The 63,037-nt window shown below is 32.5% G+C and overlaps 2 protein-coding genes across 3 annotated transcripts; both read left to right on the top strand.

Moving 5' to 3' along the window:
• The first annotated feature begins 18,231 nt into the window (after nucleotides 1-18,231).
• Nucleotides 18,232-24,333, top strand: LOC105804171 (uncharacterized). Of its 2 annotated transcripts, XM_012636662.2 has the most exons (9): nucleotides 18,236-18,952; nucleotides 19,826-20,038; nucleotides 20,137-20,379; nucleotides 21,290-21,356; nucleotides 21,469-21,660; nucleotides 21,809-21,900; nucleotides 22,851-23,033; nucleotides 23,127-23,263; nucleotides 23,601-24,333. In XM_012636662.2, the coding sequence occupies exons 1-9, from the start codon at nucleotides 18,461-18,463 to the stop codon at nucleotides 23,785-23,787; spliced, it is 1,806 nt and encodes a 601-aa protein (XP_012492116.1). In that variant the 5' UTR covers nucleotides 18,236-18,460; the 3' UTR covers nucleotides 23,788-24,333. The 2 variants fall into 2 exon arrangements, 1 of the variants encoding a protein (XP_012492116.1); XR_008191057.1 differs by lacking the exon at nucleotides 23,601-24,333 and having other exon boundaries at nucleotides 18,232-18,952; nucleotides 21,809-21,904.
• A 20,092-nt stretch (nucleotides 24,334-44,425) lies between these two features.
• On the top strand, nucleotides 44,426-45,634 carry LOC105801111 (uncharacterized). Its single transcript, XM_012632440.2, has one exon. The coding sequence runs from the start codon at nucleotides 44,426-44,428 to the stop codon at nucleotides 45,632-45,634; it is 1,209 nt and encodes a 402-aa protein (XP_012487894.2).
• The last annotated feature ends 17,403 nt before the right edge of the window (nucleotides 45,635-63,037 follow it).

Below are 63,037 nucleotides of genomic sequence, written 5' to 3'. Positions count from 1 at the left end.
TTTTTTTTATAACAAAACACATGCTCTCTAATAAAATATAAACATCAATCTAAAACTCAAAATCACATACATCTTGAAACAAATATGCTCAAATTTACTTCATTAATAAATACTATATTTCCAAATACCAAATTACCTCATATCAAAACCTTGAATAACATTTATGCATAAATTAACCAAACACATACAACCCGAATAACGATTTAAAAGACTAACATAACTTAATACTTTTATACCATAACTGAATCTATAATTTACCAACACCAAATTACACAATATGAGTACATTATAATTACTAATGCCGATTCACACATATATTTCATTTAGCATCAACCAAAAATATATAAATAAGTTTTCGTAATTAGTCCATCTTGTAACAAAATCAATCCATCACCCAAATGCGTAAAAAAATATACATACTAATCATTCAACCGAATTTCATATGTCCAACTATATGTATGTAAGTTTTAATTATCACATGTACTTACCTATCTTAAATCTATACTAAATCCGAATTTGCATACATATAATTGCTTATACTTAAATCACTTCCAAAGGGCTTTATTTCATTACTATATAAACTAAGCATTTTATTTCCAATTTTATATATTTATACTATCATTTAAAATCAAACCCCACTAATTAAATATACCATCTGCATATTCATGTCCAAACACAAATCCAAAACAATGCACACTTAAACATTTAAACATTCATTTATTCTATCTATAATACAAAAGTAAATCATCTCCAACATCCGTAAGTACACTTCCATTTATAAAGTATGTTATATATTCACCTTATAACTAATTCAAACAAGCCACACCTAACATTCATTTATATAATATTATTCATAAAATGCTAAACCATAATCAAAATATGCATAACCTATGATTCAAACCAAAATTGAACAAAACAAGTTAAATAAGCCATATTCGCATGGCTTAAATACATATACTTTCAAATTAAGTAAGCTTCAAAGCTAGTCTATACATGCCATAATCCCAAAATAAATTTCAGCTTATAAAATACCGTAGTTATTTGATAGTGTGATGAGCTTTACTGACGAATCCCCTAGCTCATAACAACTTCAAGAATCTATAAAACAGAGTAAACAAATAATAACACACAGTAAGCTATTCGAAGCTTAGTAAGTCAACAGCATAGAAATAATTTAACTAATAAAATAAAAGGCAATTAACTTATTTTATAAATGTAATAGACATTACATGATTACACTTTGAACACATATATCTTTTATTAACCCGAACATATCTTAACATATATGTGTATAAAACCTTCACCTTGGCAACTTAGTTATCAACTAAAGCCGAATTAAATCTAATAATAAACATGAAAATTTTCAAACTTATAATCACTTATAATATATAATCTCAAATAACCAACTTACCTTATTTCCATATATTCATTTAACAAATACATACCTGTAGATAAAACTCATTTCCAAATCCGTCTACGTTTAACATTATCCGTAGAACTGTTCGAAATTAAATAGGATACGCATATAATCGAAAATCTCGTACAACGCCAACGTCCTAGACGTGGTCTTACATGTAATCACAAATCGATGCCACTATCCCAAATAGGGTCTTACACGAAAATACAAGTCGATGCCAACGTCCCAGACGTGGTCTTACACGAAAACACTTGTCAAAAAATCCTATAAAATTCCCAGGGTTTGTACCGGCTTACAGACATAATTTATAAATTGAATCGAACTCAAATACCTCTCTATTTCAATATTCAAATTCGGCTAAGGATATTAATATTTTCAATAACACAATTTATCATCTATCTATTATATATTCATGAATTAAACAAAATTCAAATGCTTATCGACTTACCTCGGATATCGACGGACAAAATCGACTAATCGACTACCTTCAACTTTCCTCGATCTAAATCCATTTTCTTTGGTTCTCGATTTAAACATATTCAAAATAAATCTTTTTATTCATCAATTTATTCAATTTTATCTAAAAACACATAAATGGGAAAATTACCATTTTGCCTATAATATTTCACACTTTTTTACAATTTAGTCCCTATTGTATAAAACACAAAATACACAAAATTTACACATATCATGCTAGGGCCAAATATTCCTTGCCTTCTTACAAGTCCACACATTTCATTTATTTCACATTTTAGTCCCTCAAAATTTTATTTTCACAATTTAGCCCTAATTTCTCAAATTCACCAAAAATTCAAAGACAAAACATGTTAATATTTCACATATCTTTAATATTTCATCATCAAATAAAAAAAATCACAAGCTCCCATCAATGGAAAAACACAAAATCATCATCAAATTCAAAAATTAAGATATGAGCTTTGAAGATAACTTAGCAACGATCTCAAAAACGTAAAAATTATCAAAAATCGAAGCAAAATCATACCTTAATCAAGCTTGTTTTGTGCCGAAACCTAGCTTTGTTTTTCTTTCTTTTCTTTTGTTAATATTCGGCCATGGAAGGAGATGATAGCTTTTTGCTTAAAATTTTGTTTTATTGTAACATATATTAAGTATTTGTTGTTTTATTAATTTAACCTTTATTAATTAAATTATATTTCATATAATATAAGGACAAAGTTGTCCATTGCCATCCACTATCATCTAAATGGCCTAATTTCCATTTAAAACTCCCATTTTTAAAAGACAACAACAATTAAGTGCTTTTAAATTTGACCCCTAAATTTTTATTTTGCGCGATTTAGTCATTTTCTTTAATTGGTCATTCAAATGATAAAATTTAAACATGGAAATTTCACACAATCAAATTACACATAATAAACACACAAAATAATATTAAAATATTTTTCTAACTCAGATTTGTGGTCCTGAAACCACTATGTCCGATTAGGGTCAAAATTGAGTTGTTACACCACACGGATAAAATCCACGTTAAGTGACAAATACTAGACTAGGCTATGTAGTGCATAGTCGTGACTGAATTTGAGCTAAATGGGCCACACGAGCGTGTGGGCCTAGTTGGGCCGAATATGGGTCTTGGGCCCATTTACACCGTTATGACCATTTAGGTTATTTGTGTCGCTCGAGGCGACTGTAGGCCTTCGAAAAGGTTGTTAAATTACCAAAATACTTTCGAAGGGTAAAATTACCGAAATACCCTCAAAGGGTAAATTTATTGAAATACCCTCGATAGGTAAAATTACCGAAATACCCTCGATGGGTAATATTACCAAAATACCCTCGAAGGGTAAAATTATCAAAATACCCTCAATGGGTAAAATTACTAAAATACCTCCGATGGGTAAAATTATCGAAATACCCCTATAGGATAAAATGATTGTTATACCCCTAGAAGATGAAATGACTGCTATGGCCTTATGCTATGTCTGACCGTTTTGCTTTATGATATTTATATGACTGTTGCTGAGTATGACATATTGCATACATGTATGATCTACGACATGACATACTACATGGGGTTGGGTTAATATTGACGGAGGAAGTGTATGGCTTGTAGCCGTTCTGTTCAAGGCTTACTGCCTTTCTGCTTATGGCTTTTAGTCGTTCTGTTAACTGGCAGCGTTGTTGTGATACTTATGGCTTTTAGTCGTTCTGTCTACGGTGTTGAGCAGTTCCGTTGACTTAGTGCCGCAACCGGAGCTAAGCTTGGTGTGCTGGCTGGGTGGGTCGATTTTATCCCACATGGCGTGTTGGTTGGTACGGGTGGTGTATTGGTTGCATTGGGCTGGATTTCTATCTGCAAATCTGCATCTGATACTGATTCTGTAATAGGCTTAGGTCCACCTGGTTCTGTTAATGGGCTCAGGCCCAGTCTGTTTCTGCATACCGTATATCTGACTGTTTGTTTTATAAGGGATTACATACTGAGTTTTCGCAAACTCACCCTTCTGTCTAATTGTGAAGGTACTCCCCAACCTTAGGCGATTTGGACCTGCGAGAGACTCAGAAATGGCCACACGACCATTGACGCCCTACTGTAGCCTTTTTATCTAAATTTTATATTTTGGGTTTTAATTCTATTATAAGGCCTTTGAGGGATTAAATTTTTAAAAGGGCTTTAGTTTTCCTTATTTAAAACTGCTAAACACGAATTTTCAAAATTAACAACTATTTTCCAAAAACATTTAAAAACAGATGCTTTTACATTTCAAACTTTAGTAGTTTTCGCGATTGGAATAACCTAAAGTACCAATGACAGACATTACGTAAACGTTTTTGATGAGATGATTTGCTAAACTCGAGCAAAAGGATTTAAACATAGAAATGAACCTTTAACGACAAACTTAGTTTTTGATCGATGCTTTGATGTGACACGCCAGATTCGGTCATAACGTTTGGGCCGGGTTTGGAGTGTTACACCCCTACTCCACCTAACTGTAACCCTCTATGACCAACCTTGCCCTAAAATTCTACGAACCATTCGAGTCCTAAATTCCAAAAGGGGATGAGATTATTTTCTAAATCAGGAAAATACTCAATATTTGACATGTCTCCACCTTTAACTAGAGTATATGTGGAGAAAAACGAATCATCACTTTTATCCTCAGCCACATCAGCTACCTCCGTAATTATTCGAAACTACCAAAAACAAAAATTTGTGATCCTGTCGAATTTCTCAATATCCAAAATCGTTGTTATGTCACTGAATGAGTTGATTTGCGAAAGCTAAACCTTGGCTTTGATACCAATTTGTTGGTGATCAAACCGTATAAGCAACAAAAAAGTAAAATAGAGAAGATCAAACACAAATATATACGTGGAAAACTCTTCTGAAAAGGATAAAAAACCATGGGCAAATGAGGTTTCAGCTTTTCTCTAAATGAGTAAACAAAGGAGAGTACAATATCGAGAAAATAAACTTAAATGTATTAAACATACAAACCCAAAACTTGAACACAAAGCTATCACTCGGGAACAAAATTCTCTCCATAGTTACCATAAAACTCTCACCAAAACTCATATATGACTACATCTTATCGCCTTCAAGAAAAGTCTTTACTGATTGGCATGTCAAAATAGGGATACAATGAACCCTTTAAATAGGCTTAGATTAGAGTTCTAATCATACTGAAATTTCCCTAGAATAATCATAGTCCAACTGGAAGAAGTAGTCCTAATTGAAGTCTAAAATGCGACTGGCAAATAGGAGAACATGTTGTGATGTGTCGGCTCTCCTCATCACAATGTCGATGTCACATTTTTCTGGAGTTTACATTGTGTCGTCCCGATGAGACCTACCTGCTCATCACAACGTCAGGCCTGTTTTGGCCTTTCTTAAATTGATCCTTGATTGTTATCTTAAGTGCCTGCAAGCTTTCCAATAATGCGAGGCACACCCCACACATGCTAGTAATGATAAAAATCATTTGTCTAGACTCATGGTCATGTTTCCTTTCATAATCCATATAATGGTGTTGATAGGATACCATTTACCTTTTTAATCAAGCTATGATTCTATTATTATGAGTGAAGACATATTTTGCATATGTAATGTAGTTAATATACCAACTTCCAGCCACTACCTTGAGAGTACAATAGTTTCGACAATTAATTTCCACAACCAAACTTTGCCCAAGTGATGAACAATGTAAGTCGGAACGCACCTTCAAAAGTATTCATTCATAATATGCAATTAAGGTTAATGATTTTTAAAAATAAAAAGCTTGATATTCTATCAATATATCTCATTTTGGAACTATACTGAACTTAATGAGACGCGCATGATTCGTGAATAAGTTTATCAGTTTAACTTAATTCTGCTTCCTTCTAACGGTAGTTCAATTTAGATATCGTCATTGATTGGGTTTAAGGATGATATTCGCAAGTTTTATGTTTATATAAGTTTGATACGATTCAAAATATGAGTTAAAAATTTTGCTCGAAGTCACCTCTATTTATAAATAATTAATTCAAGATCATTTTAAAACCACCCATATTATTTTTAATTTTAAAAAAATATTTCTATTATTTTAATTTAATATTTAATATTTTTATATATTTTCATTTATCAAAATTTTATATATAAGTATCTTAACATTTTTAATGGTTATATTATAGTATTATATTTTATGATGAAATTAATTTTCATGAATTACAAAGTAAAAATATCTAACATTAACATAATATAATAATATATTATAAACTTAGAAATGGGTAATACCAAACTTGAGCCTTGTATGTTAGAATTTGAATCTGGTTCATATTTTAAACAGATTTAATTTTTTGTCTAAACTTATTTTTTGATCCTAATATTTTAAAATATCTGGGCCATATTACAAACTGAATAATTAAATAGACATGAATAAGCATGGTTTAATCAGGCAGTACTTAGCCGCATCATCAAATAATAAGCAGATTTTGTAGGCTTAGCGGCATGGGATCAACCGTGATTTCAAGTAGTATTTAAATATATAACTTGTGCTGGCTGACGTCCTGTTTTGTTCATTACGGAAGCAAACAAAATAAATGTTATTATGGTAAGTTACAGTAAATATCAATATCGAAGATAGTTGAAATCATAATCACCTAAGTCCCTCCTAATATTCTTACAATCATAAAAGCTTTTGATAAGAAAGTATAAAATAATAACACTGGATTATAACAACAGATCAAACTCTCCACTTGCCCACACCATCATCCCCTCGTTACCTAATATTTCTTTATGCCAATAGCTTTTGATCTCACTACTAGAAATTTCTAAAACCCTTTGCACTGCACATCCTTTGGTGCCCTATTGAGCTTTCAGTTTTTTCCCTCTTTTATTTGCTTTTGCCTCTTAAGTTTCACCTTTAGACTTCCCTGGCTCCATTGGTCACACCACAAGTGGCTTTTACTTTGTTTGAAAATTGAACCTTAATTCTACTGTGTTGTACCGATGTTTTCTTCTTCTTTTCTTTTTCTTGTATCATTTTCAACTTAATCAAGCAGTATCATGATTGGAAATTAAGAATTTATACAAAATTATCAGATTCTATTGACTTTCTCAAATCTGTCTAGAAATTTGGAATTTAATCCTATTTATACTCTTTTTTTTTTAATTTGACCAGCTTTTGAGTAGTAGCAAAAAGAATTGTCCAATATTTGAATTCAGCAAATTTGAAATTCAATTCCAAACATAGCTCTTTTCTATCCCATGCTAAAGTAAAATGAGTTTTACAAAATTACATTTAAAAATAAAAATTATTAGTTTTGAAAAATAAATCTGTAGTTTATATATTTTTATATTTTAAATAAGTAGAACAACTTTTTTTTCTAGATTAACTTTATTGAACTTTATATGCAAGATAAAAGTTGGTCACAAGTGTGAAAACTACAAACTTTATAATGTGCTTCCTTCTTTATCTAAGCATATTAAAATAATCTTGAGCATTTTGCTATAAAACACTTGTCATTAGGAAATTTCCTTTTCCTTTTCACTTATCAATTTCTTCACCTATTGGTCAAAGTTTCTCACTTCTCATCAAATTATTTGACTCTCTAAAAGATTGAAGTTGTTGATTATAAAACGAGTAGTGACAAGAAATTTCAGTATAAGGTCATTTATGTATTTAGGTTTTCAAAATTATTATTTTGAATTTATTTTAATTTTAAACATTTTTATATACTTTTTAGATTTTTTTAATTTTTATATTTTAAAAATATGAAAATTTGGAATTTTTTATATATTTTTGAATTTTTAAATTTATTTGTATTTTGTTGAAAGATATCAACTTTTTTTCAAATTTACAACAAATCTATTATTCAATTATTTGAATTGTAAAATAAAACTCGACTTGAACTCAAAAATTGAATTGCTTAATTAACTTATAAAACTAATTTGAATAACTTGATTCAATTAATTTAAAATTTGATAAATTTTTTTAATCGTACTAACCCTAAACATTAGTTAAAAACACATATTGTTAGACGTATTTATGTATTTTATATATATATATATATATTTTGCGTCTATTGCAAGGAATCGGAACTCTTGTATGAAAATGTCTCTACATAGGAACGCTTGTCAAAATTCCCAAAAATCGTGTAGGCCCAATATGAAACAAACTCTCAACGCTCCATCTCATACGCATTTGGGAGTGAAAAAGTTTTCGAGTTCTTTTTTTTTTTTTTTTTCTCTTTTTGCAGTCTGAAATTCTCATATGTTGGAGCGTAAATTGCATAGCTGAGTTCGAAAATTAATAGATTGAATTAATTAATTAATTGGTTGTTATTATTAGTTTGATCATATTATTTCGCCTAAAAATTTGATATTAATTCTAATATTATCTTGGAATAATATATCTGATAACATATTATTTTATTGTCCATTATACTATTTAGTTTTTATATAATTAGTGGTGTATGTACATTATACTATTTTCGTATTTGCTTGGTTGTTTTGTAATTGATGTGTGTTGTTTTAGCAGATTTGAAGTTAAGATTCTATTAGTTTTATAGCAGAATTTTATCGTATTAATTTTGTATTATTTTCATATTTCCAAGATTTAATGCACTGTGTAAAAACAAAAACAAAAAAGTTAGCCAGCCCTTTTCTACAATCCACTAACCTTAAACATAAACCCATCAACCCTAAACTTTAATTTGAAACATTTAATAAACGGTAGACTATAACCACAACTAAAGGAAACTTTGTTCACCTGATTCCAATGTTTTTTCACGACAATGTTCTTCCACTAGCGTTAAAGCATTGTCTAACTACGAAAACATCACCAAAACCAACCATAGATTATCATATTTAGGATAAGCTCATTCCCATGAGAAGCATTTTAGTCAAAAGAGTCAGGTCACTTTTAGTTTAAGTTAAACTTCAATTTGTAAGATGTTTATCAAATATTTTAATTTAGAATTTAAGATTAAGGGTTACAAATTATGATTTTGGGTTTAATCTTACTCTTTAGGGGTTTAGAAAAATGGATTAAGGTTTATGGACGACATGAAAAAGTTTCTCAACACTATGACAGAATTTCCCGATTATTTAATATTAGTGTTTAGGGAAATGAGATAGGTTTTTGAATGACACATGTAAGACTTTGGTGGTTTTGTTTGCTACGGGGACCACCGAAAACTACTTAGTTTTACATAAGCCAATATAGCGATGGCATGGACGATGTAAAAAAGACGTTGGTGCTTTATATTTGCTAGTTGGAGCAACAAAAGCCACTCGGGTGTTTTCCATTTCTTTGTAAACCACCTGAGATTATGTGTCGTGCATTTCACGACGATTTAGCAAGAGCAACCAACAGTTTAAAAACTTCACAAGATCTTAGTGGGTTGATTGTTTTTAACATGTAAATTTTCAAATAGCTTATAATATTTTGTCAAGAGCTTGTAATATGCCCTACAACTAGTATTTTGAAGTTTACAATAAAAAGTGATTTCTATCATATCTATAATGAATCCAACATAACATAATATAATCAATTACACTATGGTGAATGAAATGAATATATATAACATGAAATAATAAATTAAACAATGTCCAGTGAATTAAACATAACACGACATAGCTAATTAAATTACAAATATTCTTGAATTAAACAACCAATAGGTCAATACGAAAACTAATTAAAAGTAATTACATAAAGTTTTTCTTAAAATTCAAATTGTAAAAACCTAAACAATCATCAATTGCTTTGGTTACACGTGAGATTTCGACACAATAAGGGTTGAAGTTGGTTATTATCATCATCATCATCATTTGCATCTTCATCTATTTCCTTAAAAGAAAATTTATTTATGAAAATGGTTTTGTTGCATTTCAAAAAATTTCATAAAGCTTGAATCTTTGTTATGATATATATGGTTATAAATTTTATCAAATATAATACATGTGTTTCTAGACTAACAAGACTTGTTAATTCTTGAATTTCAACCAAGCGATCCTCGAACCATCGGTTATTAATAGAGTGGGCTCTTATTGCAAACCAAACGTAGAATGAAAACTGAATCATTCTAATGGGGGAAAGATCACTTTCTCTATGGGAAATCAAAATTGAAAGTAATATCTCAAGTATTCATGAAAAATAGATTTTATTTTGTAGCTAAATAAATTTTCCTAATTTTCAGTGGAATAACATTGCCTCAAAAGTGTGTATTCAGCTATCTCATATTTCCTTCATGTAGAGAAAAATCACAAGATTTTTACTTGAACAAGAGAGAAAAAATAATATTTTAATAAAAAAAAAAAAACAAGAGTCCTACTAGGACTTAATGCACTAGACAACACATATCATATTTCCCGGGCACAGTTTGTTGCCCACCCCTAGTGTTATTGACCTTATTGAGTCTTTCATATATTAGGTACAATTATATGTTCAGTTCAATTTTAAAGCAAACTTATATAATTATCCAATTCAATAAACAATTGTCCATTTCTAAAATATCATTTATCTAATTAATTCAAATAAATTATTTTCACAATCCAATTTTAATTCCTTCAAAATCATGATAATTTTATCGCACTAGAATCTATGAATAAATAAATTTAATTGTTTTGTTCATTAAAATTGTGATGACTAATTAGTTTAATTTTATTTTGAACTCAATTATTCAATTACAATCAATTAAATGATAATTAAAAATTTAAATTAATTTTTAAAACATCTTTTGTTTCTTTCGAGAAAATGAATTTACTGCGGATAGAAAACCATGCAATCTATTTTTATATAATAGAAAAACAATATTCTAGTCTAACTAGAAGAGGGGGGCGGCACACCCTAGTTAAATACATTAGGGTTGTCGCCCCTCACATGTAATATAAGGGGAATTGGGTCTCTCTTGTATTGAGTTTAATTATATGTGCTTCTTGAACTTTTAACCCAACACTTTATAATTTAATTCAACCCAATACATGTTTTCTATTTCCCAAAATAAATATTATTTAATTAATTAATTTAATTATATAAATTAATTTTTTCAATTAAATAATTTTCTCAATCCAATTTTAATTCTTTTAAAGTCAAAGCAACTTTACCATAAAAGAATCTCTAAGAAAATATATTTAATTTCCATATTCAAAGGATTCACAATGACTAATTAATTTAATTTTATTTTCGAACTTTAATTATTTAATTAAATAATAATTTAAAATCTTAAATTAATTATGAAATCATTTTTAAACTCATAGTTTTCAACAAGGTTTTCATAATTAAATTGGTGATCAAATTGGTTAGTCCATTAATTTTAATCCGACCGGTACATCTAATTTAATTAAATAAATTATTAAAAATATTAAAAAGTCAATTTATCTGCCTGTTGAATTCGTCTAATTCCTTATTTTGAACCGTATTTAACTGTTCCACGATACAATCATTTTAATTGATCCAATGCTATTTTTCTTGAAATAGTTTAAAACCCATTTAATAAAGTGTTTTCTCTCGCCTCGAATAATTTGCGTGGGAAACACCATCCATACCACATTGCTGGAAAAAAAATTGGGCAATGACATTTTCCTTCCTTTGTGAATTTGATCTATTTTATTAAATAATTTTAAATTTATTTAATTACTTTAAATTTTATTTTATTTTGGTAAATAATATTTTTTTATCTTTTATTGTTTGATTAATAAGTCATAATAATATTGTTATTTTATTTTTATTTTACTTATAATTTCATGAAAAAGTGTTAATGGAATAAAATACTTTATTTTAATTTATTCCTTTGGTTCAAAAATCCTAAAAGTATAGTAGTCAGGGATGAATCCAGGGTCACCTAAAAGAAATTTTCCATTTAGACTTTTTAAGATTTTTAAGATTTTAAATTAATAAAAGTAAAATTACATGTTAACTCTCCTTAAAATGATAAAAATTGATTTAATATCTTAAAAATTATAAAAGTTAGTATCATAAAAATGATAATTTAATTTCGGTCAAAAAAATTTTCTATCCTCGCCTCTTATAATCTGATAGTAGTAGAAACTAAACACATGCAAGCTATCCAAATTACTGTTGCAATAAATTTTAGTGCCTTACTATGTTTAGTGGATTCTAATAGAAAAAATATATGCTTTGCCGACTCTATTAATGAGTATCAAGAGTCGTAACTATATGGCCAAAAAATAAATATGTATATTTTATAAGTTATGATTATATTATAATTTTTATAAAAATTATTGTAGACTTTATAAAACTCCTCTTATAATAGTTATATATTATGATTTTCTTTTGCATGAAATAATATATTTTAATAAAAACCCTAAATTTTATTTTTCTTATTATTTTTATTAGTAACCGTATTATTGATTATTTTATTAGATTAATATATTGCATATGATGATTTAATTTTAATATTTATTACTTGTTTAGAAAAAATTAATTGTACTGATAATTTTTATAATAATTTATATTTTTAAAATTATGTAAATTAATAGTTTTATAGTAATTAATAAATTATGTAATTACAATTTTATACTACCAAACATGATGCATATAATTATAATGTAAATACATCTTATTAATCAAACATATCTAAAAATTATATTTTTTATAAAATGTAATTATATTTTCAGTATACAAATGCAACCTTAATATCTATATTCTATATTCCATTTACCAGTTGAACATTATATCAACTTACATAATTGGCTTTTTCAACTTTGACAAATCTTTAATTAATTTACCATTAAAGTTGTTGAATAATTAATTTGGGTGCGGTTTTTAATGAGGGAAAATGTTGAGTAAAAACAAGTTAGAAACCAAATTTTCACCAACTTCAAAATAAATTAAGGAAGTTTATTGCAACTATACACATCCAATTATTTTTGAGAAAATATTAATACATCAAATCAGACAGCTCTGAAAGGAGTTGAATAAATAGTTAATTAAAAAAACATAAATCAAATCACCCAAGATTTTTGTCAATATCTTAACATCAATAAGCTTCCAAAAATTGGGAAAAAAATGTTAAATCTTTGAATGTTTGAAAACCATCATTCCCAATTTCCCATCAATTGTGACAAAGAAAAGTAAAGTAGAAAATTTTATTTTGCAAGAGTGACCTAGCTTAAGGGACACATATCATTATCTTTGTCTCCTTTTGCATTTTATTATCAAGTCAACCCTTAGAAAAACAGCTATGCACATCCAATAATGGCACAAGAGTGGTTCATGTTTTAGAAAGACTTTTATCACATTGGATTCACTTAAGTTATAATATTGCACAATTTTCCAAGCTCTTACTTCCATGATTCTAATAATGGGTCACTTAATCAATGAAACTTTTAACCTAAAAGTTTGTATGATTTTGTATACATTGCAAAAGATTAGCAAATTTCGTTTTTTTCTCATATAATTTTTCCTAATTATTATAGCATTAAAATACTGATATATAATAAAAGTTTTATTAATGAACTAATTTCTAATTTCATATGTATTTCATATGCTTTTACGCATTTAATATTAATTGATTTTCTAATTATTATATTTTAATTATAATAATTAACATAAAATAACATTTTTATTTGAATATTTTAATAGAAAATTTCAAATAACAATTAAAGTATTTTAACATATTTACCATACAACATAGTTTTACTTTATGAGATTAATGCGAAGTAACATTATTCAAAATGATAACTAATTAATGTAATTAACTCTAATATTAATTATGTGTAAATTAAGATGCTTAGAATTCTATTCAAGTAATAATAACTCTATTTTACATTAATAAAATTTGTACAATTTAAAAAAAAGTTAGTACAACTTTTGTTTACATCAAATTTTTAACTAATAATTGTAGATTATGATTATAATTATCACTACTTTTTCTTATATTTTATGCTTGGAGTTCTATTGAAGTAATAATTCTATTTTAAAATTAGCACAATTTTTAAAATTGTAACTTAAATTCTAATTGTTCTTAAATGTCTAATTATCACAGCTTTTATTAAATAATAGTATATCATATATATAAAAGTACGAGTTTGAAAAAACTTTTAAATTGATTAGAATACCCTTTATTTTCTATTATATTATTAAATTCATATTTAAAAATAATTATAATATTTAATTTAGAATTATTAGTTTGAAAATTTGAAATAAAATAAAAGTTATGTTAACTATACATTTAAAAATAATTATAATTTAATATCGGTTGTGATAATTACACATTTAAAAATAATTAGAATTTAAATTACAATTATTAGTTAAAAGAGTTAATTTGCTAATTTTAAATTAGAATTATTACTTGAATAGAACTATAATTTACATTTAAATTAAAACAAAATTGTGATAATTGTAATTATAATTTACATTTAAATTTAAACAAAATGGTGCTAATTTTACTGATGTAAAATATAGTTATTACTTGAATAAAATTCAAAACATATTAATTATCACTTAATTAATATTAATATTAAAGCTAATTATGTTAATTAGTTGTTATTTTGAATAATGTTACTTTGCCTCAATTACATAAAGTAAAACTATAAAACTATATTATATGTTGAATATGTTAAAATGCTTTAATTATTATTTGAAAGTTTTATATTATAATATTTAATTTGATAAGTTAATATATTTTAATTATATTCAATAATTCAAATAAGAAATATTATTTTATGTTAACTACTACAATTAAAAATATAATATTTAAAAATTAATTAGATATTAAATATGTAAAATCACATACAATGCACGTGACATTAGAAGCGAGTTATTTTTAAATGTATAATTATTACAACTTCTATTTTAATTAATTTTTTAACTAATAATTCTAAACTACATACTATAATTATTTTAAATGTGAATTTAGTAATATGATGAAAAACAAAAAAAAAATCTTGTCGTGTAAAAGTTTTTACAAACTCATGCTTTTTACAGAATTATAGAAATAATTGAAATAATTATTAATAATAAGGTGTGGTGTGTTGATTGCTCACATCATCCCTACTTTCCCCATAAGGTCAAGGGTTCAATCCCTGCTCATGGGAATGGAGTACCACATTTAATGACCAACCATTTACGCCTTTAGGAATCACGTCTTAAGCATTAACCAATGGTCAAATGTCAAAAGCATGAACTTTTATAATGTTTTTGTCTATTACTATAAAAAAAATTTAAATATGGTGGGATTTGAACTTAAACATTGTACCCACAATGTTCATAGCATTAATTTTACCAATTCTACCAAAATTTTAATGTTTAGTATAAGTTTTTTTTATAAATATATTTATTATACAATTTTTTAAATTTATATTTGTACCATAATTTGGGAGATGAAATTTTGAGTATAAGATATTACGATAGTGATTATAGCACATGATCATAACCCTGTTAAGAATTAAAGAATACAAATTTGTTTATGAAATAAAATTAATTAGAAAATAATTTTCATTTATATGTGAATAGGAGCTTATGCTAGGAGATGATACATGAAGAATCAATACAACGCTATCCAAATGAAATTACAATTAAAATTAATATATAATTACGATCATAATTAATTATTACAATGTACAAACAAATCAATTTAGTAAATAAAATTACAATTGTAATTAATACATCAATCATTACAAATATATTATTGGCATATATTTATAAATTTTAAAGAAGTTGTTACTTATTTCAGTATTGCTAAGCGTTAAAACATTGTGATGGTAGCTAATTTATATTGCAAATTGGTATTCCTCTTCTCAAACATAAGGAAATCAATCTGGTTTTGAAATTATTACTATCATCACATTGTTCCTTTGGTAACCTAACTTAAAAATAAAATTAGTTACTGGGAAAACAGCCCAACACGTGGCTTAAAAAAGTAAAATAATCAATTAGATAAATTAAATTTTCCATGTTTTGAAGGTGGTCAGGTCAAATATAAAGAAAACTAAAAATTTTAGTAGATGCAATGATTTATTTACATGGAAATTACAAAACAATTAAATTAATCAAAAGGTGTTAATCATGATCCTACATGACACAGAAGGAGCTACAAATGATAGAAATGAATATGATGCATTTGCAGTTGAAGAGCATGTATGATTAATCCATGATTGTGATACATTTTTGACATTCTAAGAAAAATGCAGAATTTGTCCTAACTCATAAAATATTCTCTCTCTCTTTTTTCTTTTTAATTATTGAAAACCAAAAATTGCATAGCCACAAGCATCAATCCACTGTCATAAAATTTGTTTTAAGGTATTTTGGTTTTGTTTTTTCTTTCTTTGATCAAGGGAATATATAGAATTGGGAAAACAACAGCTCTTTGTCTCTCTATTCCCTGCAAATAACCTGCACACAATTAACAACAATATAATAGATATATTTTTGGACCACAATAAGATCATTTTTTTGTGTTTTTTTTTCATGTTTTGTGAAAAAGTAAAAATTAAGAATTTTTTTTATAGGGGTATAATCAAGTAGAGCCGAGCTCGAATAATGTCAAGCTTGAACTCGATAAAAACATCTGTTTTTAAGTTTGAACTCGTTTGAGATATAATCGAGCTACTTAAATCTAGTTCAATTAAGTTCGTTTATCAGTTTTGTACTCAAACTCTAACTTGGTTCAATAATTAGCCTTAGGATTAATAATATATATTAAGGGCAATGATGTAATTTAATAATATAAAAATATGAAAAGCTTGATAAAACTCTCGAGCTTTTTGAGTCAAGTATTACTAAGTTCGAATTTGGCTCGATCGATAACTTAAGCTACTTGAGTTCAAGCTTGGCTCGATAATGACCGAACCGAGTTCAATATTTTTCGAATTGAACTCAAGTAACTTGTGAGCACTAATATTTTATTTACACTCCTAATTAGAATTTTAGTATCAATCATCACCCATCAAAACCAAATTTATTTACAAATATATAAATATTAACATAAAATATTTTTAATTTTAAAATAAATAAAAATTAAAATAAAATTATAAATTGAGATCTGATGTAATTTATGAACATCTCAAAAAAATTTTATCAAGCTTTCTAATGTGCTTCCTAAGTTACCATTATGGCTTACGCCAACCAATTGATCCATTGTTGCTACAATAATAAAAGACGTTAATTTATAAGTCTAAAAAGAATAAAATTATACAAAATTATATGGAATATTTACCATTAACCGAAGATTAGAGACCTCGAAAACAGAAAATCCAAAACATATCCTTTGTCAAACTTTATATTTTTCACTCACATTATCTAATTGATGTTTGGAGTTAAGAATTCTAGTTTGAAACTTGTGGGTTTAAATTTTGATATCAAATTGCACATGTATAAAGAGACTTCTAATATGAAAAAGAAATTAACTGTTTTTTTCTGCCAAAATATGCTGTCCTTGGTTCCATCTAGAAATGCCAGACAGGCATTCATGTGCTCAGAATTCGTATATTCATGTATATGTACATAAAAATTTTCGTATAATGCTGGAATCGTATTTTTAATGTAATCGTACGCTGTATCTTATAATCAAACTGGTAAGAAAGCCAACGAAAGAACAATTCCCATGACGCGGATTTAACCAAAAAAAAGGAACTCTTAATTTATTTAATACTGTATCATAATTAAGAATTTAATAAATCATCTGCCACACAGATTATTAACTCATTTCCACTTTTTATATAAATTTTTGAATCATTGGGAAGTCAAACATAATTTCATTGGATTTCTCATTTATATATATTTAATGTTTTCAATGCATCCAATTTTTGTTCCGATTGGTTTAATTAACAAAATCATTAAAAATTAAATATATTGAAAAATAAAAGGTAATGTAATCAATTTGATTTTTTTTCAAAACAATAATTCAACCCATCCTTAATTCAATTATTCTAATTAAATGATTGAAAAAATATTACAACACCAAACTTTTAAAACAAAGAGGAATTATATAAATGATTTATTGTATTTTTAAGTGTTCAATACAAATCAAATTCTAATTAATAAAATTATTTAATTTTTATTACTTTATAAATAATTATTATTTTAAAAATATGACTTAAATATTATTGTTTTTATACAAATGGTAGGTGTACCAGTTAATAATATTAAAGAATATTGGTGGCATACTTAATAGGAGCCGTTGATTTCTCATTTCTTTTCCCAATTATAATCGGACAGTCTATTGTTTTAGACTATTTTACTCATACAAAACACTTGTCCCCACAGGAAAGTAATGATGACACATCGCCAAATCACTGAAATCAGTGCATTAATTACCAACGCTATCACTGTAAATTACTGAATTTATAAAACCTTTCAAATCCGAAAATCAGTTATAGGAAAAAAAAAAGAAAAAAAAGAAAAAGAAAAGAGAAAGGGAATATTACGCTGACACCCATAAAAACTACAGCTCAGCTCAACAAAGTCTACACAGTATCTCTCTTTCTCTCTCTAGACTTCTCTCAAACATTTCCCGATGTCCACCGTAACAGTCGTCAGATCCCCCTAACGAGCCGCTGAGTCTCTTGACTGTTTTTTTTATTGAAATCAGTGTTAGATTTTTGTTCCGTACATGGCGGAGGAAGACGTCGTTCCCGAAACCTTCCGAGTTCTCGTCGAGAGCGCGGACCGTAAATTCGCACGAGTCCGGGACTTACCGTCGTACGGACGAGCACAAGGCCAACACTATTTCCAGAAAGTCTTCAAAGCCTATATGCGGTTATGGAAGTACCAGCAAGAGCACCGACCCGAGCTTGTCAAAGCCGGTTTGAACCGGTGGGAGATTGGCGAAATCGCCGGTCGGATCGGCCAGCTGTATTTCGGCCAGTACATGAGGACGAGCGAGGCTAGGTTTCTGGTCGAAGCCTACATTTTCTATGAAGCGATTTTGAAGAGAAGGTATTTCGAAGGGTGTGGAGTGAAGGATCTTCGAGTTCGGTTTAAGGAGTTGAGATTTTATGCCCGGTTTTTGCTGGTTTCGTTGATTTTGAACCGGACCGAGATGGTGAAAGTTGTCGTCGAAAAGCTTAGAGCTCTTATTGATGATTGCAAGGCTAATTTCCGGGTAAAAACGATTTTTTTTTAATTTCTAGAATTTCAAGCTGAATTTTTTTTTGCTATTGTTGGCTATGGTGCTTTTTTCAGTTCTCTTCTGCGCTTTTTGGCTGCTAACGGAAATTATGAATAAATAGTAAGAATAGAATTTAGGTTTACCTAAGAAGACATAAATTGTTTTTTTTTTTTTAAATAATTTTAAGAACATGAAAGGGAGTTCATTGAGTATTATCGATTACCATTTAATTACCAATAAATTAATTTCAAAATAGAACTCAATCTTTTCCTTTTTCCCAAATGAATAGTAAGAATCGGGTTCAGGTAACTTTCGTTAAGAAGTATAATCTACATTTTCATAAATAATCTAAATTTGGGAAAATTAATGCATTACTCAGCTTTATTTCCTCTGCCCCATTTTTTTTTCCTTATTTTTGTAATATCTTCTTCACTGTGTTGCAATAAAAATAAAAAAGAAATACAGTTGTTTGGTAGTGATGACTGAGCTAATTCCGATGTTGTTTATGCTTATGTCTAAGTTCATTCTGTTACATTTTTTTTTTAGAAAAAAAAATTGTGCAAGAATTGAAAGATTTTTGCATTTCTTAGGCCGACTTAGATTCTTTCTTTGCACTTTCACTGTTCCAAGAAAAAAAAGTTATTCTTTCCCACCGAGTAGGTAACCATAGTATTTGAAATGGAAGATTTTCAGTATATTTGTTTAAATTGGTGAATGTGAACACATTATTGAGTGCTGTGCAGTATATTAGAGGATGCTTGAGTAATTTATAAGGAAGTTATAGTTTTAGAGGGAAGCTTATTAACTTCAGACAGCATGTGGTAGATACTGATCAGTGCATATGATTACTTATTTATTATTTTCCAGGAAACAAACTTTAAAGAGTGGAAGCTAGTAGAGCAAGAAATTCTCCGCTTTATAAACATTGATACTACTTTTACCATTCCAAGTTCGAGGCCATTTCGGTACTGTGCTATGCTCAACTGTCATCCAAATTCTGTTCCATATGTAGCTCGATTCCATGCAAAGAAGGTTCTAAAGTTTCGGGATGCTATCCTGATGAGTTATCACCGGAATGAGGTGAAAGACTTATTTTTGGTCTGATCATTTTGATTTTAAAGTCGTACTGAAACCTTCAAATTGAGATTTTCTAAATCTTTTATTCTTGTCATTTTCAGGTAAAGTTCGCAGAACTTACTCTGGATGTATACAGAATGCTGCAGTGTTTAGAATGGGAGCCTAGTGGATCATTTTACCAGAAGCATCCTGCTGAACCAAAGGAGAATGGTGTTGCAGTTGATTATTCTGGAGCTTCTGGACTAATTGATATGAATTTGGCTGCAGACATGACTGACCCCGCTCTACCTCCAAATCCCAGGAAGGCTATCCTGTATCGACCATCTCTGACACATTTGATAGCAGTGAGTTATAAATCCTGTTAACTGAACTCGTTACTGTAAAATTTTTTCTGTTAGCAGGAGATAATTAGGCTATTGCGCTTCTTTTAAGATTGTTTTAGGTGGCTTTTAGACATTTTCTTACACAACTCTGTTCCAAGGTTTCTTGTATCTTCCCAAGGAAGGGGAACCGACATCTAATATACTCTTTCAGTAATCAAACTGAGTTGAAAAAGAAAATAAAAAATAAAAAATTTTGATTGTCTCCTCTGAGAATTGAACCCCTCGGAACATGGTTGTTGTTCACAGCTAGGTGTTAGGTTCTTTAACTATTTTTGGAAGAGGTTGAAGTCTGATATGCTGCAAATGGCTTCATTAAACTTGTTAACTGTGTGTTCTATTTGTGATGGGAGACACTGCGTTTTTTTGTCTATTAATGGCATACTCTTCTTATGGCTTGTTTGATTACATGTTTAGTCTAGCAACAACATACTCTTATCATGGATATAATATTGTTTATAACCAGATACGAAAAGAAAAAAAGAAAGCATGTGTTTTCCTTAACAATTTGATACCTAATGTTAATTTACTCCTATGCGCCTTGGTTTTCATGGCTTATCTAAAAAGTTCAATTCCTTTCTGAGTGAGTTTGTCTTTAAGTAACCAGTTCTTTTTAAGTAACCAATTTAAAATACTGGATAAAGACACTGTTATATTGTAGGGCATTCCGCATATTATCTAATAAACCAATAACTAATAATATGTAATTCTATAAAAGCTTCATACAAATTTAGATTAATCTGGTCATTATTAGTTGGCTACTAGCCTGCTAAAAAATATTATATCTGCTCTCCTGTGCTTTCTATTTACTTGTCATTAACTTTTGTATGGATAGAGTCATCAGAGAGGATGTTTAATGAATAATGATGGGCAGGTTATGGCAACAATTTGTGAGGAGCTCCCTCCAGAGAGTATTATGCTTGTTTATTTATCAGCATCAGGTAAATTTTGCTTCCATGCCATTGCTATCTGAGGAAAATATATATATATATTTCTGAATAATTTGAATGTGTTTCTTCCTCATCAATTGTTGACACAGAGATAAATATGCAGGGAAGCCTGGTCAAATTAATACTTCTCATGTAGAAACTTCAGGAGGATCTAGGCGAACAAGAAAAAGCATGGTCACTTCTCACAGTTCTCTTGAACAGAATTGCTCTGCAACTGAATCCCACATCAATGGTGTGAAAGGGCCTAGTGACTACTATAATGATTACTTGTGGTTAGGTCCTAAAGGAAATGGTGGTAGGTAGCTGCAGCCATATCTAATACCATATGCTACCTTTAGCTTTTATTCTGAGTGTTCGTGGACCAAGACTCCTAAATTTGTGCAATATGAATTTTATTTAGTTTGTTCCAATTTATCTTAGGTATGATTCTCTGGGATTTGCAGGTTCAAGTAACCTCTATCCTGGTGATATAATTCCTTTCACCCGAAGACCTCTTTTCTTGATCATTAATAGTGACAGCAGCCATGCATTCAAGGCAGGTTTGTCATAACTTGTGTATGCTTGTCAGGATAGATCTAGTTTGCTGTTTATAATTGTAGTTTGTGCCTGATTTTTCTGCAGTATTCAAAAGATGACATGTTATACCTGCCGTGGTGTATTTGAAAGAAATGTCTTTTTTTTTTTTTATTTAGGAAGTTTATAAGTTAAAATAACTTATATTCCTCTTATTTTTCTTATATCTTCTATGTGATTATGATGGCATTCACAATAAAAAGTTGGATGAGAAGATGAAAACAGAAATGTGAATATTTTGAGAAGATATCCAAAACCTCCAGACTGGTTTGTGATAGTAATGAAGTAGATTGCTCTTGTTGCAACTTGCAGATCAAGTTAAATTTATCACAATGCTTTTTGGCGATGGATAATCAACTTAAAAAAGGGAAAATGAATTTTACTCTGGTTAAGATGAAAAGAGGAAAAAAAAAAACAATTTGAAGGTTTGAAAGTCTTATGGAGTGGTCTGTGGTCATGACCTAGATTGTTCTTGCTGCAATGTGCAAGTAAAGTACTTTCTATTGCAATGCCTTTTCGAGATGAAATTAATGGACATAACTAAACAGAAGGGATAAACATAACCTTTGCATGAAATGTCTAGGCTTTGTTTTCCACTTCCAAGGTTTCATGTATCTTTCCCCAGAGGTGAACCTCCCATCTAAAATGTTCTTTCAATATTAAACTGAGATGAAAAGTAATTATGAGAGTCTTGTCTGAGAAGTTAACTGCTTGGAACAATTTTGTGTACTGCTGGTGTTAGGTTCTTTTACTATTTTTGGAAGAGGTGTGGGGTCTGCTAAATTGCTAATAACTTCTTTAAACGTGTTGTTAACTGTGTTTGTGATAGGAGACTTTGCAGTATCTCGTCTTGCTTTCATCTGAATTCTTGTCTAAGTGGTTGGTTACACTATAAATTACTCCGAATTGCAGGTCTTACATGGTGCAGAAAGGGGAGAGAAAGCTGCTCTTCTGCTTTCACCATTGAGACCAACTTTTAAGGGCCCATCTAGTGCTGATATTACTCAGAATGGAAGTCAGTTTACCCTTTTCTTGACTGCTCCTCTGCTAGCATTTTGCCAAATGGTTGGGTTCTCCTTGTCTGATAGTGATACGGTAAACTGCCAAAGGTTTTTGAGTTTGTTAACACTTCATGCTCTCTGCTCCTGTGGGTCTTACTTTCGCTTGCTTTGACTTTTCTGCTTTTAGGAGGTCCTTAATAGTGCTGAAAACATACTATCTACTGCTTTCTCCAAGTGGGAAGTAATTCTTTGCAAATCACCTAGCCTTGATCTGGTTTGGGCGCAGGTTTTATCTGATCCATTTTTAAGGCGGCTTATTGTTAGGTATTTTATCTTTAATCTTTATACTCAATAGCTTATGTTTGTGTAAATATAATTAAATAATTTTTTCTTGGTTTAATGGAAACATGCCGAGACAAAAGTGTACTGTGTGATATCATAGGACAGAGTAAAGGCTTTTCGCCTTTTGTTATTACAACCTATTGCACTTGTTGGCCCTGGTTTGGGTCATTGTTACTCATCGTTGTCAAATGAAGGTGATGGGGAGATACTGCTAGGCATAGGTGTTAGAATGGATATATTGGTGTCATCATTTTGAACTTGGTCTTTACAATTTGGATAAGAACAAATAAAATGAATGTATCTTGCGACTTTTCTCCAGATTCATATTCTGTCGGGCCGTGCTCTCTGCCATCTGGCCTCCAGAAGGGAGCGATCAATATCTGCCTCTTTGCCTACCACAACTTCCTAATTCTCTCTCTCCGAAGTCTGATGTCGTGCAGTCTTGTGTCAGCCAGCTTGCAGATCACCTGAAAGTTTCCAACTACTTTCACTTTGGGGATTCATAAGGTGGACCATATAATTTGATGAAATCTGTAAAATAACATTGTTGCATTGAATCAGATCTTTTGGTAGTGTAGCTCCTGGAGTTTCAACACAAGTTGGACTTTCTGGGCAGTCAAAGGTATATGATTGCTGAGTGAGGCTTAAGACAGGCATTGTCAAGGCTATTTGATCGACCATGCTTGCTTTAGCTTCTAATTGCCTACGCACAACATCACTTGTCTATCGATCTGTCTGCTGAAACTATAACCTGGTTTGCTACTAAGTTGAGATGGGTGCTTGATAACTTGCAAGGTGCGTATGAAGATAGTTGGGTAAAGCCTTTAGGACTCGGTTGATGTATGTATGAGGTAATTGTTGTGATGGGTGCTTGATGGGATCTTTTCTTTTGTAAAAAGAAAAAGCGAGGTAGGCTAGTGGGATTAATTCTTTCTTCTTGTTCTCCCCTTTTTGATCGGTTTGATTTACATGTATTCTTGGAAAAAAAAGGTTCATGAAGAGATAGTAGGTAAAACGAATATATGATTGGCAATTGAGGAGTCGTTTCAATACGTGTGGTACTTTTTCATTTTTTATCAAGTTGGACCTTTTTTTCCTCTTTTGCAAATCTGAAATCTAAAATAGTAGCATTATCTATTTAAACAAAATTGCACTCCAAATAGAAATTTTATGTATGCATATTTAAACTTGTTTAGGTTATTTAATTTTGGGAAAATTATACATATAGTCATTTTATATAAAAATATTTATTTTAGACACTCAAAATAAAAATATTGTAATTTAAGTATTGTTACATAATTCGATTATTTTGATTACTTTTATTAAAAACACAATTTGACTTGACAACTAAAAATTTTAGTATAATAGTAATTTTAACCTTCAATTTTTACATATTATATTATCAAAATTTATAAATGATCTTATTTTGATTCTAATTTTAAAATTTTTAAAATGTATACAAAATATATAAATATTTTCAAAAAATATAATAATAAATATTTTTAAAAAATATAATAATAAATTTAAATTTTATATTGATATTAAATAAAAATCCCTGCGTCCCACTCCCCGTTCCCCCACCCCAGCACCGTCCCTCTCCCTCCCCTTCCCTTTGTCTTACGATCATCAACCCTTAAATTGATCAGCAACATGGAATGGAATATACACGCTTCATCATCAATGGTTTGTATCTCTTCAGGGAAAAAGAAAATAGGAAAAAATTATTTCTTTATCTTAAATTGATAAAATTATAAATATTAATATAAAAATTAAATTTAGTGTTATCTTTTAAAAAAAATATTTATGTATTTTTATATATTTCTTTGATTTTTTTAGGATTAGGATGAAATTGAGACCATTTGAAAATTTTGAGTTATTTTTAAATATTATAACTAAATTGATATAATATGTAAAATTTAAGGGTTAAATTTGTTATGATACCAAATTTTTAATTGACACGTTAGCTTGTCGTTTGTGTCTTTAACGAGAGTGACCAAAATAACCGAACTATGTAATGTGTGTGCTTAAATTGCAAACCTTTTATTTTGAGTACTTAAAATGAAAATTTTTCTATAGTTGAGTGATTATCTACGTAGTTGGACCTTTATTTTTTCTTTATTATTTTTACTTTTCAAAATATAATTATTTTTACTAAATATTTGATAATTATATATATTTTAGGTTAAAATATACCATAAGTTCCTGTATTTTTGTTAAATTTAAATTTTAGTCCTTATGTTTTTATTTTCAAGAATTTAGTCCATCTACTTTTTATATTTCAAACTTCAAATTCAATTGTTAATATTGTTGTCTTTTGTTAAATTTGTTGACGTAAAATTTGAAAATGACAAAACACTTATTTGGTATCCATGTAAGTACAAAAATGATATAATGAACTTGAATTTAATAATATAATTTTAATTGTTGGTCAACGCTAATCAACGATGGTCAACATTCGTCAACGTCAATCAACAGTGATCAGTACGATCAAAGTCAATGTATTTTTAAAATTTTTAATTTTTTTTCTATTTTTAAATTTAAATTTAACTTTTTAAATTTTAATAAATCTATTGCCATGTGGCACATTCTAATTGGCTAAATGTGCCATGTGGCATATTCTAATTTGTGTCACATGTTAATTGATTTTTTTAACTTTGTTACAAAAAAATTGGGATGAGCTGGGTAAGGAGGATAGTTTAAGTACTAAAGTGGGACAATTGATTGTATGAGGACTATCTGATGCTTTGAAATGGAGATATGAATTATATAAATGTAGCTGTAATATGCATTTGCATGGGTTGAGATATTTGTAAAGGAGGAAGTAATATGCTTTGAATTAGTGGCTAAGCCATGATATATATATATATATATATATATATAGGTGAATCTGGCGCTTTGTTGCAATTCGATCTAGCAGCTAGTCTACGTCTTAGTAAACGTGTCGAACAGAAACTATATGGTGTGTAGTGATGGTTGGGTATTAAATGCCCTTAACGATGTGTTGGGGTGGACGGAGATGATGTGTAGCGGATGGGGGTAGGAACAACTGCATATGTCTCTGATCTATTTTGTATCTGAAACTGGAATGGCTTCTGTCATCTATTTGAATCTTGGGATTTGAGAATTATCTTATAAATGTTCTTTAATTGAATGGATGTCTTTTATGCACCGGGTTCACAACTCATTTCGTTGTTGTTTGGATCTCAGGTAGCTCTCAGACTTGAACGGGTCGGCGTTGCGGGAGCTCGATTAATCCATTTATCTTTCCTTTTAATTTTACTATTAGTAATTTTAGCTTTCTACAATATTGTGTTGTTTGGGAAGATTAAATAGATAGTTAATTGCTATGATAGTTATAATGTATTGAATGGTTTCATTTTGACTGCATTTATAAATGTGATTTTCTTAATAACGACAATGTAACTCTCTAGACTTGGTCTGGACGTTTAGGCCGGGTTTAGGGTGTTACAATATTATAGGCTATTTTATAAAAATAATACTAAAAAATAATTAAATACAAAAATGGGATAGGGAACAAATTAATTACGAAAATGGGGTATTTGCTATAGTGTTTCTTGGTGCTGCTTGACACATTAGCGACACCACCCAACTTTTCCCCCAATCATGCTGTAATCATATGATGTTTTTTAAAAAATAAATTTTTATTGGTGTCGCGAGTGTGTCAAGTGACATCACTTTATTTTTTTTAAATGGTCTATTAATAAAAAAGTTGAAAAAAACGGTTAAATCAGATGGTGTCGCCAATGTGTCAGGCAACACTGGTTTGAAAATTTGGATCCCATTACGCTGTTATGCTACACCAACCCTTATATAATGCCCCATCCCCCGGCCAAAATATTGTTTCCATCTGTTGAAGAGAAAAAAGATTGTGTTCAGCAAAATAGGAGATAAATGAAAAATAGTGAGAGAAAAAAATTGTTTAGCAATACGGTAGAGAAAAAAAAATGGTTTAACAAAATGGGAAAGAGAAAAGAGCTCTTAGAAATTAAAATTGAATAGATTTCAAAAATCAAGTTTGAGTTTATAAAGTTAGTTTGTAATTATTTTTATATAACTTTATTTTGTTTTATTTTATTTTGATCATTAGTAATATGATATGCAAGTTATATTATTTGATAAATGTATTTTTTATGCTTTAAAATTATATGAATTGTTTAAATAGGAACTAATGTTTTTATTTTTAATTTATTTTACTGATTTAGTATCGAAAATGAATAACTAATTTTTCGCATACGTTCATTTCGATAGGGTAATTTTACAAATAACAATTAGTTGTCTATTTGAATCGACCATCAAATAGGAATGAGATTTAACAAGAATGTACAAGTCAATGAAATGAAAAAAAAGATTAGTGTGAAAATTGCTCAATGTTGTGGGAGGAGGATGTCCAGATAGTTCTACGAATTTCTAGTTTCATCAAATCCGTACAAATATAAGGAGTTGGAACTTGTAGAGACTGATGTTGCAGAGACTATGATCGCACTGTATTGTTTGCTTAGGAATGTTGAACCAGATAAGTTGTTCTTTGAGTTAGCAAATGTTGAGCCCGTTCAAAATATCACTCCATTAAATTAACAATATAGAGTTCAAGACCCATATAAGGAGCTTTCAAGAGTGTCTATCGATAGGTAATCTTCTATACATAGGTTTGACTTTGATATGAATGTTGGCTGTGTAGAATCGTGCGATTATGGAGTGACATCGACATGGGTTGGGAATCCACACAATATTGTGGTTGTGTACAAAACCCTAATCCGGGCAGGTTCCGTTGGTGGTTGATATCGATGTAGATGGTGAAGAAAGACCCGACAATTAAGGTGGTTCTAATCACTAGGGTGAATATTTTAGTGATCCCGACCTCAACCAGGTCTTGGATGATATCGATGACGAAGGCGTAGACGATGATGATAATGTATATGTCCCTTCGCTCGGGAACTCGACTCGTGGAATTGTCATATACAATAACCCTGAGGCCCATATTTTGAGCGTATACTCTTTCATCTAAGTTCACTGAATACCCAAATATAACACCTTTCCATGGGTTGGTGGCAGATTCCAAATAAGAAGAGTTGTTTGTAGGTCAACAATTTGCAAACAAAGAGGAATGTGTATTTGCCATCAAGCAGTATAGCATGAAAGCTTCGGGGGAATACAAAGTCATTGTATCTAAACTTACATTATATATTGGGGAGCGTTGGAGGTCTGTAGAATGTTGTAATTGTAGAAGATTCGAAAATTTGTTGGGCCTCATAAATGCACTATTACACGGATGACGCAAGACCGTAAAAAACTTGATGCGAAAATAATCTGAAACTGCATTATGCCATTGGTGAAAGGCATGCCCACCATTCCTATATCAGTCTTAATTACCGACATGCAATATCAGTTTCAGTACAAAGTGTCATATAGGAAAGCATGGTGGCCTAAATAGATGGTGATAGAGCAGTTGTACAAATATTAGGATGCGTCATAGAATGAACTTTAGGGGTGGTTAGCCGTGATGCAGGGGTACATGCTAGGGACTGTGGTTGAGTTATAGATGTTGCCTTTTTATGGCCCAGATGAACAACTACAAACCGGGAAAATATTTTCTACCAATTGTTCTAAACATTCGATCCATGCATTAGGGCTTTTCACCACTGCAAGCTTTTTATGCAGGTTGATGGGGCTTGGATATATGAGAAATATACGTAGATTCTCCTTATTACGGTTGCACAAGATGATAATTGAAACATACTACTGATAGTCTTTCCTATTGTGGAGTTTGAGAACATGGAATCATGGCAATTTTTCTTGACAAACTTGTAGAGGTATGTTGTTGACAAGATTGTTGGATTTGGTGCCTTGAGTGTAGTATATTCGTTTGCAAACTTATAATTTTTTCAAATAGATTGGTTAATAAAACAAATTCATTGATATACTTTATATAATTGTCATCATATAGGTTTTGCACGCAAAGTAAAATGGAAGCAAATATTGCTCATTGGTTGTCTAATGTTTAACTAATATTAAGTGGTATACGTGGTCAGATCATAATATGAAAAGACAACTTATATTAGTAGATGAACCTAATATGTCCTTAGTCTAATCAGGAATGAGCAAACCGATTGAAAGACTAATATTTCGTCTATCAAGTCTAACTGGGGAAATGTTGTCTTGGGTATTGGAGCAGATGACTCCCAGAAGATAGAGACATAAACATGACTGACTGGACTAACAATACATTAGATTGGACCCAAGAAAAATAGATCATGAATTCATTTATGGGTTTATTTACTTGTGACATTCATAGTGTGACATACCTAAATCCTGAGTAGATGACAGACTATGTATGCGTGACTCGTACACTTTGCTATAAGTAAAAGCCTCAGTTTAAATAGATAAGGAAATGAAAATTGGTGCATTGGGTGTACGACTTCTACAATGTGTAGCATCATTCACAACGGTGGAATTCATGGCCCAAGATATGGGTAAATAATATCCTCTTTTTGCCATTACCTGGTTGATAAAATTTAAACGTGACCATGGGTTGTTTGTCTTTGTGATGAATAACTTGATTACTATTTGATAGTAATTGACTTTTCATGAAGGAAGATGTAATGGTTACCATGAGATAAAATAGTGATGTGATTCCAGTCACATCATGTTATGAAAGCATTCGAAGATATCAAGATTGACCCAAACACTAGGGGCCCAAGTGCAAAATGAAACACCTCACGAGAGTGATTGATCTTTGGGCCAACTATGTCAAGGATTTTTTCTTATTTTAATAAGTTTCATTTTTATTTTATTCCACAGATTTTATCATGCATATTATTATATGTTTTAGTGTTTAAGTTGTCAAGTTGATAAATTATCTTTAGCATGTGTGTGTATGTTCATTACCTCATAATGTTCATTTTGTTTCAAATGAAATGTTTTAGTTGTGTGTAAGTGTTTATGTCGTGTCCACATGTTCATTGGGTTATTAGTCACGTTTTTGTCATTCTTATCATATGTCTGGTGATGTGCGTGTATGTTTTGTGTTCATATACTATATGCGTATGAGTCAACTATCTAACCTTTAGTTATTTGTCTTTGTCAAATATGCTTGTGAGAGATGCAAGCATTTGATGATTATTTATATGTGGTGCAGGTGTCTATTGGTATGGGCTTAGGAAGACCATTCATTGTCGAATACATGCATCAAAGAACCATCTAGAATGTTCAAGATTCAAGCTATTAAATGTCGGTTCATTGTGACAATTCGTATGGTGCCTAAATTCATGTCACAAGCTTTGCTTAAGGAGGTAGTATTCCTAACAATTGATGAATATGCATGGACAGTGGCAAAGGTGGAAAGAATTTGGCTGTTCATTTTATTCATGCATGGGAGAATTCATGAATGACATTCAAGAGAGAAAAAATCACAATTAATTTGGCCAATGTATTAGCACATACATGAACCGAATTGGGAGATGTACCTTTAAGATGCATGTTGCCCATTTATTTGCTCAACGTTCATTTAATGCGTCAAATTAATATGTGCATGAGCCATGCATTATCAATTCGGTCAAGGGGGCTTGAAGGTGAATCAAAGGTTTTTCATTCATGGACTTAAAGATTACTTCATGGTTAAGCATGCATGCACGCACTAAGGGGGAAGAAAGTTTCTATTTGGCTATGCATGCATCCACCAAGAAACATGAACCAAATTTAATGTTAAGTGTGAACAATTTAATTGTTAGCGTGAACACATCTAGATGCCGAATTTAAATAGGCATTTTAGGCTCTATAAATAGTATGTAACAAGGACGTATTGAGGTTGAAGACTTTTATGAATCAATTTTATATTTGTGAGATTAATTTCTCTCCAAGGTTCTTAACCGAACTTATTTGAACTTATCAAACTTCCTTCGAGTCTATGGTGTTCACCCTTGACATATCACTTCGTTTACCACCCTAAAGTGTGGCGTCTTTGTTATACCAATGTTTGAGTGTTTGTCAAATTTACGAGGGTTTAATTCGATTATAACTCCGGTTCCATAAAACATTCAAGTGCTTCAAGTCATGGTTTCCACCATCCTTTGAACCTATTCAAGGCGACCCTTCCTACAAGCTATTTTTTGAACTTTTTGAGTCTCGGGAAATTGCATCAAATAGGATCATATTGGGAGAACAAATATTATCCCAAAGAGATTAGGGATATCCTATGAGGGTAAAACATTTATGACAAGGTCATTGGACGAGCACATATCAAGTTGCTTTCTTAATGGTATGTTGTTGGGGAGAGCTCAGTCATGATACTATAGTGGAATGATTTCATGACTAAATGAGTTTATAATTAATAGGTGAAAAGCTAAAACTTATTTATAAATCATTTGAGCCTCAATTGCTTATGAGCAATTGGTCCCTCCGCTAACTCGTTGAAATTAGAAATGAATTGCAGGGTGAATGAAATGAACAGAAATGGTTAAAAATGATAAAGATAAAGAAATGGGTTACATTCAGAAATGAATGTGGTTTTCTCAGTATGAAAATGACTTGAGAATTAATTTACGGTTTTTTGAATTATTAGTTAATTAATTAATTAATTGAAGTTCAAAAATAGATTGAAATTAATTGGTTATTGTGAATTCAATTGAATGTAGAAAAATTAAATATATTTTCTCATAAATTCTTTTACGGTAAAGTCGTCATTATTTTAACATAATTAGAATTGGGTTGATAAAATTATTTGATTGAGACATTAATTTATTTAAATTAATTGAGCAAATAATATTTAATTTGAGAAATAGAAAAAAACATTTACTAGATTGGAACAAATTATAAAGTGTTGGGTTAAAGTCTGGAAAGCACATTTAGTTGAACCCAGTACAGGAGAGGCCCAACTCCCCTTATATGAAATACATGGGATGGAAAACTCTAGTATTCCTATCTTGGCTTGCCGCCCCTCTCCCTAAATAATAGGGAGTTGGATGTTTTTTCTATCAAAATAATATTATTTGTATTCCACCACTTTAATTAGGATTCTACAAACTCTCCCTATAAATAGATAGCACTGACAAACTTCAAATCACAATAACAAAAAGAGAAAACAAAACACAAGTTTCTCTAAAGTTTTCAATATTGTTATTCTGGTAGAAATTAGTGGAAAATTATTTTAAGAATAAATTCTATTTTTTGAGAATTACAATTCTATCGGTTTCTATTTAAGAGAGATTTACTTTCCCAGTAAGTAAAAAAAATATTTCTGGTTTTGTGTTTGATTCGATTTGTTCGGGTCGACACTCAAATCCGTTCGTGGTATGAGAATAATGGAGAAGAATGTTTAGCTGAAAGCCAAGATGATAATGATCCGTCTATTCAAAAACACATGTACGAATTCGGTCTAGGGTTTATTTCTATAAATATCATAAACTGGGTCGATTTTCAAAATTTTAATGAGCAAAGAGGTCTCTATTTATAGTTGAGCCTCAAAGTACATCAAGGGCTACAATTAAAAGCTGTATACAATTAGAACTTTAAGACACAATTAGAAGTTGTATACAATTAGAATTCTAAGATTACATAATCATATCTTCTTGGGTCACTTTCCATATTTACCAGGCTCTTGAGATGGGCTTTTAATCTCTCCAGGCACCGGGCCAGTTTGGTTGGGCCAAATGACCTCCCTCAAATACGATGGATCACACAAGTTTGTCATGGTTGCATGCTCCCATGCGCAACCTATGACATTCTCCCCCACTTGTTCTAGCGACGCCCTCGTCGCATCCTCCTTATGGAACTGGTCAATCTTCCCTTGAAATTGCCACAATGCCTCGGCAGGTTCTTAACTTGCTTCGCTATCAGGAAGTCTCTTCCATTGAACTAAGTACTCATGCCGTGGTCGGTGGTACTTTTGTCTAATTACCCGATCTACCTCAATGTTTTCGACTTCACAATCATACGACACCTTTACCCCCATCGGTGCTCATTCGGACTTGTCTCGATTCGGATCCTGTTGATCCCCATGAAATGGTTTAAGTATACTTACATGGAAGACCGGGTGAACTTTAAGTTTTGCTGGCAACTCAAGCTTGTAGGCCACCTTGCCTACTCTCTTCACAACTTTGAACGGCCCCTCATACCTTCGTACAAGACCCTTGTGCAAGCCAGTATATCGCAAAATTAAGTGTAGTTTAGCGAGGACTGAGTCACCCACTTGAAATTGCATATCCCTTCGTTTTTGATCAGCCCACTTCTTGCTACGCTTACTTGCCTTGTGTAAACAAGCTCTAGCCAAGTCATTCTTCTCTTGCCAATATTTTGCGAATCGATAGGCTACCGGATTTGGTCCTGTATAATGGGTCACAACAGCGTTGGGTGTGAGTGGCTGTTGACCCGTCACTATTTCAAATGGACTTTGATTCATGGCCCCACTTCGCTGCAAGTTGTATAAAAATTGGGCCACATCCAACAACTTTGGCCAATCCCTTTGTGTGACACTTACGTAGTGTCAAAGATATGTCTCCAACAAGGCATTTACTCGTTTAGTTTGCCCATCGATTTATGGATGCATGCTCGTGGAGAAGTTCAAATCTGAGCCCATTGACTTGAACAACTCCGTCCAGAACCAACCCGTAAATCGCCCATCTCGATCACTGATAATAGATAGTGGCACTCCCCAATATTTCACCACGTGTCTAAGAAACAACCGAGCTGCTTTCTCAGCAGGGCACTCTTTGGTCACCGGAATAAATGTCGCATACTTTGAAAACCTGTCCACAACAATAAGAATACTCCCAAACCCGTCAGACTTAGGCAAACCAATAATAAAATCCATGGATAAACTCTCCCATGGCCTTTCCGGAACTGGCAAGGGTTGAAGCAAACCGGCTAGAGTCTTTAACTCAACCTTGTCTTATTGGCACACTAGACAAGTTTTCACATAGGTTTCCACATCAGCACCCATGTGAGGCCAGTAATAACGTTCCTCCGAAAGGGCCAAAGTGCGATGCATCCCTGGATGGCCTGCCCATTTCGAGTCATGACACTCCTTCATGACTTCCTTACGGAGTTTCCCATAATGGGGCATATAGAGGCGGTGTCCATGAGTGTATAACAGCTCCCCATCAAGCGAAATTCTTCTTGTTTTTCCCTCCTTGGCAAGCTTAATCAAATTTTTGGCCGTGGGATCATGGGACAATCCCTCTCGAATGCGTTCTAACAAGGAACCATCAAGTTGGCTAATTACTACGAATTCCATCTTTTGACTGAGTACATCAGCCACAATGTTGGCACTTCCTGGTTTATTTTCCATTGTAAAATCAAATTCCGCTAGTAAAACCTGCTAACGAGCCTGCTTGGGAGACAACTTTTTCTAGGTTAGAAAGTAACTATTGGCAACATTATCGGTAAGGACCACGAACCTGGAACCCAATAGATAATGTCTCCATGTGCGCAAGCAATGTACTACCGCAGTCATCTCTTTCTCTTGGACCGTATATCTACACTCCGTCTCATTAAGCTTTCGACTCTCGAAAGTAATTGGGTGCCCATCTTGCATCAGTACTCCCCCAATAGCATAATCTGATGCATCCGTGCATACCTCATAAGGTTTCGCAAAATTCGGCAAGGCAAGTACGGGTTCACTTGTCATTTCTTGCTTCAATTGATTAAAGGTCTTCTCACATTCCGGTTTCCAATCACATACCTTCCCCTTTTTCAACATGTCCGTCAAGGGAGTGGTAATTCTAGAGTAGCCTTCGACAAAGCGTCGATAGTAATTTGCCAACCCAAGGAAGGATCTCAACTTCGTTACCTTGGTTGGAGGCTCTCACTCTGAAATGGCTCGAATTTTACTCTTATCCATTCGGATCTTACCGCCTCCCACAATGTGGCCTAGGAATGACACCTCTTGTTGGGCAAATGAGCATTTCTCCTCCTTGATGAACATCTCATTTTCCCTCAAAGTTTGGAACACCTCCCTCAAGTGTCTCATGTACTCTTCAAGAGACTTGCTATATACCACAATATCATCAAGGTAAACAACCACAAAATGATCAAGAAATGGTTGAAGTACCTTATTCATTAGGGTGTAAAATATAGCTGGGGCATTCGTGAGTCCAAAAGGCATCACAGGGAACTCATACGATCCGTACCGTGTCACACAAGCTATCTTTGGTTCATCCCCCTCGGCTATCCGAACTTGGTGATACCCCGATCTCAAAACTAACTTGGTAAACCATCTTGCATTACCAAGCTGATCAAAAAAATCTGCAATCAGAGGAATAGGGTACCTATTCTTCACAGTGATCTTGTTTAGAGCTCGATAATCGATGCACATTCTCAAGGACCCATCATGTTTCTTTTGGAACAACACTGGGGCACCGTATGGGGATTTAGATGGTCTAATGAATCCTGCATCCAAAAGTTCCTTCAATTGTTTCCGCAACTCTTTTAATTCTGGCGGCGACATACGATAGGAGGCCCTTGCTGGCGGCACCACATTGGACTCTAACTCGATTTTGTGGTCCACCTCCCTCTTGGGTGGCAAACTTTTAGGCAACTGAGCAGGCATTACATCTCGGAATGATTGCAACAATTGACCCACTTCTTTCAGGGTCTCACTAGCACACTTAGGGTCTCTTCAATCTTCAAGGTGGCTAAATATGAGACTTTATTTCTACGTACACCTTTAGCAAACTGAATTGCTGACAATGTTTTTCCCTCAAAGCTTATTTTCCTTGTCACTTTCACCATGTATTGATGTTTCGCGTCCGAAATCACCATGTAATTGCTCGAAGGGGCAATAAGAGCATTAACCTGATCAAAGAAGCTTAGTCCAACCAAAAAATCATAATCATCAAGTGGAATTACCTTAATGAATACCTTCCCAGACCATTTTTTGAGCTGAAGATCCACTCCCTTTGCAACCCCCTTGATTGGAATACTTTCTGAGTTCACTGTTTTGATCCGACCCATTTCATTATCTATCTTGAGGCCCAGTTTACAAGCAGCCTCCTCGGACATGAACAAACCAGAAGCACCTGTGTCAACGAGTGCATTCAATTTTTTGCTAGCCACAATGATGTCTACAAACATCAAACCATGGCTCATTCTATCCTCAACAACCTTTAATATCGAACCAAGGTTGTTATCCTCCATATCGGACTCCCCATTTGCTTCCATAGCCGTGAGAGTGGCCTTCTTTGGGCAGTCCTTGATTGTATGTGGACCATCACAGTGAAAACAACTTATAGGCCTACTCTTTTTCTTGTCCCAAGGCTTCTTACCATTGCCGTTCCTAGTGGGCCTTTCTTTATCTCCCCCACTATTACCCTTTTGATTAAACCTGGGCTTAGACGAATTGGCATTGTCTTTCTTCCCACCAAATTCAGCAAGTGATTCTGCTACAGACATAGCCTTGGTGAGTTCTTGAACTCTTCGACGTTGCAACTCCTGCTTCGCCCACGGTTTTAATCCGTCCATGAAGGAAAAGAATGCCTCTTTCTCCCTCATATCTGAGATTTGAAGCATAAGTTCACTAAACTCCTGTACATACTCCCTCACAGTGCCTTGTTGCGCAAGCCGACGCAACTTTGCCCGAGCTTCATCCTCGGCATACTCTGGGTAAAACTGTTCTTTGAACTCACATCGAAACTCCTCTCAAGTTTCGATTTCGGTCCCACCACATCTCACATCAGTGGACCTACGACGCCACCATAACAAAGCAACGTCAGATAAATACATCGCAGCAGTAGTTACCTTAGTGACATCCTCTGTGATGCCTTTGGCACGGAAGTATTGCTCGATTCCCCATAAAAAGTTGTCCACATCTCTTGCGGACCTTATTCCCTTGAACTCCTTGGGCTTGGGAACATCAATATTGGGCTTGGGTACGACATCAGCTAACCCACCATTGCCCAAAGCAGCCTTGTAGATTGTGAGTTCACCCTTGAGCTCCGCAATCTCCCTTTTCAAGGCCGCCACCATAGTCTCAATGGCATCATCTCTACCCATCAACTGTTCTACATTGTCTAACACATACACTTTGAGCTGCTCCTGTATGGACTGCAATCCATCATGGAGCCTATCATAGACATCATCAATCCTCTCCTTGATATCCCCCACAGAATTCTCGAGAGTGACGACACAATCTTCTAAAGCTGACAATATGTCCCTCGAGTGACTAGCTTTCCTAACCCTCCCACGGGTCTCCATTCCCTCAACATTCCTAGCTACTTCTTTCGACATCTTTCAACGATCGCTTCGAACCTTGGCTCAGATACCAACTGTCACGGACTTAGGTTTTTCCCACGCGATCCGTGCAGCCTTAGGCAGCTTCTTTGCTGAAAAATGCCTAAGTCAGCCTAACTTGCAACGATAAAGGATTCAACATAATTCCCTCACTGCTTCCACGAAGAACAGCAGAAGAACGAAGTAAGAACGAACCTTGAAAGATGAACAAAAGCAAGAACGCTTGAGAGAAAAGTTTGAGTGAATACTCTCAAAATTCTTATTTACAACTGAATGAATTACAATGAGCAAAGAGGTCTCTATTTATAGTTGAGCCTCAAAGTACATCAAGGGCTACAATTAAAAGCTATATACAATTAGAACTCTAAGACACAATTAGAAGTTGTATACAATTAGAACTCTAAGATTACATAATCATATCTTCTTGGGTCATTTTCCATATTTACCAGGCTCTTGAGATGGGCTTTTAATCTCTCCAGGCACCGGGCCAGTTTGGTTGGGCCAAATGACCTCCCTCAAATACGATGGATCACACAAGTTTGTCATGGTTGCATGCTCCCATGCGTAACCCATGACACTAGGTTGTGCTATGTTTATAGTGTAAACTAAGATTGAAATTCTCTCTCTTCTTCATGTATGATTATATTTGATAAGATGTGATATTCTTGTAATTATATGTATGTTTAGGGGAATGTGATCAAATGAATGTATGTAATTATTTTATTGTTATGGATGGTAAAATAATTTTACGAAAATTGTGATTCCTAAAAAATAAATACAATTTATTATTTTGGGCATGTATATTTTAGATCGTGGACTATCATCTCTATGCAGGATTAATTTTATTATTTTTTAAAATAAAATATGTGACTCGAAAACAGACATAAGAATTTTGTAATATTTTTTTCTAATGGAATCAAGAGAACTGAGATGCATCTAGACCGATCGAGATGATGCAAACCCGACCCAGCCAAATTGGCAAGTGACCAACAGTGATTGACGATGGCTGATGGCAGTCTGGCGACAGTAACGACACGAAAATATCAGTGGAAAGAATCGACGACAGAAATGTGAATCAGTACCACAACAAAAGTCCGTACTAGCAAAATTGAAGACCCAAAGTATGCTTTGGGGTGAATTTTTGTAATTTTGCAATTCTAATTTTATAGGATGGAATCATGAAAACTTTGACTGGTCAGAGTCATTTAAATTTTTATGCTTTTATATTCATGAGATGAGCATGATGATATTTATATGACTGTGAATGTATGTTCATGCATATAAGAGATAAGCATGCCGTATAGATTAGGGAAGAATTCCACATGTACTTATCATGTATATCTTGATAATAAGTGCCTTTCGACCACTCAAGCTAAGGCTAGAAAACGTTGGGAGGAGTATGATGACATAGGTTGTTGCTAAGTTCTGGAAAGCATGACCAACACTCTATATAAGCAACTGGAGAGTTATAAGACTGCCAAAGTGATTCTGGATAAGCTAGAAGACATGTACTGAGGCCAAGCTGCCTTGGCTCGATAATATGTCATAACTAGTTTAATAAATGCCTAGCAAAAACTCAACACTCCGGTTAAAGACCATATGATAACTCCTATGGGATACTTTGTCGAGGCCACGGACAATGAGGCCAATTTGGACCAAAACACTCAAATTGAGTTATATTTCAGGCCTATAGACTTGGTTAATTATTTGTACTTAAGTAAATGTATTTGCATTTTAGGATATTATATTAGTATTTTGAAAACATTGCATCATGAAGCTTGGATTATGCTTAAATGTTATTATTTTACTTTTACTTATGGGTGGAAAGGATTTGTTTGTGTTTGAATGGTAGGTGTAGAATGAGGAAAAGAAATGAAGGATGAAGTTTTGTCATGGCAAAATGTTGGATGGATTGCCAACATTAATGCCATGGAAATTCTAGGAAGACACTGAGTCAACACTCAATTTGTGCCACTCTCAGTGAGCTGTACTTGTACTAGAAAAATCTACCTGAAAAAGAGAGAGGAAAAATTGTATGCTGAGAGGGGGATCTACCATATAAAAGGGAGGAGAAGCTTTTCCCAAAAAGGAAGATCTGGAGGCGGAAATAGAAGGTAGCAGTAGTGACAGAGCGGCAGAACAGAACACGAAGGAGAAGAAGAAGGCAATCAACCTGGTCTTTGCAAGACATTGCACCACCTGAGTTGAGGGTTGGATCGATGAAAGCTTCCTAAACTTCTTCCTTTATTTTCTTAGATTGATTCTTTGCGAAATTAATTGTTGAAGATGTTGAATGATATTTTGAATTCTGATTTGATTAACCAACCCATGAGTTAAATCTCATTGGGTTGAGATTACTGGATGATACTTGAATTTTCCATTAATGTTGAAGCTTAGATCTGATCTATTTTACTGTTTCATTCAATTTTTTCTTTCGAATTGCATGCATGCAATCTTTAGACATGGATGAATGCACAATATGCTTATAAATATAATCTAATTTTGAAAAGGTTAGGTTAGTTGGGCCACAATTGATTGATACGAATGGGTGTTCGATAGAATGTCCATAATAGTCTCTAAACATAGAGCAACGTTTGTACAGAGTGAATAGTAATCAGTACTGGGAATCACATTTGAGGTTTATAGGCATATATTTCCTTAGGTGAGGTATCCTAAGGTCTTGCTCTCAAAAGAAACAGACCATTTCAGATCCATTCTGAGCAATAAGTTGATTAAGAATTTACGAAGGCATTATTGGTTTATAAGGGTAGATTCCTAGTAATCTCAGCCTTCCCATTCAACAATGTAGACCCTCTCACTTTTTTCTTGGTATCTTTGCCATAACATATTTTTAAATATTTGTTTGTTTGCATATTGCATACATTATCATTATTTTGATTACCATTGCATTTCTATCATTGTTTTGCCTTAACATAATTCACGTATTTCATAACAACAATTTAACCAAGTTAAACCTATCTGATCCCTATGGAGACGATCTTACTTATCAATATATTACTTGATTCGACGTGTATACTTGCACATTTCCTATACCATATTCACACGTGACAATAGTTTCACTTGTATCTAATTAGGGCATACTGCCCATCGAATATGACTTAACTCGAGCCCCCTGACGGCGCCCACTGCTCCCACAAGTACCAGGTCCTCGGGATCCATGTATACTCTTTATATTATCTACAATTTCAAAGTTTTATGCATTAGTTTAGGTTTTTAAAACCCTAAATCTAAATTTTTTTGAAAGTTCGTATCAGAGTTTAGAGAATGTGTTTTTGCACTACAGTCTTTAAAGACAAATAGTTGTACTAAAGTATCACATGCAAAAATATCTAAAGTAGAACTAAAGTTTAGATTTCTTACTTGGATCGGCGTTGGAGTCTTGATTTCACTTTTCGAAAATCAAAAAGTCAATTTTAATGAAATTCTCAATTAATGCAAAATTTTATTTTTCTAAAATATTTTGGACCCAAAATAAAGAACTTGAGTTTTGAAACCTAGCATTGATTCCACTAAATGTAACACCCTAAACCCAGCTTAGATGTTACTATCGAATTTTAAAGGTTATATCACACGTGAAAACACTGTTGCTTAGTTTCTAAACAAAACTCATTTTTAAATTAGAGGAAAAACACTTAAAATTTTTGAAAATCATGTGAGTACTTTGATGAAAATCGCGAAATATTAACTTTATTAACACAAACTCAACTCACTTAATCACTTGCGTAGTAAAAACATAGTATCAGATTTCAAAACTTTGCAACGGAAAAACATTCAACAATTTGGTTTTATAAAATCATAGTATATTGTTAATTACATCGTCTCGATTAGACTACCAATTATAATTAAAATTTTGCAAAATAAATACCAAAATCAATGTTAAAGTCCCAAACAAAAATTAACAGTCCCAAAATCCATAGAGTCCATAAATCAGTCCAAAACATACTTAAATCAAGTTATGCAAACTGAGCCTTAGAATCGCCATCCAATCCTAAGCTTGAGGATCACTTGAAACAAAACAAAACAAACGAGTGAGATAAAGGCTAATGTGTGAATTGACCCACAAACAGAATTCACTTACAGAGTTCCCATATACAAATAATCAGATCGAAATTTTCATATTTCCTAAATATATATTATTATTCACAATTTCAGATCATATAACATATCAGAGCATATCCTACCCCCATCCACTACACCATCTCTGTCCCACCAATGACACCATATAGGACTACAAGAGTCCATCCATCCAATCACACCAATATGTGGCGATATGCCATTCATAAATGTGCAGCTGAGCTGCCAGACAGAATTTACGGTTTAACCATCGGAATTACAATAAAACTGCCATATACACTTCCTCCAACCATACCAAAACCTACCCTAATGCATATGCAATATCATAATAACATACATACATATATATTATAAATTGTATGGTATGCATACCTAAGCATACACATTTTTAGATCGTAACATATCACATACTTATACAAAACAAAAATAATTTATCATGCTTCTTAAGCTTTTCCAAGTGAAATATACTAAATCTTATGCTTTCCTGTGCCTATAAAATGTCCATGAACCCAATTTTTGAGTCTCATAATCGGCCCCTAATCGGGAATTCAAATTGGCCAAAAAGGGCCCATACCGTCAAATAAGGCAGCTCGTGTCATCCACATGGCCTACCTATCCAGGTCATGTAATTGTACACGGTTGTGTGCTCCACACGGCCATGTGGTGCACACGATCTGTCACACAACCTACCACACAGCTGTGTGACGTTGGGTAGTTTCGAAAATAACCCCAATTTTACAATTTTTTTTGAGTTTTAGTCGAGGTTTAGGGTTAGTTTCACACACTTGATACTACCAAAACAAGACCCCAATGCAGCAAGGAAAAATCTTGAACGCATCATACATATTTAAGATTAAATTGATATCAACCACGAATCCGAAACACAATTTTGAGGCTTAACACTTAAAAATAGTCCCTTAAAAACGATATTCAACTACGTACCCCGGAAAACAATGATCCTATAGCATCTAGTTCACTAGAGGAATGTCGTGAATCTCATGTCCTTCACCTAACCAAAACGCGAATAATTAACATCGATAAATTCAAGAATACCCAAAATCTTCCAACATATTCACGACATAAAAATGATTAAGCTTACCGCCAGAAACCCACCTACTCACATATATATCGGGTCGACAACATAACCCTCTCAAACACGTCACTGAAACAATGAAAGAAATAACACAGCGCAAACTAGAGATAACGACAGATGAAATTGGAAAGCAAAAAGGAAGAAAGAAAGAAGCAAAAAGAACAAAAGACTAAGGGTAACAGAAGAGAAAGAAACGTGCTTTGAAAAGAAAGAAAATAATAAAACAAAACAGAATAGTGGATGGTAGTGGGGGAGTGTTTTTAGGAGAGAAAATATTTAAAATAAAATAATAATAAAAGAAAAGAAAAGATTAATATTCTAACTAATTAAAATCCCACCAATCTGATTACTCTATCCTTATTCAGCCACTAGAATTTGAATCCTACCAACAAACTACTACTATGGGGGAACACGAAACGTTAAGCAAATATATAAAGCGCTTAACCACCAAACCAAACTAAATCGATAAAAATTTTAAAAAAATTTAAATATAAGAAAGTTGGGAGGTTAATTAACTCAAATCATTCATATTTCTGTTACTTACGAAATTGATTATTAGTTAATTTTATAATTATTGTTTTAAACTCAATCTCTACTTACTACTTATTATTGCACATATTTATTAATCTCGCGACAGCAATCTCCTTTGAATGTTAATTTCAAGGCAGTTAAACGTATTTTGAGAGATTTGAGAAATTTGAGAGCAAATTTGAAGGGAGTCATTGAGACAAGGGCAACTGGGTGAATATTGGAGAATAAAATAGGAGCACATGTTGTGATTGTATTCTAGTACAGTTAGATTGATAGTTAGGTTGTTGTAAACTATTATAGTTGTTGTTTTCAGTAACTGCATCAAGATCAATGCAGGTTATGCTGTTAGCATTGATCAAGCTTGAGAGTTAGTGATTCTTTGTATAAATTCTATGACTCGTCTCTTCTAAGAGTCTTCATTAATAAAATAAGTAGAGCTTGTTTTCTCCTAGAGGTTCTTCTTGCTGTTCTTCGTTTGTGCAAATATACTCGATTAAATCTTTACGCATTGCAGCTTTATTTTCCAACACTGCATCTCCTATGCAGTTGCATCATCAAAGAAGTAACTCCAAATTGGATTCAATTCCGAATTATGAGAGTCCCATATCATTCAATCTTATTTCCCAATCATCATTATCTCATTACTTAGTTTCTACCTGTCAATTTCCAAAGTATCTCTCCTTGGATGATGCTTCCATTTTCCTCTTTCTCTTTTAATTTTAGTGTTGGTTTTAGTGGAATACCCGACATCCTCGGATGTTCCATTTTTTTTCTGAAAACATATATTTTTTTCTTCTTCTATTTGTCTCCCCCTAAACTTCTGGACTTATTTTGAACAATATTTTTGTAGCTTAAGTTTAGCCATTTTTTTATCTTTTTTTCTTATCGTCAACTTCTGTTTTTCTTTTCTTTTTTGTTTATAAATCTTGTTTATTTTTAGAACACAGTGGTCAATTGTGTTTATCATGAAAGAATCCTTTTAATTTCTTATATCCAAAAGCTTACTTTGGAAAAAAAAAAAAAAAAGGGAAGAAAAAGCCTTCTTCCACACAAGGGAAAATCTATTGAAATTACCAGAGATCATTCCATCCAAGTTGTCTCCAAATAAAGAGTTTGAGCGAACAAAGGTTTCACTTGAAGAATCAAGGCACGTAATCACGTCTTTCCGTGAAAACCTTGAGAAAATGGAAGGTAATTCATCCGAGGGTGCATCTCAAAGTTCTGTTGAGGATGATCATTCTCTGATGGATGGCTCTGAATCCGAGCTTCAATCGAATAAAGAGAGTCTGGTTCGTGCTCAGGAGAAAGAGAGAGCTGCTTTATTGAAGGCCAATATTCTATCTCAGGAGGTAAACTTGTTAAAATCTGAACTGAAATCTACCAGAGAAGCTGAAGAAAACAACCTAAAAGCCATGGATGATTTAGCGTTCGCATTGAAAGAAGTGAGAATGGAAGCAAATGAAGCCAAGGAGGAACTGTCGGTAACAAAATACGAGCTGGAGAAATCAAGAGAGGAGGTGGAACTTTTGAAGATGATGTTGACCAACATTCAGCTCATGTATAATGAAGCAAAGGGTGAAGCTGATGTATTCAAAAACACTTCTGAGAGATTAAAATTAGAAGCTGAAGAAAGTCTTATGGCATGGAATATGAAAGAGACAGGCTTTGTGGATTGCATTAAAAAACTGGAAGACGAAAGGAATGCTGCACAAGAAGAGAATAAAAGCCTGCTTGAATCACTTAAAGAGGCTCAAAACATGTACAAGAGGACCATGGAAGAGAATCAGAAATTTCGGGGCAGCAAGAAACAAGCCAATTATGTAAGCAAAGCAGTCTCAAACAAAAAATATGAAGCTTTGAGTTTTCATTCCCAAGGGAATGAAAAACCTAAGATAAAGGAAGCAACAAATTTTGAGATAATTAGGGAGTGGAAGCTATTGTTTTGTGAAGAACAAAGCAACAAACAAAAGCCACTGAGATGTACAGATCCAAAGGAACAACAAAAAGATGGTAAAGAAGCTAACAAGAAAGCAAAGCAACAAAAGTCGGGCACCCCCTGTTTGAACCTAAAATTCCCACATAAAAGCAAGGATGCAGAAGAGGATATTGAAAACTTAATCAAAGATAGTGATGGAGAATCAGACTCTGAATTGTTTGATCCACTAAGGGGATCCATATTTGATGAAGCTGAGACTCCGAAAGCTGCATCACCGATTGCAACCAGGCACCGGAATAAGCCTTCCTTTGCCGCAAATGATGAATCAAATAGTGGGGAGGAGTTTTATCCTATTGATTCGACCAATTTCGATGAAGAAAACTATAAGACGACGAGAAAAAAGAAAGCATTGTTAAGTAGATTTAGTGAACTTATAAAGATAAGAACTTTTAATTAGCTTTAGTCATCTTGCAATGATTCTTTTATTTATTTATTCTTTTTGTACCTATGGACTCTACTTTGTGAAATTACACATGATTATCGACAAATATTCCACTTCAACTAGTTTTTCATATTTGGGGCACTAAATATAAAAAACCAATTCCCTAAGGGGCTCTTCTTGATACATGTCAACTGTCAAGATATATAAAAATCATTTCAATTTTCATATAATGAGCCATCAACCGAACTTAAATATTGAATAACCGACTGAAATTTGTGTTGGGTAAAAGTTACTAAAAGAAAAACATCTAAGATTTTATTTGGTTTTGTGCTCTTAATTTTAAATATTGAATTTTATATTGCTTTTAGTTAAAAATTTTAGTTTCTTAATTAAAATTTGCCGATAAAGTTAACCATGTAAAATGTGAAAAGACTTTTTAGTCTTAAGAATTTACAATTTTTTATCAATTTTATCCTTATCCTTTAAAAATACATAAAAGAATTTTAAAGTAACTTTTTTATATTTTAAATAAAAACATAAAAAAATGTAATTTTTTAAAAAAATATGAAAACAATAAAAATTCTTTAAAATTAAAAAAAAGAAAATGATTTTAAAAATATATACAAAAATTCTAAAATTCAATGTTATCTAAAGCGGATTGGACCAACCAGTCAGACCAAGAATCAGTTGGGGTATCAGTCCGGTGAGAGGTAAAAAATAAGTTGACCTACAAATTAGTATACACTGGTTGAACCAAGTTAAAAAATTGGTTGAACCGAGCTAAAATCAATTGAACTGATTTCAAACTGACATGACCAATTAGTTCCCAGAATGATCGGTTTGACCTGTTCAAAGCAAATAAATTATTAAAAAATAAAATATCAAAATATTAAAAAAATATAAAAATTGATTCAATTGTCTGTTGAGCTATTTTTTTAGTTCGCCTCAATTGGTCTGTACCAAAATTTTAAATTTATAAAATTAATTTTTTAATTTTTATGTATTTTAAAAGATAAGGACTAAATTGACAAAAAAATATAAATATTGTTGACTAAAAAAGTTACTTTACCTTTGACATCATTAACTTTAACGGTAAAATTAGACGAAGGGACCAAAATTTTTAAATAAAAAAAACCACAAGACCTAGATGTTTCAAAATTATAGGATCAAATTTTAAAATAGTACAAGGTTATTTTACATTAAAGTCAGTGTTGCAATGAAGAGGAATTGCTTCCACCTGTATTTGATGTGATAGATGTCAAGTTTAATAAATTTAGAGTTAATATATCATTTGGCCTTGAACTTGTCCATTTGTATCTAGTTGGTCTCTAAATTTTGTTTTTGGACTTAGTTGAACTCTGAACTTGTATTTTGTCAACCAAGTCAATACCTTCACGCTAACACTGTTAATTGTGTTGATGTGGCACTGTTAACTAATTTAGTGATGCCACGTGGCTAGCATAAGTTAAAAAATATAAATATATAAATTATGTTTGTCACATGGTGTTTTGAAAGGCTACCACATGGCACCACTAGATTGGCTAGAAATGTCACGTGAGCATAAACTATTGGTGTTAGTATGGAGAGACCAACTTGGTTCACGAAATACAAGTTTAAAGACCAACTAGGCCTAAAAAAAATTAAAGACCAGCTGGGTACAAATGGACAAGTTCAGAGGCCAAATTATATATTATCCCTTTAATTTATTTTTTTTGTAAAAAACTTAATATTTTACGTTTTTCCCATTCTTTTCAATTCTTGTTCCCAATCTTAAAGAGGAATATATCCAGTTAAATTTTTCTGTCTGGATACATTGTATTTTCCTTTTTTGCAAAAAATTTCAATCAATTTCTCCATCTAATTGTTTTGGGTTTTTGTTGAAAAGTGGCCAACCATGTTGCTATTAAGTTTTTGTTGAAGTGCATGCAGTCTATTTGCATGTTGCAGCTTGTGTGCATGTTGCATTAACAAGTTTTCTATTTTAGTTGCAATGTAGTTTAGTTTGGTTGAAAATGAACAAGCTTGATGACAACTTGATGTGTTTAGGTAGTGAATGTGTTTACATGGTTTTATTCAGTGCAAAGTCTCCTTAAACTCCCTGTTCTACTTGGCGAACCCACTTTGCCAAGTCTTTGTCTGTGACTTGCTTCTCTTTTATTTGTTGTGAGAGGGTAGGCTTCACCTGCAGTTCAGCGAGCAGTCCCTCATCACTCATCACACTCAAACACGTGAACAGAGCTCGTAGCTCACTCATTGATTTTCTACTTCAGGCGTCTGCAACCACGTTCACCTTTCTAGGGTGATATTATATCATACAATCATAATCCTTCAGTAGCTTGATCCACCTTCTTTATCGTAAGTTTAACTCTTTCTATGTGAAAAGGTATTGGAGTCTCTTATGGTCTATGTAGATGATACATCACTTGCAATATAAGTAGTGTTGCCAAATCTTTAGTGTGAACAGCATTGCTGCTAACTCCAGATCGTTGGTTGGGTAGTTTCACTTATGAGGTTTCAACTATCTTAAAGCATAAGCCACCACCCTGCCTTCTTGTTGGAAAAAATCCGGTTTAAAAATAGTTTTTTTGCACACTGAAAAACTAAAATTTTGAAAACCTACTCGGTTTGTGATATTTATAGGAATAAACCTTAACTTAATTCATACCTATGTTTTTGGATAAGTGGATCCTTGATGTTTTTCGGCTTTCAACCAAATGTTCTCCTCTATTCTCGTACCATGAACTGCTTCGAGTGTGAGCTTGAACCAATTAAATTAAAACACAAAACTAGAAAAAGTTTTCCTTTTAGGGTGAAAACAAAAATTCTCACATATATAATAGAAACCGGTAAAATTATTATTCTGAAAAATATGTTTATAAGTTGAGAATAAAGTCTCTCTATTTTTTGACAGAATAACAATCTCTTAAAAGTTATGTTAATAGTTCTACCGGTGCCATCTATTTATAAGAAGAGAAGATAGAACCTCTATAGAGTTGTAGAAGTTTATTTCCACCAGAAAAACAATACCCTAGCTAATGATACTAGGGTTTTGTCGCCCCTCCTCCTTACATGAAGGGTTTTAGGCCTCTCTCACATCAAATCTAATTACGAGTACTTCCTGGGCTTTTTTTTACCCAGTACTCTGTAATATGATTTACCTCAATTCAATTTTTTTATTTCACAAAATAAACTTTAATATTTACATATTAAATAATTTTCTCACCATAATTTTACCCCAATAAAATTTTAACAATTTTACCCCAGATAAAATTTCGAGAAAATTCATTCAATCTATCACAAATCAACATGTTCACTATAACGAAATGCTTTATTTTTATTTTTGGACTTCAAAATAGTCCAAAAACATAAACTCATTTTTCGATAATTTTTTAAGTAATCTTATATAGGATTGCAAGTTTCCATTTCCATTTCTGGAAACCTATAATCATTTCCAAATGATTTCATTTCTCTATTTCGGAGGAAATCATAATCATTCCTGAATGCTTCCCATTGCTCTTTTGTTATTTATTCTGTTCAATTCTATTCAAACACGCAATTCATTTCTAGTTTAAATGAGATAGCGGTGGGACCGATTGAACATATGTAGTTGAGACTTAATTGATTTATAATTAAGTTTAGGCTTTTTACCTATTAATTATAAACTCATTTAGTCACGAAGTCATTCAACTATAGTAACGTGACTGAGCTCTCCCCAACGACATACCATTATGAAAGCAACTGCTCAATGCTCGTCCAATGACCTTTTCATAAGTGTGTTACCCTCATAGGATATCCCTGACCTCTTTGGGATAGTATTCGTTCTCCTAATGTGATCCTATTTTATCTCACGGTAACCATTACATCTTCCTTCATAAAAAGTCAATCACTATCAAATAGTGATAAAGTAATCCATCACAAAGACAAATGACCCTTGGACACGTCTACTTTTCATCAACCATGTAATGCCAATGAGAGGATATCATTTACCCATGTTTTGGGGTATGAATTCCACTATTGTAAACGACGCTACATACTACAGAAGTCATCCACCCAACGCACCAGCTTTCAGTTCCTTATCTATTTGAACTTAAGCTTTCACTTACATCAAAGTGTACAAGTCACACATACATAGTCTGCCATGCACTCAGGATTTAGGTATGTCACACTATGAATGTCACAAGTGAATAAATCAATAAACAGATTTAGGATATATTCTACTTGGGTATTGTCAGATGTATTGTCAGTCTAGTTAGTCACATCTATGTCACTATCTTCTCAGAGTCATTCGCTCTTATATTCAAGACAAGGCATCGATCTAGTTGGACTTGATAAATGATATATTATTTTTTCAATCGATTTGCTTATTTCTAATTATGCTAAGGACATATTTGGATTTGTTTACTAATACAAGTTGTCTTTCTGTACTACAACCCGACTACGTAATATCGCTTAGTATTAGTTAAACATTTAGACAACTAATGAGCAACATTTTCTTTGCTTGCAAAAACCATGTAAGGATAATAATACAAAGTATATTAATATAATTAATGAATAATTTTATTAATTAATCTGTTTAGAAAAATTACATGTGTACTTAAACGAAAATACTACACTCAGGGTACCAGATCCAACACTTTTTGCACCAGCACGTAGCCCAGTCCCATATGTGATGCATCACTATAGACTATAGAAAGTCCTTTATAGATTCTAGTTGAATTAGTACAGGTGCTTTGGTGAGTATCGCCTTAAGTTTTTCGAAGCTCTTTTGTTTTTCACCAGTTCACACGAATTCCTCATCCTTCTGTAGCAGCTTTGTTAAGGGTGCTACTATGGTGGCGAAGCCCTTAACAAATTTGCGATAGTATCTAGCAAACCCTAGAAAGTTTCACACTTTAGTAACACTCTTTGGCGACCTCCACTATATAATTGCCTCGATTTTCTTTGGGTTTATGCGAACTCCCTCTGTCGAAACCACATGACCCAAGAATGCTACCTCTTTGAGCCAAAATTCACACTTGCTAAGCTTCACAAAAACTACTTTTCTCGTGGAATTTGTAGCACAGTTTGCAGGTAAGCATCATGCTACCATATTTATTCTTTACAAACAGAACCGGCGATCCCCAAAGAGACGCACTTAGTCGAATAAAACCTCTATCAAGTAGCTCATGTAGTTGTATTTTCAGTTCTTTGAGCTCCTTTGGAGCCATACGATAAGGTGTAAATAATACTGGCGAACTACCAGATATAGTTCAATACTGAACTCCACTTTTCAATTTGGGGGTAAACTATGTAGCTCGTTTGGAAACACATTAGGAAAATTATTCACAGTATGTATATCGCGAATCCCTATCACCTTGTTCTGCGAGCCCATCTCATAAGTGAGGTAGGCTTCGCAGCCTTTCTCTGTCATCTTCTCTGCTCTTATTGTCGAGACCATGTTGGACAAAATTGGGTTCGCTTTCCAACCACAACAATTTCCATGCCTTCACCACTTCGCAATGTCCCTTTTTTTAGCTCAATGTCAATCTTGGCTTTCTGATCAATTAGCCAATCCATCCCTAAAATCATGTTGAACCCTTAAAAGAACAACTCTATCAAATCAGCGAATAAGACATATCCTTGAATCATCAAGGGACACCTACGATTCACTCTATCGACTAATAAAATTTCACTAAATGAACTAGTAACAATTATACCCTTATCTGTGACTTCTACCGAAATTCCCAACTCACAGGTTAACTCACTTAAAATGTACGAGTGTGTGGAACCAGAATCAATGAAAGAAAACAATGGTAGAGTTTGCAGAGTGAAGGTACTTGTGATGACATCGATCAAACCCTGATCCTATGTTTCTTTCACAGTATATACTCGTGCGAGCCCTCCTATCTTAGCTTGAATAACAACAGTGTGAGCTAGAGTTCGATGTCCAACTTGCCTTATGTCACCTCTTCTACCACGACCTTGTCCGTGAATCCCTACCCACACTTGTGTGGGGCTCAAATTCTAAGCTTGCGACCCCTCTTGTTGTTCTGGGCAATCTCTTATCATATGTTGTTTGGACCCACACTTGAAACATCCTCCTGTCAACTTGCAACATTCACTAGGATGCCTTGGCTCACAATGTTGGTAGAGTGGCCAACTTGGTGATTTGTACAAACCTCCTTTCTTAGCCTAGGTGTTACCCTACTATTGCGAATGGTTTGATCGAAAAATAGTTTGATATTTCTTCCAGAGTTATGTGAGTTGCGATCCCTCTTAGATGTTTTCCTAGACTGTCCAGACACTTGTTTCTTTGGCCCTATTTTAGCTTGCAGAACCTTTACCCTTATTTCCTCGATAGCCTTAGCATTATCGACCAACTCCTTGAAGCTTGCCGTGTCATGGGCTACCAGATAAAGTTGGATATCGTGATGTAGCCTAAAACAAAACCTTTTGCAATGATTCCTTTCTTGTGAAACCATCTTAGCTGTATACCGACTCAGTCGCACAAATTTTGCTTTGTACTCAATCATAGACAAGTCGCATTGCACCAAATTAATGAATTCTCGCTTGTAAGTTTTCATATATTGTTCGCCCATAAATTTGTTCATGAATGTTTCAAGGAAGAAGTCCCAAGTTAAACTGTTCGTAAAAGTTCCCTACTTCATAGTGTTTCAACAACGATGGGTTTCGCCAGTGAGTAAGCGTACAGTGCATCCCACCTTCTCTTCCACTGTGCAGGCCATTTGCTTAAGGATTTTTTGAGCACCTTCAAACCAATATTCTACCTTGGTTGGATTTTCCCCCTGACACCATTGAATCCCTTACCACACAAAGCTCGTAGACGTTCGAGTGGCAATCCTTGACTAACTGGAGCAATTTTATTACCAGCGACACATTAGAAAGCCCCAAATCATGGCTTGTACCAACAATTTGACACTTTCATCCAGAACATTTGCCCTGCGAGGTTGCACAGGTGACATCGAAGTCTTGTCACCCTCTGAAGGGTTCGCACTACATTAACATGGTTCATATTCGGATTGACTCTTCTGGGAGGCCTTTTTCTAATTCTAAACGTACATAAGACAAAAGGCTTAAGCACATAAAATTTACATTCTAAGCTTAACAAACGCATTTGTGAACTTAGTTCGTCAAAACATATCCACTAGGAAAGTGAGTAACGGAGAGTGATCTGAAGCATAATCCTGCAAAAGAAAACAACTAAACCAAGACAATGTATTTTCCCATTCTTACCTAAATCAACAAACAATCATGTTTATCACTTTATATAACTTACAATCATGGTAAGCTTAACAAATTACTTAGCCAATTCTGGCGAACCTATCAATTTGACTAACAAACCTAGTGAACTCTGATACCAACAAATGTAACCCTCCATACCCAATTCGTTTGTCAAACCTGAGCTATGGAATGCCACATTATCCACCTACGCGACTCTCCATTAACACCAAACCTAGCCTTCAACACACCACAAGTCAAAACATAAAGCATATGTAAATATAAGGAAGCACAAGTTTGCAAACTCACCTCGTTTGCTTTATGATATGCAGCGAAAATATTTTGTGAACCTACTTCACATGGAAGAACTAAGCTTGCTCTTTACCTGAAGTAATAAATATTTAAAGAAATGAATTTAACTTAGCAAAAATTACACTTAGATCGATCCTCTATTTTTTACTTAAGGCATCTGCCACTACATTGGCTTTTCCATGGTGGTATTCAATTATGAAATCATAGTACTTCAACAATTCTATCCACCTGCATTGTCTCAAGTTCAACTCTTATTGGGTGAGAAGGTACTTGAGACTCTTATTATTAGTATAGATATAGCACTTCTCACTATATAAGTAGTGTTTCAAAATTTTTAGTGTGTATACCACTGCTGCCAACTCCAAGTTATAAGTTGAATAGTTGCCCTCATGTTGTTTCAACTTCCTCGATGTATAGGCAACTAATTTTCTACCTTACATTAACACGCATCCAAAGCCAGTGTAGGATGCATCACTATACACCACATACTCTTTTCACGACTTAGGCTAAATTAACATGGGAGCTTGAGTTAACACAACCTTTAGCTTTTCATAGCTAGCTTGTTGATCATTCATCCATTTAAACAGGACATTCTTCCTCACTGACTTAGTCAGTGGAACAAAAATTAGAGAGAACCTTTGAAAAAATCTTCTATATATTCGGCTAAACCAAGGAAACTTTGGATTTCAGAAACGTTTTTGGGTTGTTTTCATTCTAGAATAGCGTCCACCTTTTTTGAGTCCAAACAGATACCCTCTATGGATATCACATGACCTAAAAACATGACTTCCTTAAGCTAGAATTTGCACTTACTCAGTTTGGTATATAATTTCTTTTCACGGAGGATTTGAAGAACTTTTGTAAGGTGTCCATCATGTTCGATTTGATTTTTTGAATAAACTAAGATGTTGTTAATGAACACAATGACAAACTAATCAAGGAATGGTTGGAACACTTGATTCATTAAGTCCATCAAAGTAGTAGGAGTGTTTGTTAAACCGAAAGGAATTACAAAGAATTCATAGTGACCATATCAAGTCTTAAATGCGGTTTTGGGCATATCCACCTCCTTCACTTTTAATTAATATTACTTGAACCTTAAATCTATTTTGGAGAACATCGTTGCACCACAAAATTGATCAAATAAGTTGTCAATCCTAGGAAAAGGATATTTATTCTTAACATTTAGTTTATTCATCTGTCAATAATTTATGCACAACCTTTGGGAGCCATCTTTATCTTTAACAAATAGGATCGAAACTCTCCACAGAGAAACACTGGGTCTAATAAATCCACAATCCAAAAGTTCCTGAAGTTGGATTTTTAATTTTTTAAGCTCTTTAGCTGCCATGCATTAGGGAGCAATGGACACTGGGGCAGTTCTAGGCAATAGTTAAATACTGAATTCTACTTCACAATCTGGAGGTAAGCTTGGTAGCTCATATGAATGGGTGAGTCCTATGTCTATTAAGGCAAAGTATGTGACAAAATGAATGGTAAAAAACTTGAGATGACGTCGGATACATCACTATCCTTATGACCTTTAACGACATAAACGAGGGCATCACTATCCTCATGGCCTCAGTTCGGTTTGCACCAGTTGCTAAGGTATTTGCAGCCCTATTCTGACCTCATCCCCTTGGAGGTTAATGAGTCATCATCATATGATTATTTTGGACTATATAATACTTACATTTGTTTGGTTTCCTAAGAATTTTTATATGTTTTAAATTCATTTTAGTGATTTGACTTTTTTATTTTTATTGTAAATTTGTGTATTTTTAGTGTTTTTCATGCATTTAGTTTCAATAAAATATTCCATGTAGAATTTATAGGTAAAATAGGTGTGAGAAGAAGATGTTAATACATAGAACCATGGGATTAAATACACTAAGCCTAAAGTTGATCCAAGATAATGAGTTAAAGTTCAAAGCTCAAAAGATTAAAAATTTGTAATTTGAACACTTTCAGAACTTTCAGTTGGAACACTTCTTAGTGATTTGTTCATGTCTCAAGCTTCAGGACTCCATTTTGGGTGTACCTTATATCATCGAAAAGAGGATTTAAAGATCGATTCAAATATTGGAACACCAAAACCAAAATGCATTAGGAAGAAATCCAAAAGTAAAGATAAAGTTACAAGTTTCACATTGATAGATAGTTTTGACACATTTTCATGTTTGGCTCTTATCTCCTAACACAATTGGTGTTCGGAGTTGGAATTTTTATAGCATATAGACAAGATGCGGACCATCAATCAACTCTTTTGGACTTTTCCCATTGAGATCCATTAACTTGGACAAAAAGAGTCATCTTTTAACATGTGAAAATTGCCTCAAAAGATGACAAAGAAGTAGGCCTAGAAATTTATTATTAGCAAGTCCTTTGTATTGTCATTTTCCTCTTCACAAATCTTTAGAAATAGCCTTTGGTTTCAGCATAGGATGCATCTTAAAGTTGAGTTCAAGATCATTTGCTTGTTAAGGCTCTGTTTGTTTCACTGAAAATGACTTCCAGAAAATGATTTCTGGAAAATGATTTACTTTTCAGGAAAAGCTAATATTTTCTGATGTTTGGATGAATCCATGTAAAATGTTTTCTGTTGTTTGGTAGATTTCTTAAAAATATTTCATAAAAGTTGTTTTCAATGAAACAAATATACATTTGAGATTTTCTTATTTTTCATTATTTAATTGAATTTATTTTTATCTATAATTTTATATTTTACATTGTTTTTGCATATATTAAAAATATTATGTTAAGTTCAGTTCATTACAACATTATTTTTAATTACATGACTACCAAGTGAGTATTTTATTTAAAATGTGACATCAACAAAATTGACAAAAAATTTAATGATGTTAACAATTGGATTTGATTTTCAAATTTGAAAAGTAAAAGGACTAAATTCTTGAAAATAAAAGTACAAAGACTAAATTGCAAATCATGAAGTGTACATAGACTTATGACATATTTTAACATTTATACTACAAAATATTTATTATTAATATATTTATAATTGTAATAAATATTTATTATTAAAATATTAATATTAAATATTTTCAATAATATGTGAATAATATCATTTAAAATTATTATTTTAAAATTATTATTAAAATAAAATTGAAATATTTAATAATTTATTATTTTAATAAATTATATTTATTATATTAATAATTTATTATATGAATAATTATAAATAATTAAATATGTATGTTTAATAATATTAAAAATATAATATTTTAATAATTTTAAATATTTTAAAAATAAAAATAAAAATTATTATCAATATAATAATATTAAGCTTGATTTAAGTTAATTTTTATGTAAAAATAAAATTATCTATAGAGGAGCTCTTTTCCGGAAAATGACTTACGCTTTTCAAAAGGGTAAGTTATTTTATAGGAAAAATGACTTATTTTACGTTGATTTGTAAGTCATTTTCTGTTGACCAAGCTATTTTTGTGAAACAAACATAGGAAAATGCAGAAAATATTTTTCGTAAAACCTTTTACGTGTAAACAAACGGACCCTAAGTTTTTGTTTGTTTCATTATTTGTGTAATCAAGTTTCTTATTTCTAATATGTCTATATCATCTAAGTTTGAGTTGTTTACTTTTGCTATGTTATTTTAAGTTTACAATGTTGAGGTGAAAGGGTAAAACTCTTGGCAAATATTAAGGTAAATTCCATACTCATCATTTGAGCTAAAATTAATTATCAATCACTTGTTATAATCATACTTGTAAAGAAAGATATTTTATTTGTTATAGACAATATATGGCACAATGAATGCTTGGATAAATTAACCTTGGCTTGTTGTAGACATAAAAATTGACATAATAAATATTTGAAATCTTTTTATAAGTCTTGAAGTAATCAGGTGATTATAATGCCATATGGTTGGACTGAACTTAAATAGTTGAACTGTCATATTGCACCATCCTTTGCTTATGGATTCATTTGCTAAACTCTTGGAATTATTGGAAAATCATTTTTGGACACTCCATTGATGGACATACCTTTTCTCATAGATCCATATACTTAATTAGTGGATGTACATTGCTAGATCATCCAATTGAGACCTTCATTTATTTGTGGATTCTAATTGAGTAATAACATTGAGTATTAAAATTTAATCTTAATATGACACCAAGAGTTTATCCTCTAACCTCAGCATATTTTCTTCCAAGTATCTACTTTTTATTTTTTTTGTTAATTTCTTGTGTTGACTTTTTATTTCTAGTGTTTCTAGCTACTACTTTCATTATCAATACTTATTCCAAAGTTAAGTGTTAAATTTCTATTCTAGCATAATACTTGTAGTCTTGTAAGTTGTAATCAACTTCTTTGTGGATCGACCTCGGACTCTGGAGATTTTATTACTTGAATATAACCAACACTTGAGTTGTAAACCTAGAAAGTCACTATCAGAGGTAACTGAATCGATCCCTGGTTTGGGGCCGAAACTTGCATCTAGTCAACTCGATAAGGATAATATTTAATCTTATGTTCAGTTGATCCACACATCAGACAAACAACAAACTTTTTCTAGCACAAACCCGAGTGGTATTTACCAGAATACGTACAGTTAGGCGTCTTACCAATAAAATTAGTTACAACAACCCCTTGCTGCAGTCTACCCTCCCTAGCTCGTTTTGTGGGATGAGTATTCGAGCTACTGGAACCATAATCTCTCTTAATCGGGACCTTACTTTTCTCCCATTTTTCACATTTCACTTGTTTGATCTCCTCCACAATTTTGACTTTCTCCATTAAAGTCTCAAACACCCATTTAAGGTGTGGAGTAACTTGTATTTTAAGGTTAAAACGCAACCCATTTTTTCTATTCTGTGGCGACTATACCCTGAGCATAACGACTAAGCCTCAAGAATTCAACCTCTTATTCGGCCACAATCTTATCCCCTTGCTTCAACTTGATGAACTTGAGTCTGCAGGCTTCCACATATCTATTTCTCACATACTTCTTTTAAAAAGCTTCCTGGAAATATTCTCAGGTTAAACGTTTAGCCTGTGTGCCCCTCACCATAGACTGCCACCAACGGTAAGCCTTTTTCCTTAACAAGGATATAGTGCCCTTCAATTTTTGTTCCGGGGGTACAATCTAGATCCTTTAGAAACCTTTCCACTGACTCCATCCAGTACTCTACAGTAGTAGGAGTCGTTCTAGTAATACCTTTAAATATTTCCACCCTATTCGATCGGAGCTTCTCCATAACAAATCCACAATTCACTAATCCAATTTGGGCTCCAACAACCCTTTACAAAACTCTCAGCATCACCTGCGACACTGCATCACCCCCATTTTCATAGCCTCTACCACTATTGGTGATAGAATTCTCCACATACTCCTCCTTAGAGATTGGGTTTTCTCTATGAACAGTGGGAGGCTCAACAGGTGCAACCCTACACGGCCTACCCTACCACATCTACCTTGAGTGTTCATATTGTATTCTTGAAAGTTTTAAAATCTAGGGTATATATACAGTTTTCAAAAAAAAAGTTCAAGCATTAGTTATTTCATAAGTGTTTTCAATCTAAAGATTATAGTTTACCTAAAGTTTCAAAAGTAACATTAACTAATGTAGGACCGACATCGAAGTCTCGGATTTAATTTCTTGTAGAAAATCAACTTTTCAAAATCTTGTGGCATAATTTTTCCCAAAATACCCCTTTTTATGACATGCATGTAGACTCATTCAAATTTCCACAGTCAGAGTTTTGAAAACTTATGGCTCTAACACCACCAAATATAAACTCCCTAACCCGACCTAGACGTTAAGCCTAAATTCAAAAGGTTACATTGACCAACAAAATGGCCTAGCAGAACTGACAGAGTTTGAAAACTGTTGATTGAATTATTTGCTTTACTTTATGAAGAAAAATAAGCGTGTTTTAAAGGATTATAATTTAGTTCCAAAAACTGGTTGATCTTAATGTTTGCTTTGCAAAATGTGATTTTCAATTTATATGTTTTCAAACCTCATTCTCTTAGTCATGAAATAAAAATGTAATATCTAACATAGTTTTAATAAAAACCATATTTCAACATCTAATAATCAAATTAAATGTCATGGATGTTATATAATCCCAAAACCTAGGTCTCATGCCATAGTTTTTAAAAAATAAAGCAATACAATATTTGGATAACATAAAATACGATTAATAAATCTAAAATACTTTAATAATAAAACATTCTGAGTCGAGACCTTCCGAATATCGAATTCACGTCCTAACCTTGTGGGTTATCTGCAAAGATGAAAATTAAGGTGGAATGAGCTTAAGAAGCTCAGTGTGCGTCCGATCACAAGTAAACTAGTGCAGAAGAATACCAAAGAATAAAAAATAACAATAGTCAGGAAAATTGCAATCGTATAACATAGCAGAATGCAATGTTCAAATAACAGGAAGGCTCTACTACACTTCTCAATAAGAGTTTCCTAGAATTCTTCCAACCATAACACTCAAGTTTGTGGATGAACCACCAGTATTTGCAGATAAATTGCCAGTAGTAAAAATTGTGGAAGAACCACCAGTATTTGCAGATAAATTGCCAGTAGTAAAAATTATGGATGAACCACCAGTATTTGCAGATAAACTGCGAGTAGTAAAAAATATGGATGAACCACCATTATTTTCAAATTAAAAAGTTTGTAGACAAGATGCCAATAATTTGTGGATGAACCACCGCTGTTGCAGATGATTAAACTACCAATACTTCCTCCTTAGAATTGTCCCACCAATGCAATGCAGTATGACATGCTTGTAACAATATCATGTAAAAAAGTAGTCATGTTTAACATGTATTCAGTTCAATTGTAGCATTAGGCATTCTTAAAATGTATATGGTTCAACAGTAACAGTGGACATACTTAACATGTATTCGGTTTAACAATATTAGTTTTGTAACAGCCCGTTTTTAGTAGTATTAGAAATAGTAGTTTCAAAACCATGATTCTAATGAGTGAATAAATATTTTATTATTTATTTAAATTCCATAGGGTTATATTAGGGTCATATTAAATTTTCGTTAAGAAATTTTAAAGTTTAAATAGTTAATTAGGTAAAAAGGACTAAATCGTAAAGGTTGCAAAAGTGGGTTTCTATTAGTTAAAAGGCCTAAATGGATTTGGAAAGGTAAACTAATGGATTTATATAGTAATTGTACCATTTTTAAAGTTAGTGTACAATTATGGGTAGTATTTGTTATTTTATAAGTTATTAACCTAAGGGTAAAATGGTAATTTAATAAATAAATCCTTAAACATGAGAGAATTAGCTATCATCTTTCTCATTTCACTTTGTTAATGCCAAAATCACCATTAGAAGGGGAGCTTGGAGCATTCAATCACTTGTGTCTTGTGCATGGTAGGTTTTCAAGTCCTGTTTTTAGTGATTTTTATGTTTTTGAGCTCATATTAGCTTAATCTAGCTAGCCTGTGGGTTAAATTGCAAAAATTTTACAGGTTGAGGGACTTTCCATGGTTGATTTTGAATGTGTTTTGATGTTATTTGATAGATTATCAATCTTAGTTGTTAAACAAACTTGTTTTGTTAAGTGGTTTTTGATGAATTTGAAATTAGGGATTAAATTGTTAAAAATGTAAATCCATGGGTTTTAATGTAAAAATTTTGAAATTATGGGCTATTACAAGGTCTCTTTTAGAATTGGTTAACATGGATTTAGCTTAAAATGGTTAAAATTCAAGTTATGAGATTAATAACTAAATTGTGAAAAGTTAAAATATTGGGGTAATTTCATAATTTTACATAAATATGAATTATAGATTGTATTGAATGCTTGAGGTTAATTGAAGTACTGAATTGAATGAAACTATTTATTTAGATCAAGATAAACAACAATCAATTTTAATCAAGGAAAGGCAAAAACTTTGGATTAGTCTCCAACTCTACTTCTACAACTATAATTATCAAGGTAAGTTCGTATGGATTATAATAGTATTAATGATAGTTAAATTGATTATCTGCTATATCGTGTTAGTTATAAATGAACTTTTATATGTATATATTGATGCTTTGAGCAATTGATGGATAAATAATCCCGTTTGAACCTTAAGAATTCTTAGGATACGAATGACATGTCATTAGGGATTTCATGTTTCGGGTGTTGGTTTTGAATGTCCTACCGATAGCTGAGGTCCTGTATTTTTTGCGAACTCTCCACAGCTCATGTGAGTAGCATCGTGTAGCTAACATTCCGACCCGCAACTCGTGTGAGCAGACCCATTTCATAGTTCGTGTGTGCATTATTCAAAAGGAAAGGTTATGGTTATATGGAAAGGCACACTATGTGTAAGCATTCCCGAGTATCCAATATTATTCTAGATGGTTCAACGGGTAAGCAAAGGTTAATGGCAAGGTATGTATACATTTGGATATTGATTCATGATCTTATGAAAATGTTAATGTGATAAGTGATGTGTACATGAAAATCTACTTATGGTTTGGTTGATTATATATGTATCATGTATGAACTTACTAACTTCTGTGTTTGATGGTGCTTATATATGATTTTACTAAGCATATGGACTTTGGTAATGATGTTATGCTTATTTTATAACTTGTGCTTAAGAATGGTAAGTTACGTTTGAGTTTATACGAGCTTACTAAGAACGAGTTGCTTATGTAGTTACTTTCCTTTATCCAGCAACCATTTCGGTAGGTTTTGAGTTATTTTGGCCAAGGTTATTAATGACATGTATAGGACCTTTTGTAATGGTAGTTCTTGAATGTGTTAATGATCATTTTGGTATGATTATTCTTTTGGAGTATATATCTTATTTGATAGGCTTTTAGTGCTTTAGCAAATTGATGTACTTTGGTCACTTTAGGTACTTGTATATATGGTACATCTGGTATGTTTGTGATGAAAACTAAATGGGTATAATTGATGTCATTAGGGAGATAAAGTGACTATGTTTTGTGTTTGAAATATGACTACACATTCATTTGTTTTGGTTAATGATGTTTTGGTATAAATGTGGTGCCTTTGAATGGCATATTGGCTACATGAAATAAGATGTTTGAAATGGTATGTTTATAAGTGTCTGAAAGGTGTTTAGATCTTTTGAATGTATGTACAAATTTGATGGTTGATTAGTTGTGTTTTGGCCTTGAAATGGTTTGTTTTTAGGGCCAAATTGTGGAGCACGCGACCTAGGACACGGGCTGTCGTACGGCCGTTTGTCACACATGGCCTAGCTATATGGCCGTGTGTTACTTGTTAATTTTGGTGTATCAAGTCAGTGTGTTATACGGCCTAGCACATACCCTACGACACGACCGTGTGTTACAAGTCAGAGAGTTACATGGTTTGCAACACAGTCGTGTGACCCTACTCAGTTAGTTACACGGTTTGAGACACGGGCTGGGACACAGTCGTGCGTCCCTTTGTTCGATTGTTACACGGCTTGGGCTATGTCACACGACCATGTGACCCATATTTTCAAATTTTGCAACTTTTTCCCAAACTTTTTGATTTTTTCTGAATTAGTCTCGAATTATTTCTAATATGATTTTAGGGCCTCGAAAGCCCAATTTAAGGTCCAAATATACATGTACGCTAGGGTATTGTTGAGTTCTAAATGATTGTTGTTAAATGACATCATTGAAATGTTTTGATATTAATTGATCAGATTTGCATGGTAATGCTCCGTAACCTTAATTCAGACGGTGATGGGTTAGGGGTGTTACACTTAGTGGTATCAGAGCTACGATTTAGTTGTTTCTCAGACTGAATGTAGCATGTATGGAGTCTAAAAATACATACCAATATATAACTTGTGATAGTGTGATATCTCTTAACTCAATTGAATTATGTTTTCATATAGATAAAAGATGTCATCC

The sequence above is a fragment of the Gossypium raimondii genome, chromosome 11 (assembly GCF_025698545.1).
Source record: "Gossypium raimondii isolate GPD5lz chromosome 11, ASM2569854v1, whole genome shotgun sequence".
In the NCBI taxonomy this organism is placed as follows: domain Eukaryota; kingdom Viridiplantae; phylum Streptophyta; class Magnoliopsida; order Malvales; family Malvaceae; genus Gossypium; species Gossypium raimondii.
Note: the sequence above shows the minus strand (reverse complement) of the source record. Positions and strands in the feature narration are given on the sequence as shown.

Excerpts from the sequence above, each read along its gene's own strand:
- LOC105804171 (XM_012636662.2), top strand. The coding sequence starts at position 18,461 with ATGGCGGAGGAAGACGTCGTTCCCGAAACCTTCCGAGTTCTCGTCGAG. Across the intron at positions 20,380-21,289 it reads CTCTGACACATTTGATAGCA|GTTATGGCAACAATTTGTGA; the intron begins GTGAGTTATAAA and ends AATGATGGGCAG. Across the intron at positions 21,661-21,808 it reads AGGTCCTAAAGGAAATGGTG|GTTCAAGTAACCTCTATCCT; the intron begins GTAGGTAGCTGC and ends TGGGATTTGCAG.
- LOC105801111 (XM_012632440.2), top strand. The coding sequence starts at position 44,426 with ATGGAAGGTAATTCATCCGAGGGTGCATCTCAAAGTTCTGTTGAGGAT.